This window comes from Magnolia sinica, chromosome 4, assembly GCF_029962835.1.
Source record: "Magnolia sinica isolate HGM2019 chromosome 4, MsV1, whole genome shotgun sequence".
NCBI lineage: Eukaryota > Viridiplantae > Streptophyta > Magnoliopsida > Magnoliales > Magnoliaceae > Magnolia > Magnolia sinica.
Genome location: NC_080576.1, coordinates 98,115,966 through 98,188,054, shown reverse-complemented (window position 1 = coordinate 98,188,054; position 72,089 = coordinate 98,115,966). Strand labels below are relative to the sequence as shown.

The window sequence follows — 72,089 nt, the reverse complement described above, 5'->3', positions numbered from 1 at the left end:
GCTTACAACATTCACACAACTGAGAATTGTCTAACAATACCTGCCTTTCAAGAGGTACTGAATGAGCAATCTATTGCTGTAAATAATTACCAAAGATCTTTCAGTGGACCTACCTCTAATACATACAATCCTAATTGGAGAAATCATCCAAAATTTCAGTTTGAGGAATGGACAAACTACTACTCCTCAAGGATTCTTTAATCAAATGCCAAATTAAGGGAAACCTCAAGAAGATCCTATTCTAAAGCATCTTCAAAATCAAAAGCTTTTCAATCAGGGTATGCTATAAGTCTTTTAAGACCTTACAAAGGTCATACAAGAACTTGAGACTAAAAATACGATTGGGAATAAGGGAAGCCTTCCAGCTCAACCTCTTCCCAATCCCAAACCGCAATATGAAGTTAGCGACCCGAGCTCTTCAAATCATATAGAACAAGCTAAATCCATCACCACTCTTAGGAGTGGGAAGACCATTGACAAAACCATTCTGCTTAGGGTTGAAAAGCCCAAGGACCTAGAAGAGGACAACAATGATGGATCTAGCACTGCTCCATAAGCATTAGAATTGAAACTTCAAGGAAAGTCGATTGCACCATTCCTCTAATGGTTGATTGTACCAAAACCTCTATCTAACTCTCAGGATATTCTAGAGGTGCTAAAACAAGTGAATGTCAACATTCCTCTACTGAATGTCGTCAAACAAATACCTTCATATGTCAAGTTTCTGAAAGAACTATGCATTACCAAAAGATGCAAAATATTCAAAAGAAAATCTTCTTGACAGAAAAAGTGAGTGTCATCTTCAAGCAAGATGTGCCACAAAAATATAAAGATCCCGGTAGCCCAACCATTGCTTGTGTAATTGGGAATTACCAGATTGAGCACACACTTCTTGACTTAGGAGCGAGTGTAAATCTGATCCCATACTCGGTCTACGAACAATTTGGTCTAGGTGAATTAAAACTCACCATTATAACTTGCTAAGTGTTCAGTTCGTATACTGAGAGGGATAATAGAGGATGTGTTAGTCCAAGTTGACAAATTTTACTACACAGTAGATTTTATCGTCCTGGATACTCAACTCATCGTAGAGATAAACACTCAAATTCTTGTAATTCTTAGTCGCCCATTCCTTGCCACATCAAATGCAATTATTAATCGTAGGAATGGAGTCATGAGTTTGTCTTTTGAAAATATGACATTGGAGTTGAATATCTTTTTAAATACGAGCAAACAGTTAGAGGACGATGAAGATTCCGATGATATTAACCTGATTGACTCTTTCGTGGAAAATAGAACCCTTTTGACCTTATCCTTTGACCCTCTAGAGACATGCCTGACCCACTCCTATGATTTTGATGATGATATGATTAGGAAAATGGGAACCATGCTAGATACCATATCGGTACTTGAAGTCAACCGATGGAGGTCATAATTTGAAGAATTACCCCAAACAGATGTAGTGCCTTTACCGTCCAACCTCAAGGCACCGAAGCTTAACCTAAAACCTTTGCCTTCTGATTTGAAATTTTCTTATTTAGGTCAAGATAAGACATACCCGGTGGTGATTTCTTCCCACATCGAACAAGAACAGTAGAGTATACTCATCTCTACTCACATTAAGAATAAGGGAGCCTTTGGATGGTCGATTGCGGACCTCAAGGGAATTGAACCTTCGATTTGTACTCACCACATTTATCTAGAGGCAACCACAGCGTAGATTAAATTCAGACATGAAAGAAGTGTTAAGGCCGAGGTCCTTAAGCTATTAGATATGGGTATCATATACCCTATATCGGATAACCAATGGGTGAGTCCAATTCAGGTGGTTCCTAAGAAGTTCGGAATCACCATAGTAGCTAGTGCCAACAATGAACTCGTAGCAACTAGAGTTACTACTGGTTGGAGAATGTACATTGACTACAAGAAGTTGAATATCGTCACTAGGAAGGACCACTTTCCTTTGCCCTTTATTAATCAAATCTTAGAAAGGCTAGTTGGTCACTCATATTATTACTTCCTTGTGACAGGTATTCGGGCTACAACCAGATAGAGATAGCCCTTGAAGATTAGGAAAAGACCACATTCACATACCCCTTTGGCACCTTTGCTACTGAAGGATGCCATTTGGACTGTGTAATGCCCCCGCCACCTTTCATTGATGCATGATGAGTATTTTTTCTAACATAGTGGGGCAATATTTAGTGGTCTTCATGGACGACTTCTGTCTTCGGTCCATCCTTCAGCGATTGTTTGGAGAATCTTAATTGTATGCTGAAACGATGTGAGGAAAAGAATTTGGTACTGAATTGGGAGAAGTGTCATTTCATGATTCATAAGGGAATTGTCCTTGGATATATCATCTCGTCCAAAGGAATTGAGGTAGATTAGGCTAAGATTAATCTTATCTCCAACTTACTTCCACCTAAGAACATACGAGACGTACAATCCTTCGTAGGACATGCCGAATTTTACAGAAGATTCATAAAAGACTTTAGTCACCTCTCTTGTCCTTTATGCAATCTACTTCAAAATGATGCACCATACGAGTGGACTGAGCAATGCCAGGAAGCTTTCTCTAAGCTTAAGGGCATGTTAACCACTGCACCTATCATGTAGCCACCCGACTGGAGCCTTTCTTTTGAAATTATGTGTGATGCGTCTGATTATGTTCTTGGTGTGGTGTTAGGCCAGAGAAAAGAAAAGAAGTCATATATTATACACTACACAAGTAGAACTTTAAATCCTGCCCAAGTGAACTATTTTACTACAAAAAATGGGCTCTTAGCCATAGTGTTCGCTTTGGACAAGTTTAAGTCCTACTTGATTGGATCCAAGATCATCTACACAGATCATGCAACACTCAAGTATCTTCTTTCTAAGAATGATACTAAGCCTCGCTTGATAAGATGGCTCCTCATACTCCAAGAATTTGATTTAGAAATAAAAGATAAAAAGAGAGTAGTAAATGTAAGGCTCGTATCCTAGTCCGTACCATTCCTTAGACTCTCGCAATCCTCCCCGTCGAATTCTAGTGACCCGTGATTTATAGTCGACATTTGCACGTGACCTTAAGTCTCATCCCATATATTTGATTCGACTTAACCTGAGACTTATATTCTAGCGACCACGCCGTCACCGTGATTCCAACGTCGTGTCTTACGCACCGGTGCTATACCCAGACCAGGAGTTGTGGGTCCATGTTTATTTCAAGGAAAACGCCGCGCATTGTGAATCCCGAGAGAATCTCTACTACCTTTCACATCAATCAATCAATTACACATCCCATCACTAGCCCATGCTTTCTTTCTCCCCAAGACAAGCAACCTACACCCTAAGTCAACTCTCATGTCACTCACACCCATCACCCGTCACCTCTCTCTTACAATACCCTCTCTCTCTCTCATTCTCTACCCATTTTTCCCAAGCAACTAAGGAAGGTGACTGTCTAAGCAAGAGAAAAGGAGAAAGAACCTAGGTGTGGCCCACTTCCTACCCCCTGTAATCTCTCATCTCAACACTTCAATTCTCATATTCCACCATCAAACAAGAAGCCAAGGAGCTTGGCTTTCCAAGGAACCAAGAAGAAGAGAAAACGGTGGGTAATATTAGGATTTTCACTCTTGATTTCTATTTGAGGGCCCACTTGTGGTGGGACCCATTTTGATGTATGTGTTGTAAACTGAGAGGAGCTCATAGTGGCGGAGCTCCTCCCTTCACCACTCGATTATCTCTCCCTCTCTCTCTCTCTCTTCCCTTGATGATGGCCCACCTATGGTGTATGTATTTTTATCCATGCTGTCCACCACATGGGATGCACTGCTGTTTAAGCAGGGCCCACCTCGCTATCATGTCTGGGGCCCACCATTGTTGTCTGCTTTGGGTTGGCCCGGACCATAGAGAAAACACAAATATCAGCTTGATCGGATGGTGGGCCACGCATGTGTGGACCCCACCTGATGCATGTGCCTTTCATGTCGTTCGTCCAGCCAACCCAGTAGGGCCAACGCCTATCTGGATCACCGTCTAGATCCCTGGACGGTGGGGCCCTACCTTGATGATGTGTTGTACACACACCGTCCCTCCATGAGACCCACCCTGAGGTCTGTGTTGCTCCCACACCGTCCAGCAAAGGACGGTGCTGGGGCACCTTAATGTAAGTGTTTTATCAACACCATTCATCCGCGGGACCCACCTGATGAATGTTGCATCCTCACCATCCCGTAGGTCTGGACTGTGGGATAATACAAATATCTATTTGATTCAAAACTCTAGTGAGCCACACGTGTGGTCCCACCTTGATGTATGTGTATGTGATGTCCACCATCCATTGCAGGACGGTGGGACCCACCTTGGCTGCATGTATTTTACAGCCACGCTGTCCATCTATTTTTACTGGGCGTAGACCCCCCCCCCCCCCCCCCCCCCCCCACACACGTGCTGCACGTGTGAGGGTGGGGCCCACCTTGATGACGTGTTGTATATTCACACCGTCCATCTCTAGACAATGCTATTTGGGGCCCACCTTTGATGAATGTATTGTACATCCACACCGTCCAGTCCAGTCTACTAGATGTGGACTCCACCATGATGCATGTGTTGTACTGACACCATCCACACGGGACATGGGCCCCGCGTGATGTACGTGTTTAATCCAAGTTGTCTTCCATGAGCCCCTAGGATGTACGTGTTTTGCCCAAGTTGTTCATTTGGTGGGGCCGATTTGGATTGTGCAAGCCCACCTGCTGCATGTGTAGGCCCACCATGATGTGTATATTATCCAGGTCATCCCGTTAGGGCCCACCTTGCAGGCCCATAATGTTGTATATGTTCTATATTCTTACTGTCCACTCATTTTCTGGACTATATGGGTTGCCCCATCAGGCCCACTATGTGACACACACTACCCATCCCTTGTGCCTAACCCATGGGCCCTTGTGTGAGGCCCAATATGATGTATTTGTGGCCCATTTGATGAGGTCCATTGTTGTGTATATGTGGCCCATCTGGTGAGGCCCATTATGATGAATATGAGACTAATGTGTGAGGCCCAATGTGATGTGTATGAGGCCCTTGAGTGAGGCCTATTGTGAAGTATACTAGGCCCATTGTGATGTATATGAGGCCCTTATGTGAGGCCATAGGCCCCACTATATATTTGGCTTTGTGGGCCACTCCTTGGGAGTAATGTTGGTTGAATGTCTAAATTGAATGGGTAGTAATGGTTAAATGTCCACATTATGACCTTTCCTTAGGCCCATTGTTAGGCCCATTCTCATCATTCTCTAAGTGGGTTGACCCAAACCATTAGGCCCCATTAATATTTGCATGATCCATCTATTTATATTGGGCTAACCCAAGATGTTGGGCCCCCATTGGTTGCTAGTAGGATTATTTTAATCTTGGAGTCCATCTAGGACTTATTTGGGCCCCCTAGGGAATCTAACGGGCTATATGATAGTATGGAGAAGGAAGCCCGTTTCGGATTCTTAGAAATATAGGCAGGCAACCTAAGTCCAACCTTGATATGGGGAGAGTATATCATTACCGTAGATGGTAGGATCTGCGATGTCAGATTTGATATATCCACTGTTGAGGACCGATCTTCACATTATAGATCAGATCCGCGGTCTTTCTATGGACCCCGCCTTATCTATAGGCCGATTATCGATGCCGACTATGAGTATGTGATAGGACAACATCATGATACACGCCATATGCATCATCTGCATGCATATTACGAGGAGTGATTGATCATAACATTATACCATTGGGTAGATTGCTTATGGGACTCCTTGATAGGCGGAATTGTCCCTCATGAGTACACGGTATGCGCAGGATTGATGCATGACTGTATTATATGATTCATGCATCTTACATTGTATGATATGGTTACTATACGCCCTAGCGACATTAGGGTCATGGCCTCCACAGGCACATCGTGGATGGCCGGATTGGATACCAAAAATACTTGGTTATAACACTGTGGGCATATAAGATGTCTTTAGGTGAAAGTCTCAAAACCTTTTTGGTACTAGGAGGATGCTCCAACGTTGAGACCAAGTGCATGTAATAGTGCACGAGGACCTTATACCAGTAAGTCGTGTCTTTCACTGTATCGTTGTCGATTGGAAGGGGGTGTGACCTTACCCGCCTAAGTGAGGGGGCAATGTCTAGGTTAAGTTTGACTAGCTTAAGTAATAGGTCCTCTATCGACAAGCTGGGCCCGATATTGGCAGGCAGATAGTGAGGTCTCTTACACTTACCCAGTTGCGCGCTCGGATAGGGGCGGTAAGCTGGCGTAGAGTGTACTAGACCCCGATAATTGTCCAAAGTAAGAACTGATATATGATGCTCCAAAGATGAACTGGATCGATATGTGGATTTAGATGAGGATTGATTGTTTAAGTTGCATCTTGCATATGACATTGGTCATACAGGCCTTGCATCGCATAGCCTTGGTATGGCCGATAACATTCATGCCTTGCATCGCATAGCCTTGGTATGGCCAATAACATTCATACCTTACATCGCATAGCATTAGTACAACTGATGGCATTCATGAACTTACCAGCATTTTCGCATTACTCTGATATTGCAAACTTGCATTTCTACCTTACGCACACACTTTCACCACCCTCTAAGGTTTTATAAGCTTATGCATGACCGTTGTATGCAGGTGATGTTAAATCGCAGCAGCACTGAGGTAAGAGCACGTGTCAAATTGTTTTAGAGCATTTTGATCTTGTATTTCCCTTTCCGCATTGTACTTAAATATTTTTATTATAGTAGATATGTGGTGATATTGTTTAGTGACTTGGTTATGCTTGTGATTATGCTCCTTTACAAAAAATACATATTAAAAATCCTTCTTGTGGGATCCTAGGATCGGAATTTGGCATATGGGTGTCGAAAGCCGAGAATGGGGTACTGCAGAGGTTGTCGGCGCCGAAATCGGCGATAGAAAATTCTGTGAGCCTGGTTTTCGAGTTTGGGGCGTGACAGTGAATGTAGTGGCTGATCATCTTTCCCACCTTGATTTCTCTGATTCCCTTGAAATGACACATATAAATGACATGTTCCCCAACGAGTCTCCCATTCACCTTGGTTTGCGGATATTGCTAATTATCTTGTCATAGGTTTAACGCTGACACATTGGACTACGCAAGATAAGAACAAATTTTTCGCTGAGGTATGCAAATTCTTCTAGGATGATCTATATGTGTTTAAATATTGTCCAGACCAAATTTTAAGGAGATGTGTGTCAGACAGGGAACAAAGTGTCATCTCCTTCTATCATTCTCAAGCCCGTGGTGGGCACTTTTCTGCTAAAAAATCACGACTATAATTCAGCAGTGTGGCTTTAACTGGCCCACTATGTTCAAGGACACTCATGAGTTTTGCAAAGCTTGTGAGCATTTTCCCATCGAAATATGATGCCCTTGGATCCCGTTCTGATCATTGAAGCATTTGATTGCTGGGGCATTAATTTCATGGGACCATTCCCCCAATCTTTTAGGAATTTATATATTTTGCTAGCGGTAGATTATGTCACTAAATGGGTCAAAGCGATCCCGTGCCGGAACAATGATCATCAAACGGTCATTAAATTCTTAAAAGATAACATCCTTTCCCAGTTCAGAACGCCTCGAGCCATCATTAGTAATGGAGGCTCACATTTTTATAATAGGTCATTTGTGAACTTAATGAAGAAATATGGCATCTCCCACTAAGTGAGCACTCCATACCACTCACAAACAAGTGGGCAAGCCAGGATTTTCAATAGGAAAATTAAACATATTTTAGAAAAAATGGTTAACCCTGACCGTAAGGATTAGTTAATCCAATTGACTGATGCTTTATGGGCTTACCATATTACATTTAAAACCCCTATTGGAATGTCTCCCATTAGACTTGTTTATGGGAAGGCTTGCCACTTGCCTATGGAGTTGGAACATAGGGCCTACTGGGCTATTAAAAATCTGAATTTTAATTTGGACAACGCTAGCTCGTTGCACAAACTTCAATTGAATGAACTTGAGGAGATCCGAAATAATGCGTACGAGAATTCAAGAATTTACAAGGACATGATGAAGGTGTTTCATGACCAACATATTCTTTAGAAATCATTCACACCCGATTAGAAAGTCCTCTTGTATAATTCTTGGTTACATCTTTTTTCTGGGTAAACTCCGATCACGTTGGACCGGCCCTTTCACTATTACTAATGTCTATCCTCATGGGGCTGTCGAGATTCGGAATCCAAATAATGATAATGAATTCAAAATAAATGGACATTGATTAAAGTCATTTGTTGAGTAATTTGATTCAGAGGACATGTCCATACCTCTGACTGATCCTGTGTACCAGGATTGACTTCCTAGTCTGACGGCAGTATAGTTAAGTTTATTGCTTTCATATATGATTGTTTAGAATAGTTTGCCTTCCGCTCTTTGAGGATAGTTTATTTTTTGTTGATTTAATTCTTGTGCTAACCTATCTTTACACTGAGATCATTGGAAAAGCCTCAGAATTTTTTCATTATGTATTACATTTCCATTACTTCTCTTTTCTTTTCATTGCCACTTTTTCATTGCATGCTTATTTCTTTTACATTGAGGACAATGTAGATTTTTCGGTTGGGAATGGGGGATTAGGTAAACTAATCAGTGTTTTCTCAGTTTTCTTAATTTTGAGCAAAAATTTTTGAAAATTTTTAATGTTTCAAGTTGGAATCTTGTTGGGAAGCAATAATTTGTGTAATTAAGAATGTTTTGAGTGGGATAATAAGATGAAGATTGTATCTTGAACTGTTGGAGTTTGATCACCCGAGTAAATTATCACCTTAAGTTCTTGAATTATTATGAGAAATTTTATATATCATGCTAATTTAAATCACAGAACACGTTCAAGTTGTTTCCTTAGGATGTACTAGAATTTCGGATTGTTAGTATGTGAATCATTAATAGATGTTGAGAATTCAGTACTTGAGTTTTTAACTTATTTTGATATGATGAACATAGCTGACATTATGAAACACTAGTATTTTCATGGGAAGTAAGTTGATATTCGTGATTTTAAAACTGATAAAGAACCTATTTGATTGATTGTTGGGTGATTCAACTCTAGGTTTTTAAAAATCTTACTTCCCTGTCTCGATTCTACTTATTCATATTTGATTGCACAAAAGATCATTTTCTGAAAAGGTTTTTCTTTCTTGAAAGATGGAAGATGATTTATCACATACTTTGCTCGGGACTAGCAAAATGTTGGTTGGGGATTGTGTTGAGGATCAAATATTATATATTGAACCCTATTTATATCTTGGTTTTATGAACATGATACTGCTTAATATCCTATTTTACTCATGTTTGTGTTGGAAGGTGAATTTGAGAGCATGGATTGGAAAAGGTGCTAAAAGCATGGATTTGTCCCTCAAAGATCACCAATGCAAAGAACAGATCTTAGGAGACAAAGATTGAAGATTTTAAGGTCCCAAGATTCAAGAAAACCAAGTGGAGAAAGAACGAAGTCGAAAGAACAAGTGCAGAATTCACATTGACTATGTCATCGACCACCATTCGATGAAATCGAAGCTACCATTCGATGATATTGAACACGGGTTGATGACATTGAATTTATGGAAGAAAATCGAGTTGGTCGCTAGACAAATTGAAGACACTTTTTGATGACTTGAGGACTTGCTCGATGACATCGAAGGCTTCTTCAATGACATCGAATTTTTTGTGGATTGTCGGCAAAACTCGCTAGACACATTGGACACCATGTTCGATTACTCTAAGGCTTCCTTGATGATATCGAAGACTTGCTCGATGACATCAAATTTATTGAAGAAATTGCATTGACTCTCTGGATTGTTTTGGACACATTATCAATTCTTCAAATAATGTTCGATGACATAGAAGGATACAGAGTCCGGATGAAGCTATAAAAGTGCGAAAAAAGTACGTATAAAAGGTACCTTTGATGCCATCGAAGGTTGTTCAATGTCATTGAACGAATCGCGTGGAGTTACACAGAGTTAAGCGGATTGCATAAATTGGAGGCAGTTTCCAGATTTTTCCAAAGAGGTGCAAAAGGAGGTATTGGACAACTATAAATAGGAGTCCCCATGGCACTCGTAGGCATCAATTAATCATAATCAAGGGTTTGGAGGAGTGAAGCATAAGGGTGGGGAGTCTTCGCCAAGTTTTTTTCTTCTTTCTTCCTTAGTTTTTCATACTTTCTTCTAGGGTTTTAGTTCCAATCATGTCTATGGTTGGCTAAACCTCTTAGTTAAGGCTTAGAGGTGAAGCTTTTAGCTTGATGGGATGTTTCTATTCCTTTGATTCATGTTGAAGTTGAACTTTGGTTTTACTTTGATATTTAAGGAATACTTTTAGTTTTTAATGGTTTATTGTGACTTAAATTACAGTAGATCTACAATAGCTTGAAGTATCTTCTTTTCATGTTTTGAGATTGTGAAATTAGGAAATCTTATTGTTCATCATCATCCCTTGGGCATGGTTGGGTGATGGAATCCCTTCTAATCTTCACAATTCTCTTATGTTGATTGTTGAATCGGTATATCTCGTTGTTTGCCATAGTCTCCTGGGCATGGCTAGATGATGGAATCACTTCCAATCCTCATAACTTTCATCCTTTGAGAAATAGGTCAAACGAAGTTTAGATTTGATTTTATTGTTATATCTTCTAACTAGATAAGATAGAACTCCGATTCCAGTTGTCTTTGAATCAAGCATAGATCTCCCTGATCTCTACAAGTGGATCCTTGGAAACCTTAGTTCCCACCTTTAAATTCGTAAGTTTCTCAATTCAATGCTTCACAATTACTTCCTCTTTATTCCATATTTAGATTACATCTCCTTCTAGTTCTACTTCTAGTTGCTTTCAGAATACACACGAGATTAGTCCCTGTGGATTCAACCTCGGTCTCACCGAGATTATTACTGCATCGCGACCCTACACTTGGGGTTGTGAACAATTTGAAAGAGACGTTCAATCACATTATGCACTTAAGCATGCTTGTAATTGAACGGCTCCTTTCTTGAAGGATTTTGACCAGTCGAAAATTCTTGCAAATGATATCTAACACCTCTATACGATGCCATGAAATGGGGGTAATGGGCACATCCGGTGTCCATCATATCGTATTTTCCTACAATTGTCCATTAGTGAAGTTAATGAAGAACTAATATAAATGTACGGTGAAGTAAATGGATTGCTTGTGTGGACAACAATTATACCATGTGGTATTAGTAGATTGTCTAGCCTATAGGTAAGGGCATTTTGCAAAACCTAAACATCAGATGCATAGCCTTCGCTAGCAGCAAGAATGTGCACAATCCTCATATTCAACCAATATGCAATCATTACATTTCGAGAGGTGATGACCTTTATCCTTTTGTAGCTTGCAACTCAGGATTTGAGGATGCAAGCAAGAACATGTGTCATCTATGACAACTATACAATCCTATTTTGTGATGACATCTCTATAGTTATATATGAAGTATACGATAAATAAATATCAATGATCTGGAAGAGTTAACTTTGATATTGTTTTATACATGAAAATATGCTGACCATTAGGGGTTTAAGGTGATTTTAATGGGCGTGTCCAGACTGGGAACTTTACATATTTTAGATACAAGAAAATAATGGTGTCTAATACATGATGGAAACTTTTACTAACCATCCCACTAGAGTGGACAAATCTATGCCCAATAACATGATTGAGCACGTTATACCTAACGATGTGAAGAGAGTGGACAACTTGTTCTTTCAACTTAAACACCAACTGTTATATGTTGAGTGTGAAATATTACATAAATTCTCCCTGTTATAACTTGGTTTTATGAGTATCAATGTGCTTAATTGAACTTACGCTTGTTTTCTCTTGTAGGGTGATTCTGAGAGCTTAAGGTGAAAAGGATGTTAAAAGCTTGCATCCGATGCTTAAGAATTACTGACGTGAGGATTGGATCTTTGGTGAGCATGATTGAAGATTTCAAGAGTTTAAGATCTAAGAAAACTAAGTGAAGAAAGAAGAAAATCGAGATTGCAAAGTGCAGAAATCTGAAATTGTTGAACTTGACAGCTTCAGTGCTATCAAAGTAATAAGTGTTCGATGCCATTGAAGGAGACTTGATCCCATAAAAAAAAAAAAAAAATTTAATAAAGTTTGGTTACTGGACAAAAAACATGCAATTCTTGATCCCATCGAAGACATGCTCGATGTCATCAAAGCCAGTCCGATGACATCGAATTTATGAAGAATTTTGGAGCAAATTCGCGGGACAGTTTGGGTCGATTTTCGATCCCATCGAGCACCTATTTGATGAATCGAAGCATTCGATGCAATTGAAGGTCGAGCAATCTCATCGAAGGATTTACAGAATACGCACGAAACAGTTTCCAAATTCGAATTAAACTCAACATCTGGACTTCGATGCCATCGAAGTCCCATCGAAACTACGTAAAGCTGTGTAAATTGAGGCTGTTTTGAAGTTGGTTCTTGCAAAGCTTATAAATAGGGATCTTTCAAGGCTTTCTAAGTATGGATTAAGGTAAGAGGAGTAGGGCAAGGTTCTTGAGAACTTCAAGAAGTCTTTCATCTTCTTCAATCCATTCGTTCAACTTAGTTTTTCATGTTTTGTTTTAAGAGTTTAGTTTCAATCATGTCTTTGGTTGGCTAATCTCTTAGCTAGAGCTAAGAGGTCAAACTTATAGTTTGTTTTAATGTTGTTCTTACTTTGATTCAAGTTGTTTGATCTTCATAGTTCATAGTTTAATTAAAGAAGTATTTTTTTAATTTACTTTAATCTATTGTCGACTCTGGGCATGGTGGATGCTTGAGAACCTTATGAATACTTTCTCTTCCATTATATGATTGTTTGATCTACCATTGACTAAGGGCATAATAGATGCTTTGAACTCTCTATAATCAATTCAACTAGACAGTTATACATGAAACCGATGTTATAAATGTTCAGATTGATGATGTTTTAATTGTTGAATCTTCCAACTAGACAGATTAGACTTCGATTCTAGTTAAAGTATTGATTGAATCAAGTAAGGATGCATTAAGATGACTACAACTGGATCCTTGGCGCTCTAGTTTCAACTCACAACAACATCTTTTTCAATTTACAAATTTATTTTAGTTTCTTATTCTAATTCTAAAGTAACTTAAAAAAACACACACATTTAGTCCCTGTGGGTTCGACCTCGGTCTCACCAAGATTATTACTACTTTGCAACCTTGCACTTGGGGTAGTATCAAGCGAACATTATATATCAAAACATGGACATAAGAAAGATTGGATGAAATTAATATTTGTCTTTTTGCAGTTTGACAAGATGCTCTGATTTAATAAACCATTTGGACGGCAACTAAATTACACTATGGTATCAGGAAGTTATTAATTGTTCACATGAGAACACCCCCTATATTTTTTGGTGTGGTCCACTTCTGAGGTTCAACTATAATAATCTTGGAACTAGATGGATATTGTGGGGACATGGATTGCTTATTGATCTATTAGTAGCCAGTTGCCAAATTTCAATTGCTCTGTGAGCCCCTAGATGATGTATGCATTTTATACATATCTCATGTGGACACCATACGAAACAATATTGATTGAACGCTCACAGTTAAAAACTTCGTCGTGTCCATAAAACTTTTGAATGAAGCTAATATTTGTGTCTTCCTCTCTTCCAAGTCCTTTTGACCTAATCAACAGGTTGGATGGCAAGTTAGCATTATAGTGGGCATTAGGAAGTTCTTAATGGTGGGTGTTTAATCACCACTATTTTCCTATGGATACCCCCACTCGATATTAGGATCTGTCTCATTTTTAGGCTCCTTCCATAACATGATAACATGATCTTGTAAAGTAGATGGACGACGTGGATAAAACACATATATCATGGTTGGGCCCACATAGCACCGTCCTCTCGCCACCTCGCTATTTACGATGTTAATAGGCAATCTGCATCCATTTTTCAAATGAAGCACATACATCATTGTGGCACCCATCATAAATGGATTGCATAGATGTCATGGATGCATCCTCAGAACCACCAAATTTGGTGGAACATTGACAATGGGTCACCGTATCCACCAAGTGGTTGGATCCATGAATTTGTGGCCCATCGTGATGTATGTACCTTACATTACGCCCGTCCATCCGTATTGTGTGGTCCTGTCATCCATGTCTATTTCACATAATCAACAAGTTGGATGGAAAATAAACAATGTCAGTGGGCCTTAAGAAGTTTTTAATGATGAGCATGCAATAACCATTGTCTTCTTTTGGAGTGGGCCCATTTAGATTTGGATCTGCTTCTTTTTTGGGCTATGCCCTAAAATGATCTGGGAAATATATGGACGGCACAGATGAAACACATACATTAAGGTATGCCCTACATAGAACTGTCCAGTAGCCACCTTGCTACTAGCCACATCAGTATACGATTTGTGTCTTCTCAAATGGAACAAGGGCGTCATGAATCACAATGGGTAAATGGCATGGATGTAATGCACAAATGATCCGTGGTCGATGGGTGATCTATGTGGGACATACGCAGTAGATAATCCAAGGTTGCTTTTGTTTGCTTGTACCCTAAGTGCAAGGTTGCAAAGTAGTAATAATCTCAGTGAAACCGAGGTCAAACCCATAGGGACTAAATGTGTGTAATTTTATGAGTTATTTTAGAATTAGAATAAGAAACTAAACTAAGTCTGTAAATTGAAAGAGATTTTGTTGTGAGTTGAAACTATCAAGGTAAATGGGACTAGAGCGCCAAGGATCTACTCGTAGTCATCTTAATGCATCCTAACTTGATTCAATCAATACTTCAACTAGAATTGAAGTCCTAATCTATCCAGTTGGAAGATTCAGCAATTAAAACATCATAAATATGAACATTCATAGTATCAATTCCATGTATAACCATCTAGTTGAATTGATTATAGAGAGTTCAAAGCATCTACCATGCCCTTAGTCAACGATAGATCAGAGAATTCTACAGATCGAACAATCATATAATGGAAGAGAAAGCATTCATGAAGTTTCCAAGCATCCACCGTGCCCGGAGTCGATGATAGATCAAAGTAAATTCAAAAATACTTCTTTAATTAAACTATGAACTATGAAATATCCAACATGAAGATCAAACAACTTGAATCAAAGTAAGAACAACATTAAAACAAACTATAGGCTTCACCTCTTAGCTCTAGCTAAGAGATTAGCCAACCAAGGACATTATTGAAACTAAACTTTAAAAATAAAACATAAAAAACTAACTAAAATGGATGGATTGAAGAAGATGAAAGACTCCTTGAAGTTCTCTAGCACCTTGCTTTACTTTTCCTACCCTAATTCATCCTTAGAAGCTCTTAAAAGACTCATATTTATAAGATTTGCTTGGACCGACTTTGAAACCGCCAAAAATTTACAAAGTCAGCTTAAGTACGGCTGCAGCTGACTAACTTTGGTTGCATCAACCTTGAGCCTTTGATCGGACTGAATTATCTTTCAGTTGCACTAAATTAACTCTTTTTGCGCCTAAACTCTATGTTCACCTTCGGTCGCACTGAACATGTTTTCAGTTGCATCGAACTGGGATTTAGTTGAACCAAATTAGCTTTGAAATTCATTTTTCCTCATTGTACTATTTTGTGCACCTTCGGTCGGATCGAAGGTCAAGCCGAACAGTCTGTTTTCTGTTGTTGACCTTGCAATTTTTGCAATCTTTTCTTCCTCTTTTGCACTTAGGTTTCTTGGATCTTTGGCATCTAAATTCTTCATTCTTGACTTCCAAATCTCCAAGCCTCACTTTAAAAATCTCCAAGCCTTACTTTGGTAATCTTTTGAGCAATAATTCATCGCTTTTAACATCCTTTTCTCTAAAGCTCTCGAAATCACCTCGTAAGAGAAAATAAGTGAAAATATATCGATTAAGCACTATTATGTTCATAAAACCAAGAAATAAATGTGTAAATATACAATATTTCACACTCAACAACTTTCTAATGCATGCATGCATATTACAGCCTCATGGGTCCATTATAAAGAGCAAAAAGGGAAGAAAGTTCTTGTTTTCCTCATGCATTATATATGGTCTATTATTTACCTGTTTAGATGGAGAATGTGGATGACCCTTTCTGACAAAGAAGCTTTAGTGATTTCAGTAGTTTAAGCTCAGCCATTCACCGAATGACGTTGAAATCAACTCTTGGTCGACATACCAAAGAGCCTCTGTATAGTTAGCCAGATCACATTCAAGTTGTATTAGTGGATGATCATAGATGTCCTTAACCAGGATGTGTCTTCCTAACCGAAACCAATATTTGAAGTAAGATATAAATTGAAATCGTGTTTTCATTGGGAAGAATTGAAGTCAACCATATAAAAAATGGCAAACAGAAATTACGATCAGTGGCTATTTATCGAATTCCGTCTCCATTCCTTCCTAGTGCACAAGGTGTGGCCGACTTAGGAAGATGATCAACAGTGCTTTATGGGAATCTTCAGATCGATAATTAACATACCTAATGTAGTTGACTGGAAATAACACCCTCGGGTAGCGAAGGCATTTGCATCAACACCTTTGGTGAGAAGAGATCGAACATTGGGCCTTGTCAATGGCGTGAACGAAGATGAGAACGTAAATATTTGTAGTAGGAGCACCATTTTAATGTGGTTCAAAACATACCTTACTATGTAAGTTATTTCAAAACAGTGAGAAGTAATGAAATCAAATCCCTAGTTTTGATTTCGCAATACAGACAATACCTATGCACAAATTCTTATGCAGTTATGACACCTTTGTAGCCAGTTTCCCGAGAAACCATAGTAAAACTATGATTTGACAACGGATTTTGGTACATTGTAGTGTATTGCATCGATCTAAATGCACCCTTATAATCCATTCATCAATGAGCCTCACCTGTCAACTTGTAAGATTGTTACCACACCACCAGAGGATATACCATAGGTTTTGTGGAAAATTTTCCGAAAAGATTACACAATAGATAGACCTCAATGGGTTCGGCCTGCACATCTAACCCACTGAACCGAGCCCTTTCACTATTAAGCATAGGTCAAAGCCAACGTATAGATGCCAAGGGCAAGATTTAGGCCTAAATTTAAAAGCCCATAAGCACTTCTCAGTCTTAATGTGCAACCGAAAGAAAATGAGGTAAGACTTTGTCTTAGCTCGCTATCAACCTCAGCCACTAGTTTAAAAGGCATTGACTCCCTTAATAGGAAAGGAAGAGGGTAATGCCACAAGTCTCCATACACATATTTCATAACAATGCAAATTGAATTAAAAAATGAGAAAAAGAAGAAAGAAAAAGAACGATCAGCCCAAATAGTCTAATTTTCATATAATAATGTTCAACGTTCAAACCCATATATTTTAGAGCAATAGAGAAGTTGATAGAAGCGATTAACAGTCCAAACAGTCTAACAAAACTCAATAGTCTTTCATACAATGATCCAAACAACCAAAAGAAAACACCAACAGTGAAGACCACCTACCAACATACTGCTGCAAAGGATAGTCTCTTTAAACGGTTTTAAAAGCTTATTTAATAAGACCATTCACCAACACACTGCTACAATTATCCTGCATTCAGCAAATGAAATGAAAAAGAGTATATTAGATACATCATCCATGGAAGAAAAAGAAGATTATAAAAAATGGTCTATCTCATTTTCCTGTAACCAAAATAACTCTACTTAGGTTTTTTATGATTTCTTGAAGTATGCTCACTCAGCTTCTACCAGGTGTCTAAAATCATTCGACAATGGATTTTTCTAACATGTTCCCCAACGACATAATGCCCACCAAATGAATGACATGGATCCATCAAGGTGCCCCCATCATTAAAATTCCAACTTTTATTTATTTATTTTGTTACATCTGGAAATTAAAATGAACTTGGATATGGAAGAAAGCAAGGAATATATACTAAAGGTTCTTTGATAGAAACTTCGGTTCTTATAGGATGGTGTTTGGTTGTACCAAAAAAATGAAGGACAAGTACAAATTCATTAAAAAAGGAGAGGGAGAGAATTCCTAAATTACAATGAAGGCCGCTCAAGCCCTACTACAACTAGAGGACTAGTAGAGACGATTGGGCCCAAATCCCTCTGAGCAAATGAAATGTTTAGCCCTCTAGAAATGGTAATAATCTCTCTTAGATTTTGAGCAAAAGATACACAGCACTGAAAACATCATAAATCCACGATAAAACCTTTTGGAAGAATTAGCACCATATTAGATTAATTAATCATAAATTTTCATGATATCTTATGCGTCTAAGTGAACCTTAATCTATTACTTTTTTATTATTAATATAAGTTATCATGCATTGGATGAATGAGAGAAACACTTAATATTGAAAAATACATGGTCTTAGTTCTTAAACTTTGAGGAAGTATCAATGGGTTCATTTAATTTCTTTTCTTGATCTTTATTTGAGGAGATCTATAAAGAGGTATGGAAATTTGGAAACTTACAATAAGGAACGATTTGCCACTTCTGGTTATCTGCATTGCTCGCCGGCCAAAGCCCAACAACGGTGCCGTCTACCATTGATCCAGTTACAAGGAAAGCATCCAAGTTCTGGTTGTTGTTGTTTATCATCCTTATATGTGTGAAGCCATCACCTGCGCTCACGTTGTTCATCCACAGAAGTGATTCGTCAAGAATAGATGAGTTGTGTGAGCAGAGCTGAACCTGCAATGGTTTATCAATCATCGGCAAGAAAGGGGAAAAATCTTAAGATGTGCATCGATTAAAGCTCTAATGATTGAAATATCAAGAAAAAACAGATACTCTCACCCTTTATTGAATCACAAAACAAAACTGGAAAAGAAAAAAGAAAAAGAACATAAACTTACAAGGTAAGGACGGTGTTATCCATGAAATTTCTTTAAAATAGTTTTCTAATGTTTGAAATCTAAATCAATAAATAATAAGATTATATGTATGTATTCATGCATGTATCAGTGCCAAATTACTAAGAAAGCAAAAGATACATGATCCATCGAGGTAGAGAAACTGTCAGCCTCTCTCATCACATGCTTAAAAGGATACATCAAGAACTGATGTTAATGATCTAATCTTAGAAACTATGAAAAAAGCTCCAACTTTCAACATTGCACCAGAAGCCCATATCCTGTCATTTCTTAATTCATCCATCGTGAAAGGTTTAAAAAGCGTTTCCTTGACGAGTTTCAATCTCACTTATTCTCATTATTCGATAACTATATAGGATGGGAAAGCAAACCATTCTTTTGCACTAAACTTTATCTTCTAAATAGAAATATTAGCTCGAAATGTTTTTTTACTAGAGAAAAAAGGGCTAAAGAAACATATCAAAACTTTTGAGGTTGGCATGATTTGCTTCTTTTTATTATTATTTTTTTCTTTTTTAATGATGTTGGATTGCAACTTTTTCCACGAAATATAGATCAAGCTATAATTTGGAAGATTAAAAGGATGGCAAAGTAGATAGGAAAACTCTTTCCCTCATTGATAAACTCTAATGCTACTGGTTTTTTCCTGACTGATGAGATCTTCAAATGCTCTGTAACCCAAAAAAAAAAAAAAAAAACTCCAATAATTACCCAATCTAACATGTGTCGAATGGCAAATTATGCATGGTATATTTCCATGGTATGCCAAAACAAGTAGTAATCATTACACATTACAAGGCCTAAATAGGCATTACGGAAAAAAGGTTGGTAACAACCTCGTAATGGGTTCGAAATAGATTTTTTCAAAAAGGAAAAAAAGGTCGTAACAGCCTTTATAAGGTTGTCATAGCCTGTAATCCAACAGTAACGACCGTCATTGTTATGGAATGTGGGGTGCAAGCAGATAATGTTTCATGTTATATGTTATTATTATTGTTATCATTATTGTTATTATGGACTAAGTGACACAATTACTAGACTGCGTTGAAGATCCAAAAGATGGATCCCAATAGTCCACTCCAATCAACCACATGTGGGAAGACAAGCCAGTTTACCTCTCCGATCCAATGACGAAGATGGTATGACGACAACACAATCCTAGCCAAATGCTAGTGGACTGCCCCAACTAACATGTCTCATCTCTTCTTTCTCTTACCTCTTAGTAAAAAATAGAAAGGGCAAGTGCTCAGTCTACTACAGGATGAGTGTACAGCCCACTAGATGGAGGCTCAGGTATGTAATCTACTAGTTGGACCCAAGGCAAAGGTGCACTTGAGCATTTGCAATACGTAAGCACTTAAGGAGTAGGAGAGAGAGAGAGAGAGAGAGAGAGAGAGAGAGAGAGAGAGAGAGAGGTATTTACAGGGAGAGGCCACCGCCCCCAATGTGTCTTTCATGGAATACCTTGTCTATTTTTCTCACTAGTATTTTTCAATATATTAACCATTCAAGATTCTAGTCAAAGCTCCATGTAATAACCTTTATTTTATTATGCATACATACCTCCATGCATGTGCATTCACCCACACATGCTCACACACATGTGCATCCACCCACCCGCACACCTACTCTCACTCATGTGTCATACAAACATACATACTCACATACACTCATTACACAATACTACTCAGACTTTAAATCTACATACTTTCGTTGACCAGCGATAGTTGACCGTTGACCATTGACCCTTGGCTTTGACCATGGGACCCACATGCCACATATACCTCTACATCACCCCCTTTACATCTCATCCCTTGACCTTGACCTTGATCAAGCAAGGCCAAGGCTTCTCACACCCTCAACCACTCCTACTTACCCCCATAGCCTCCCTCTCCTCTTAAATGCTATCTCCTCTCCACTCCCATCCCTCTTCCATTCTCTCTTTATCCCTCCTCTCACTCTTATCTCATCACATCTTACATCCCATCCCTCTCTCAATCCCTCCTCTCTCTCTCTTACCTCATTACACCTCACTTCCCGTCCATCTCTCTCAATATAAGTAAGGCCCACTCCCCCATTGCCAGCTCTTCACACACCCAAGCTTAAAAATGAAAAAGAAAGAAAAAAAGAGAGAGAAGAAAAGGAAAGAAGCAAGAGAGAGAGAGAGAGAGAGAGAGAGAGAGAGAGGAGCCACACTTCAAGTTATCCAAACCATTCATCTAAGGGATACTACACAAGAAGAAACAAGTGAGTACATCTCACGCACACTTTCCTATTTTTCTTCTTCCTCTCTTTACATAATCTAAGGCAAGAGGTGGCAAGACACTTAGGATGGCTTAGTGGACAAAAAACAGTCAACCTTGAATATATGATAATGATGCTAAGATGAACCCACTAGGACATGTATTTTATGATGCTTAAATTAGTTCACTTGAACATGTGGTATGATGCTTAAATTAGTTCACTCGAACATATGTAAATGATACTCAACTTAGTTCACTTGAACATGTGTTTATGATGCCTAAATTAGTTCGTCAAACAAGTGTGAATGATGCTTGACTTAGTTCACTTGAACAAGTGTGAATGATGCTTGACTTAGTTCACTTGAACATGTGTTTATGATGCTTAACCTAATTCACTTGAACATGCGTGATTGATACTTAATTCACTTGAACATATGTGAATGATACTTGACCTAGTTGACGTAGTTCACTTGAATATGTGTAAATGATATTTGACATAGTTGACGCCGTTCACTTGAAAATGTGTTAATGATGCTTGACTTAGTTGATGTGGTTCATTTAAACATATGTAATAATACTTGACTTAGTTCACTTAAACAAGTATTTATGATGCTTGAATTAATTAGTTCACTTGAACACATATGAATGATACCTGACTTAGTTCACTTGAATAAGTGTTTATGATGCTTGAAGTAGTTCACTTGAGCATAGATGAGTGATACTTGTCTTTCACTTGAACATGTGCGAATGATACTTGACTGAATGATACTTGACTTGATTCACTCTAGCATAGATACATGGTGCCTATGTTGGTCCACTTAACCATTGGTTAGTAGTGCACAAACCAGCCCACCCAACCTTGTGTGGTGATGACTAAAACAGTTGGCTATTCAAATGTGATGTGCGTACAAGATAAATCAATATTTAAGTGTATTAGTATGGCAATTTATATCCATGAGGTGCACATCATGTGTGTGCAAGTTAGACTATTGCTCAAGTGTACAGGTGCAACAAGCTAGACAATGGTGTGTGCAAATTAGACCCTTTATTGAATGTGGAATCTTGTGTATACTAGCCCTTTACTGAAGTAGCAAATCATGTATAAATGTACCATTTGAAAACTTGTTGAAAGAATTTTCTCTCTAATTAACCATGCATGTGCACCATGAACTGGTTGGAAATTATGAACTCAGACAAATAGCACCTTGAGGTAGTTTGGATTTATGAGCTCATGTCAATGGTTTGAACCTTGAGATAGTTCTGTTTTTTCAGCTCATGTGAATGGTTAGATGGTTGGAAATGGTGAACTAATGTAGATTTTCTAACTCATCCATTTGTTTTGAACAATGGGGATGCATGATTTTTAGGCCATGAGATCTAAACAATGGGTCCACTTGATAGGAAGCTTTCATTCGCGATGTTTCATATTGTCACGTAAGCTTATAAGTTCCATGTTGGTGGCCAGGGCTTACTTTATGGTCTTGACAAATCTCATGTTTGCCTACTAAAATTTTATATTTCACTTCTTCCATATACTTAAAGAGAAATGCAGTGGCCAGACCCATTTATGCACTCTAGCATCTAGATTAAGCATAAATTTGAGGAAACTACATTGCACTGAAATTCTTCCATCACTTTAAAGAATGAAAAACTATATTAATTTTTTCCCTTTTTTTTCCCGTAGAAAGGACCGAAATTGAAATAAAGAGCATATACTTACAGGGAAGTTACCACTGATGGGATGCTTTAAGGCCAGATTAGTGGCTTTATTGATGAGAGAAAAGGCACGTAAGCCTGTTGCTTTCTGCACCCTCGTACTGTATGTCTCGTCCTTTATCCAGTGCTGCAACACAAACCCTGCTAAGAAATAAATAAATAAAATATTATGAAAAAATACAGATGAAAAATATTAGGAAAGTTTTATTTCTTGTATTTCTTCCTTTTTCTTTTTAGATTCCACTAGCTGGTGTTTGATTGTAATTAGATTTGATTAGCCTGTGATTGATTGTTATCCCCCCCTAATTAGGGATCCTCGTCCTTAATAATTCAACACTGCTCTCAGTAAAATACATGAGAAATACAAAAAACATTTTTTTTTTCATTTTTTTCTGAACCATTAGAAATTCCATTTAAACGGTTTGAATGGTCTAAAAATATCAAAACTAGAACATTGGTAGTTTTAATAGTGGTAACCACAAACCCACTGGACCGACCCGCCTTTAAGAAATGCATCAACACGTCAGATTTTCCTATGAGATGGTCTTTGTGATAGTGGGCTTCACCTTGTTCTTTGCTAAAAATCTGTGCTGTCCAAAATTTTCCTCATATGATTTTAGGGCTTAGGCCAAAAAATACTCATATCTGAAATTAAAGTGGGCCACACAGTAGGCGACAATGCATATTAAACCTAGGCACTTCTAGCCATCATGGAGCCACTGAAATTTTAGATCAAGGGCAAAAACAGGCGGTTGCATTCAGCCCACTGGGAATGACCTTTTTAACGGTTGGAAATGTCAGTTCAACTGTTTTCAGATGGTCTAAAAACTTTTTTTTAAAAGGTCATTGATAATTTCAACATAGGCAAGTTGTGCTGTCGTGGGACTCACTTGGATCCACCTGAATTTTCGGCCATGCCTTAAAATTAGATGATGAAAATGGTGGGCAGCTCAGATTTACTACAAGTATCACAAAAGTGGCCCCATATAATTTTGTAGTTTTTTTATTTTATTTTATTTTAAAAGTTACCACTTATTAGTTAAATAGGCTATTCTCGGTGATTTTCCTCGTTCAGATCATTTGACAAAATAAAAAAATAATAATAAATGTTTAATTTAGATTTTCACTGATTATTATTATTATTATTATTGTTATTTTAATTTAAGCTCTCTCTCTCTCTCTTCGGACGCTAATTAGCCACTGAACCCGATGAATAAGGAAATATACGAAGATATGAAAAAAACAAGAGTAACATTAGTATTTTAACATATAAACGCATAAGCAGAATGAAACTGCGGTGAGTAGTTGGTTAATAGTCTGGCTCAAAAACATTAAGCCCTTTCAGAAAATAAATCTCACTGAAAAATCAGATGAATATGGAAAGATGAGAAGATATTAACAAAACAACCATTGCGTATATATATCACACATATAGGAATGCTCAACTGCGCACATGCACACATTTGCACACATGTCATGAGTATCTAATACCAACGGTCCATGTGATGCGGCATCCCATAAAACCCCATGGGACCAATTTTCACCCTGGTGGATTATCACAAAGAGATGTAAATCAAAGGAAGAAACTGTGTTCTTTTTCCATGGCTCACCAAAGTTTGGATCAAAGTAAAAGTTGGGCCCGAAGGGTTTCATGGGGTGCTACATCACGTGGACCGTTAAGATTTTAGACTCACATAACGTATGATGGGTCATCAAAAAGTTCACACGAGTTCTATGTGAACGGTTCGCAATTGAGCATTTGGATATATATATATATATATATATAAAGAGAGAGAGAGAGAGAGAGAGAGGGAGAGAGATATGCTCACACACAACTAGTTGGACGGTGCATTGTGGTCCAACTAGGTTGGCATTTAATTAGAAAAAAATTCTCTAAAATACGATGCACACCTAGTTTGCATTAATTAATACTAATTAATGTTAAGAGAGAGGGCGCTTGCTTTACGTTAACTTTTCAAGAGGTCTTTTGAAAACGATCTTGACCTGGGTGGGCCCCACTATAGTGTTAATGTAAAATCCACCCTGACCATCACGTTTCTCACCCCATGTTAGACCTAAAAATTGAAAATCAACTGCATCCATTGTTCAAGTGGACCGCGCAATTGGAAATAGTGAGCAAAAAAAATCTCACCTTTCAAAATGATTCATATGACGAGGCAAAGTTAAATAAAGTATGTCTCTGATTTTTGAGTTCTATATATAACCTTTGGTATGGCATCTAATGATTGGAATGGATTTAACTTACTAATGACTGTGGGTCCCATAAAAATCAAAGCTAGACGTTTCTCCCTCTATTGTTCTATTGGTGTGGCCTACTGGGACCAAAATCCAGTCTCATATTTTGTCTCAAGGCGTAGAATAACATGATGCATCTGACGGTCGTAGTGGATCTCACATGCACATCACGATGGGCCAATAAAAATAAGGTTAGGAGTTTCTCTCATGCCGCTAAGCTTCTTCGGCTCGGTTACAAGAAAGAAAAAAAGGGTCATATTGGAACAAAAGAAAAAGAGTGGACTAAGTGCAGGTCCTTCCTCATGCAACACAGTTCGTCTCTAATAATGCCACCCACCTTAATGTAGGTATTATATATCCATACTGTCCATTGGTTTTTCCAGCTCATTTTAGAAAAGTAATCAGAAAATGAAGCAATTATAAATCTCAAGTGATCCACACCATAAAAAATAGTGGATATTGAACTCTTACCATTAAAAATTTCTTAGGGCCCACTGTAATTTTTTTACTTGGAACCCAACTTATTTAAAAGGTCACAAAGACCTTGATAAAGTAAAATAAAAATAAAAATCAAATTTCAGCTTGATCAAAGACTTTTGGACCACAAAAAGTTTTTAACAGCCAATCACCACAGCTTTTGTGGTGTGGTCCACCTGAGAATTTTATGTACTTCATTTTTAGAATCATGTCCTATCACGATCTGAAAATATGGATGTAAGGCATGGATATAAAATACTTATGTAAAGGTAGGCCCAGCGTCAGGGATGCACGGTACCGAGTGTGAACAGGTTGCACCTATTCCACTTCACTTTATTGGAAACACGCACATTTTCCATCGGAATTGGAAGAAGTTTAACAGCAGTAGACAAAGCCAACCTTGATTTTTGATATGGCCCACCTTGTCATGTATGTAAGATCCACTCCGACCATCAGATGTGCATTCTCATTGTAAGCCCAGAGACAAAATATAAGGCATTGTAATTCAGGTGAGCCACACCAATAGAACAATTGAAGTAGAGATGTCCACCTTTGATTTTTATAGGAATCTAATTATGATCATGTGAAATCCACTCCAACCATTAGATGCGACAGCAAAGGTTAGGTTATAGAACCAAAAAAAAGATCCACACGTGATTTAACTGGGCCTCATCAAACAAACCATTTTGGAAGGTGAGATTTTTCAGCACACTGTCTCCAATTGTACGGTTCACCTGAACAGGAAACGGATTGGCTACTCCCCCTGACACCAGCCCGGTGGCTGATGGTCGGTTCTCTGTGGGCCCCATCATGATGTATGTATTTCGTCCACTCCATTCATCCATTTTTACAGATCATTTTAAGGCCTTAGCCCAAAAATTAGACGGATATAAATCTCAGGTGTACCACACCATAGGAAAACAATAGCGATTGGATATTCACCATTAAAATACTCCTAAGGCCCACTGTAGTATTTATTTGACATCCAATCCGTTGATTAGGTCATACAGACCCAGATGAAGGGAAAAAACAAAGATCAGCTTGATTCAAAACTTTTATAGCTCTCAAAAAGTTTTTAATAGCCGACGTTCATTCAACACTGTTTCCTGTGATGTGGTCCAATTGAGATTGAACTATATCTCATTTTTGGTCATATAACATAAAATTATCTAGAAAAATAGATGGATGGCATGGATGAAACACATACATCATGGTGGGTCCCACAGAGCACCGACCACCAGCCATTGGCTGGTGGCGGGGAGTAGCCAATCCGTTTCCACCTGAACAACCTATATAGATAGAGAGAGAGAGAGAGAGAGAGAGAGAGAGAGGGGTACTATGCGCTCGACCTCATGGGACGGGAGAGAGAGAGGTACTATGCGCTCGACCTCACGAGTCCGTCCCATGAGGTCGAGCTGTGTGGGCCCCACTGTGATGCATTTCGAACATCTACCCCATCAGTCCGATGCACCATTCCATCGTGGGCCTAGGTCTCAAAAATCAAGTCAATCCGTGACTTTTATGGGCCACACCACATACAGAAGTGGGGAGGGGCCGTGCACCATTAAAACATTCATATAAACAAATAATAATAACAATAATAAATCAATTAATCCTCACGGCCCAAAATCCATTTTAATGTAAGAGATAAAAATGAAAAGCCAAAAAGTGAAATGAGAATCATACCTGGCGAGGGTCAGTTTTATCGGTCTCCGCCATAACAACCATCCCTTCTCTTACAGTAAGTGAGTAACCTGGGTTTGATTTGCTGAAAATTCTAAGGGTCCCCATCTTCTGCCTCTGTCGGTGGATGAACCGGAGCAAACTGTGCTGAAATAAAAAGGACCGTATTAAAAGTAAATTCTAAAATGATCTGATGGAACAAAAGAAGTAACTTTACCGTATGAAATCTCGTACAGGAATTAAGGACTGTTTTGAAATTGGGATTAAATGGCATAGAAATACATTAGATGGAATTAATACCATCGTTGCATGATGATTAAAACACATGCATCAACATGGGCCCAAAGATGTAGCGAATTTCAAAATCCACCAGAAAATATCCCATGGCATTACTATTCATAGAGGATTATATGATATTGGGAATCCAATATTGCATATCATTTACAAATGCAGATGGAATTTGCATGGACCAAATGCAATTTCAAGCCACCTAATCCCACACACCGGATAGCTCCTGTAAGTCATTTCTATGCCTATAAACTTTCAAGTGACTTTTACCTGAAAATGAAGTAGGATGTGATGTTTTTTTTGGTGTAGATGGTTGGAGTATATATAAGAATGGTCATTTTCTTAAAACCGCCTGTCTTTAAAAAAGTTAAAGAAATACCTTGCTTCAGAATATTTAAAGTAACCACTCTAATTAATGTATAGGGCGAAATTCCAAGCTTTCCTACTATTGTACCGAACGGAAGGTGTTGTGGGTTAAAAAGAGTCAATTGGGCGCACCTGTATGTGTGATCGACCCAGTTCATCCATTTTGCCATCTCATTTTAGGCTGTGATCTTAAAAATGAGACGGATCCGAATCACAAGTGTGCCATAGGAAGGTTTCAACGACGGACACTCTTTGGACCCTAAAATGAATATGTTTGGTGTGGTCCACTTGAGCATTAGATCTGCCTCATTTTTTGGTTTATGGCCTAACGTAATCTGAGAAACATCGATGGATGGACGATGGATGGCATAGATTTTTCACAAACACCACGGTGGCCTCACTTGGCTTCTGACGCAAGGATGGGAGCCTGGTAGATGCGACCTTAGCCTTATCAACACAGTACAGCCTGACAGTGGAGCCCACCTTAATGCATCTATTGTATATCCATGCCGTCCAACATTTTGATAAGATCACACATATCTCAATGAATGGGAAAAAATACCAGCTTGATCTAAATTTTTTGTGGCATATAAGAAGTTTTTAATGGTCAATTACCATTACTTCTTGTTTTTGGTCTATTTGAGAGTTCGATTGGCCTCATTTTTTATTACATGTCCTAAAATGATATGGAAAATTGGATGGACGGTGTGAATGTACAATATGTATATCAATGTGGGCCCCACAATCAAGGCAGCACAGTGGTGGGTGAGACTAGAGTCACCTAATCCACTCTCCTCTCTTGAGGTGGGGACCTGCTTGTTTGAGCGAGCCAACTGACTCGATCATAGGTGGGGCCAGCCATGATGTTCGTAAGAAATCCACCACAACCATCCATTTTGGCAGCTCATGTTAAGACATGAGACCAATAATCACATGGATCTAAAATTCAACTGGGCCACACAACGTTGCTGGAAACAGTTGAAATGAGCCTTTGGGGCTCCACCATAACATTTACACGTAATCTAAACCATTCATAAAGTAGCCCAACCGTTCATTAGTGCATTTGTACTTGGGTGAACCAACATAACAAAAATCTTAACCTAAATCAAAGCTTTTGTGATTCCACAAATGTTTCAGTAATGGTGTTACAATCTTTACTCGTTTCTTTCGTATGTCCTACTTGAGCATAGGATCTGCCTCATTTTTGGATTCATGCCCTGAAACGATAGGATGATACGAAAAAACGGATCGACTTTTAGTTTTAGCATACACCATGGTAGCCCAACTCAGTACGCGTACTGAATAAAATCTGTGGGTCCCACCGTCATTATTTCGTTTTATTCACTCCGTCTAGGTTGTTAGCCCAAAATTGAATCATATACAAATCTCAAGTGGACCACATAACTTGAAACAGTGTAAATTGAATGTCTACTGTTCAAAAGTTATCAGGGCCACAGAAGTTTTAGATCAAGCTGATATTTGTGGTTTCACTTCATCTATGTCTTTGTGATCTTATGAACATGTTGGATAACAAATAATAATCAGTGGAGGCCTTAGAAAGGTTTCAACGGTGGAAATCAATATTTCTACCGTTTCATGTGGTATGGTACACTTGAGCTTTGGATATGCTTCAATTTTGGACTCAACCCCCAAAATGATATGGAAAAATGGATGGACCGCGTGGATAAACTACATACATTCACGGTGGGCCCAACAGAGTTTACTCAGTACGATAAGAGCGTACGGATTAGCTCAGCGTCTGCCTCATAGTATTGTATGTCCATGCCGTCAAATATTTTGATAAGGTCACGACTTGGATGAAGAGGAAAAAAATCAGCTTGATCCAAATTTCTCGTGGCCACGAGATATTTTTAATAGGCAATCACCACTGTTTTCCTGTATTTTGCTCTGTCTTGGATTTGTACTGACTTCATTTTTTGCTGCATGCCCTAAAATGATATGGAAAAACGGATGGAGAGTTTGGATATATAATACGGTACACCAAGATGGGCCCTACAGTGAGGCATCATGGTGTCCGGTGAGATTGGACCTACACTCAATCAACTCACCCTCCGTCTCTGCCTTGGGATAAACCCCTTCGATTTTTGCATAAACCCCTTAAATTAGATGGAAAAGCGGATGGACGGCGTGGATAGATCACAAACAATCAGGGTTGGCGGCGTGAACGCTGATCGCGTCCTTCCCCTGATCGTCTCTAGATCGGAAAGGCAGGGTCCACCGTGATATATGGATTTTATCCACACCGTCCATCAATGTTTCCACATAGTTTTAGTGTCTAATCTAAAAAAAATGAGACAGATCCAGGGCTGAAGTGGACTACACAGTGAGGATTAAACTGCTACCATCGAAAACTTCTCAGGAACTTCAGAATTTTTTATCTACCTGATATTTGTGTTTTCCCTTGATCCAGGTCTATTTGATCTTATGAACAAGTTGGATGGCACATAAACATCATGGTGGGCTCTAAAAGGTGTCAATTTCAAGTGTCATTACCACCGCAACTTACTTCCTGTAGTGTGGTCCACTTGAGCCTTTGATCTACCGTATTTTTTGACTTATGGAGTAAAACGATATGAAAAACTAGATGGTCGGTGTAGATAAAATCCATACATCACGGTGGCCCCTCAGACGCCCTGCCGGTTTCGATGGAGACGGGCGGGTAGGACGCATGGAACGTTATGGCAGGGAGCGGATAAGATGTTACCTTACCATTAACGTGTGGAGCCCATCTTGATGAATTTTTTATATATCCACGCGGTCCATCCGGTTTTTCCGATCATTCAATGACATTATTACAAAAAGTAAGAAGATCGAAATCTCGGGTGGATCACATCACTGTAAAAAGTGATGAATGACCATTTAAAGCTTTTTGTATGCTTTAAAAGTTTTGGAAGATAATCTTTATATTTTCTCTTCATCCATACCTGTTTGACATAATCAACGGGTTGGATGGAAAATAAACATTACATTTTTACTTATGGTGGCCAAGGAGGTTTTTAATGGAATGCGTTCAATCAAAGATGTTTCATGTAGTGTGGTACACCTGATATTTGGATCTACTGAAAATTTTGAAATACAAAATAAAATTGGCTGAAAATACGGATGAATGGTATTGATATATACCAAATTCATAAAGGCAGGCCCCACACGGTAAGGAGTGTTATCCGGTTGACACCTAATCCGCTCCGGAGAGCGTGTTTCTCTTGCATGGGAAACACGAGTGTCTCGGGTTTCTCTTGCATGGGAAATTGGAGTGTCTCGTTTATTGGGCTGGCGGGGTTCTGACGAGGATAGCGTTGCTATCCGTATGGTTTTTTTTTAAATCGGATTGCGTACTGAGTCACCCAGTACGCTTTTATAGTACTGAGTAAACTCCGTTGGGCCCACCTTAAATGTAGGTGATCTATCCACACCGTCCATCCGTTTTTCCATCTAACTTAAGTGGTTGAGCCTAAAATTGAAGAATATCCAAAGATCAAGTGGATCATACCACAGGAAACAGTGGGGATAATGATTTCCACCCTTGAAACCTTGCTAGGCCCTACGGTGATGTTTATTTATCATCCAACCTGTTCATAAGATCATACATACATGAATGGAAAAGACAAATATAAGCTTGATCCAAAACTTCTGTGGCCCCCGAGATATTTTCAACGGTAGAAGTTCAAGTCAACTTTTTTCTTTGGTGTGGTCCCATTTGAACATTCTATATTTTATAGTTTTAGGCTTAAGCTCTAAAATTATCTGAGAAAATGGATGAACGGAGTGGATAAAATACATAAATGATGTTGGACCTCACAGAGTTTACTCATTATGCTAAGCGCGGTGAGTTACTCACTGCGCAATCAGCTTCCGTTTATTTATTTATTTACTTACTTTTGGCGTAGTTGGGTTATTAAGGTGTGTAATGTTTTTGGCCGGGGTGAGCGGATTAGTTGAAACCGTGGATCCACCATGGCAGGTGGGATCCTTGACTGTGGGGCCCACTGTGATGTATGTGACTACATCCACACCGTACATCCATATTTAAATATCAATTTAGGGCATGATCTAGAAAATGAGGTAGTTCCAAATCCCAAACGGACCATATGACAACAAACAGTGGTGATTGACCATTAAAAACTTTTTATGGGCCACACAAGCCTTGGATCAAGATGATATTTGTGCTGTCTCTTCGTCTAGGAGTTTTTAACCTTATCAACAGATTGGATGGAAAATAAACATTCGAGAAGAATCTATGAAGTTTTTAATGGTGAGAATTCGATTAGGACTGTTTCCTGTGGTGTGGTTCACCTAATCTTTGAATCAGCTTCAGTTTTTGGATAATTCTCTAAAATTAGATTTGAAAATGATTGGACGGTGTGGATTTAAGGCACATACATCACTGTAATTTCTACAGTCAGGGATCCCACCCATGTTGGTCTCCCCTAATCCTGGTTTTGTTTTTCTTTTTTTTTTTTTCTCTGTGGGTACCTGAGGTTTTCACGTGGGTAATATTGGTATCCGTGTGGTTTTTTTTTAAAAAAATCTCGGGAAGGAAAGATTTGCACGTGGGTAGTATCGGTAGCCATGTGGCGATTTTATTTTTATTTTGGCAAGTAGGGTTTTGTAGAGGGTACTGTTAACGAGGCAACGTGGGTATTTTAAAATAGGAATTTTTTACATGTAGCCGCCCACTTGAAACTATTTTTCAAAAACTGTCTATACTTTCCACTGTTATACATTTAGGGCCCGTTTGATTTTCCATGATACATGTATGTAAATAAGTAATTATCACTTTTTAACCTTGTTAGAAAATGGGACAGTAATTCCACCTCAAAAATCAATACAAAAGTGTTGACTTAAATTTGTGAATCCCACCGTATGATATATCCGCACCATCCATCTATTTTATTAGAATCTTTGCGGCATGAGCCGAAAAACGAGGCACATCCAATGCTCAAATGGCCCACACGAAAGGAACCACTGACCTTAATTCGTCCACCATTGAAAATTATTTCCTTCACTAGCCCCACATTGAGATTTTTTCATCATCTAACCCGTTCATAGGGTCACACAACATGAAAAAGGGGAAAACACAAATATCAGCTTGATCCAAAAGTTTTAAGGAGCCCTAAGAAGTTTTAATGGTAGGCTTTCGATTCCTAATGTTTCCCATGGTGTGGTTCACTTTAGCTTTGGATTTGCCTCAGTTTTGGTCTCATGCCCTAAATTCAACTGACATAACAAATGAGCGGTATGGACAAGTCACATACAACACGTTGGGCCCCACATTGATTTTATAAATTTCCCTACTTAGGTGATAAAAAAGTAAGTTGTTGCACGACACGGGAAAAGATGCAATAATTACATAAGTAAATAATTATTATCCATTTTTATGATAATTACAGTTGAGCCTAAAAATCAAACAACCCAACTGGCTGCTGTTTGTATACGAATGAGTATTTTGTGTTTTTGTATATTCCTAAATTGCCCTGTAATTCAAATTGCATACAGAGTAACTCAGTGTGTTCTTATTGTACTAAGTAAACTCAATTGGGCCCACTATGAATATCCGTAGTCTATCTATGCTGTTCATCCATTTTTGCATATAACTTAAGAGGTTGAGCCTGAAATTGAAGTATATCCAAAGATCAAGTGGATCATACCACAGGAAACGTGTGGAAACAGTGGGAATGATGATTTCCACCGTTTAAACCTTGCTAGGCCCCACAGGGAAAACATTAAAATAATCTTGATCCAAAACTTCTGTGCCCACTGAGAATTTTGCAACGATAGATGTTCAATTCACACTTTTCCTGTGGTGTGGTCTATTTGAGTGTTTGATATGCTTTATTTCTTAGATCAAACTCTAAAATTATCTGCTAAAATGGTTGGACGGAGTGGATAAAATATATAAATCATGGTGAACCTCACAGAGTTTACTCGGTACGCTAAGCGTACTGGTACGCAATCTGCTTCCATTGCCCTCCGACTGTACATGAAACACCTGAATGTTTGTGAGGAATCTAACCTGTTCATCTATTTTTCAGCTCATTTTATGGAATGAGCCGAAACATGAGACTTATTCAAAGCTCAATGGGCCATAATGGGCCCATGATGCTTCAACCGTAGGCGTTCAGTTCCCATTGTTTCCTGTGTTTTTCCCAGTGGATTTTCTTATCAGCCTCATTTTTAGGCCCATGCCATAAAATGAGCTGGAAAAACAGGTGGACGGAGGAGATTTAACATAGGTATCCTATGGCCCACGGATATTTGAACCGCGGGGTCCAATCCCCATGGAGTAGATTTATGAAAAGCTTCATGGTGTACCGCTAAGGTCGAGCAACGCTCTCCGTCTTACTCGCACATTGATTGGGGTTGGTTGATAACCGTGAGAACCTGACCTGACTCAATATCTACACTCATGAATTATTGACCCAAGAAATTAAAAGTGGTCATTTCAAAAAACTTATTGGTCAGCAATCTTTTGTAATTCTTCATTCTCACTCTTATTATTATTAAAATTATACTTCATATATTTTGTTTTAATCTGAATAATTTTAAATCTTGCAGATCTTAAAGCACCCCTACTATAAATTTATCTTTATGTTCACACCCTCCCCTGTTTTGTCAATTCAAACTATGTAATCTACAGATAACATGCACCTTAGGATCTCTTCCTACGAATGCCTCATCAACCGGTCTATAACCAAAGCTAAGAGGTACAAGTTTAATGTTTACCCCTGATGCAAGCCTACACTAATCGGGAACTCACTCATCTCTCAATTCATATCATCAAAAGGGCCTCCTATTAATAATGTTTAGAAAGGATTCAAAAAGTGATTTGAAATGTTGCTTGTCGTCTCTAATTGTGCGCTTGAGAATATTCTTAAACAGACATAAATTCAATGGATCCAAATAACTACTAAGGTAAGTGGATTCTTGCCTATGGAGCCCACCGTGATGTATGTGTTTTATATCTATGCTCTCTATCTATTTTTTATCACTCAATTTAGTGGACCATGTAAAAATTAAGGGTAGGTGTCCCTCTGCCAACTATTTCCCTTAATGTACCACCTTAATCAGAATGAGATTATTTTTTGGCCATGGGCCTAAATGAGGTGACATACCTAGTGGTTGGGGTAGATTTCACATAAACATCATGGTGTGGCACATTAATTCTCGAATGTTAAACCACATGATTTTTATGAAGAAGATAAAAAGTTTGGACATCAACCATTTGAAAATCTCAAAATTTTCACACGTGCCCACCATCTTGTTTATGGGAAATCTACCTCAATCACCATGTGTGTCACACCATGTTAGGCATTAGGTCCAATTTTTAACCCCATATGTGATTCAGGTGGACCACATGATTAGAAATAGTATAAGGGCAATGCTCACCACTAAACTATTTCCCTTCGTCTGGCCCACTTGAATCATAGTTGGGCTTGATTTTATTTTATTTATCCCAAGGCTTAAGTAATAATGTGGCATTTAATGATTGGAGTGTATTTCATATGATTAACATGGAGGTCCCTAAAAAATCAGGGGTGGGAGCCCCTTGTCAACTCTTTCCCTTGGTATGACCCACCTTACTCGTGGACTGATTTTTGGGCCATGGGCCTAACATGGTTGTGGTGGATTTCACATAAAGATTATGATGGGGCCCACTCAAGCTCACTTGAGCCATCAATTAACAGGGATGGTCTAAAGCTATAATTACATTGGTTGGATATTTTACAATTTGATGAATCCGTGGTAATTGTGATTGAATTCGCACATCGGGGGAGTGATTTCAAAATACACAAATTAGCTGTAAATGGAATCTTTTTTTCACTGTTTCACACCTATCAAACACGTTACCTTTTTGTCTTTCACATCGAGATACCAATTATCACTGAATACACGTTGACAAATGACCCTTTAGGGATTTTTTTAGGATTTATTAACAAATTAGACCCAAGGTCAAGCTTAAGTAGGTAACTAGGCAACCTGTTTTTTATACCTCCGAGAACTTTTGAAACAGAGTTGTGGACGAAAATACCCATGCTTTTTCTCATTCTTCTTCTTTTTCTTCTTTATCTTTTTTTTAAAAAAGTAAATAAATAAAATTGTAATTATCTTCAATATCTTCTTCTTTTTTAGAAAATAAAACATGTTACCTTCTTTTTCTTCTTCCTTTTTTTTTTTTCTGAAAAAAAAGCAATAAATAAATAGAAAATTAACAAATAAATAGAAAAAAGCATTATTAATCTTCTTTTTTTTTTTTAAAAAAAAAAAGGAGAAATGTAAATGGAATGAAAATAAAAATATCAAATAAATTAAACGACTTACCTTCTTTTTTTCTTTTTTCTTTTTTTTTTCATTTTTTTTCATTTTTCTTCTCTTTCTTCTTCCTCGTTTTTTGAGAAAAAAAAAGAATAAATAAATTAGAAAAATTAACTAATAAATAAAAACATTCTTAATCTTCTTTAAAAAAAGAAAAAGAAAAAAGAGAGAATCAAAAAAAAAATACATCAAATAAATAAAATAATGTACCTTTATCTTCTTGTTCTTCTTCTTTTTTTTTTTTTCCTTCATTATTCTTCTTCTTTTTGATAGCCAGGATTTTAACAATGAACTGGGAACTAAGACCCCAACATTAACAGAGAACTGATACCCTAACACTCAACAAAGATTTGAGACCCTAATATCAATAAAGAACTAAGACCCCTAACATTTAATGGAGAATTAAGACCCTGACAACACTGAGACCCTAATACTCAATAGAAAATTAAGACCTTAATAGTCACAAAGAACTGACACTCTAACACTCAATAAAGAATTGGGACCTTAACATCAATTGAGAACTAAGACCCTAACACTCAATGAAGAACTGAGACCCTAACATGAACAGGGAATTGAGACCTTAACACTTAATAGAGAACTAAGACCCTAACATAAACAAAGAACTGAGGCTCTAACATTCAACAGAAAACTGAGACCCTAACAATCAATAGAGAATCGAGACCTTAATACTCAATAGAGAACTGAGACCCTAACATCAACAAATAAATGAGACCTTAACAGCCAACACAGAATTGAGACCCTAGCATCAATAGATAAATGAAATCTTAACAGTCAACGAAGAATTGAGACCCTAACATCAACAAAGAACTAAGACCCTAAATGCTCAACGAAGAATGAGACCCCAACATCAACAAAAATCTGAGACTCTAACATTCACCAGAGAACTGAGACCCTAGCACTAAACAAATGACTGAGATAATAACACTTAATGAAGAACTAATACCTTAACATTCAATAGAGAACTGAGACCCTAACAATCAACGGAGATTTGAGACCCTTATAGTCAAAAGAGATCTGAGACCCGCCCTTACAAGAGCAAATGCAAATTGCGGTCGTAAGTCAATAGAGAATTGAGACCATATCCTTGAGATAATAGCAATCTTCAAAATGAGAACCAAGACTTGTTGTCCCAATGGGTAGGGTCGTGGTTTGCACTTATCCCTTATTATTGCCACGATTCTCAAGAATACGGTTTCAGTTCTCTTTTGATGTTGGTGTCACAGTTCGCAGTTGCCTTCGTAAGGACAGTGTTTTAGTTCTCTATTGATTGTTAGGGTCGCAATTCGCCGTTACTCTTATAAGGAATCAAGAATAGGGTCTCAATTCTCTATTGACTGTTAGCGTTGGAAGTTACAATTGCCCTTTTAAGGACAGTGTCTCACTGTTTTATTAGATGATAGGATCTCAGTTCTTTGTTAACTGCTAGGGTCTCAGTTTTCAGAAAAAATGAAAAAGGAAAAGAAGAAGAATGAGAAGACGAAGGTACATTGTTTTAATTATTTGTATTTTATTTTCATCATCTTTTTTCTCTTTTATATTGAAGGAGATTAAGATTTTTTTTCTATTTATTAGTTACTTTTTTAATTTATTTGTCTTTTTAAAAGAAAAATGAGGAAGGAAAAGAAAAATGAAAAGAAGAAGGTAAGTTGTTTCATTTATTTGATATTATTATTTTCATTCTCTTTTTATTTTCTAAAGAAGAAAAAGAAGATATTAAATATATTTTTTCTGATTTATGTCTTTTTTAATAAAAACGGAGAAAATGAGAAAAAGAAGATAATCATATGTAAAAAGGCCTATTATTACTGTCAGATGTCTAAAAAATTAAAAGTTTTGAAAAAGTTGCCTAATTACTTAATAAAAGCATACCAAATATTTAAGTTGTCAATAAATTCCTTTTAAAAAAAGAAAATATTCTATTTCATTAGACAAAAAGTTTAAAAATAGTTATTTAAAAAAAAAAAAAAAAATCTCGTTGAAAAATCAACTATGAAAACTTTATTTCATTTATCATAGTTCATTACAGAAAACATTTGGCAATAAACATTAGTTTCTGATCCAAACAGGCGGTGTACCATTTAGTATATATGCCACATTTATTAATTTAGTGCATGCGCATCTGAATCATTGAATTTTATCATAGTACAGGTAATTCCTCTCTATTATTCCTTTCCCAACTTTTGCAGGTACGGGCTCTGCCGAATTTGTATCTGGGGGCCACCAATTAAAGGTTACAAGGCTATCACCAACCCCAACTGTTAGCTAAAAGCCATTTTCCTCCGTTGCCTTTGTGTGCATGTCATTTCTGTAACTCCAGATCATGCACGGTACGCATGGCATGTGTTTGATGATCCAAACCAGGCGTCCTGCTGGATCCACCGTTGATTGGACACTAACTTAAAATTGATGTGACTGTACCATCTCTAACAATCTAAGAAGCAGGTCTCTTCTCATCTGCTAATCAAAGGCTTATAATTGACCAAATAGTGAGATTTTTGGACTACAGCCCATTCACTATTTAACCCATCAAATGAATGGCTTTGATATACTCCATGAATGTCACGTGTTCAGTACTGACATAGAGGCACAGTCCCTCCCATGTCTCCGGAGACGCTGGATCCTATCATCTCTCCTCCATTCATTTTCAACCGTGGATGGGACATAATCCAAAGGCCACGACGAACAGATGATAATCCTAACCGTCTAGCTAGTACTGATTAAATAATCCGTTAAAAAAATGTCCATTAAATAGACGGCGTTGCTTTGGTCCAATCAATCTGATGTTAAAGCTCTCTCATGTAAAATGTTGTTCATGGTGTGGACGGTTTAGATTGTGGTACATATATCCCACACGTACACCGGCAGTTTGCAAGTGCATGGACATGAAAGACAGATGGAATTGGTGGACCCGCAGGATCCGATGGTCTATGATCTTAAAGCCACAATTCTACCTAATCACTCTAATTCTATAGTTAAGATGGCCATCAAACTATGATCAATGGCTTACATCATCTGGAGATAAATAAGATGGAAATAAGGATATAAGTAATGACCCCCATTTTTCCCTTTAAAATTTCAATTTAAAATATGGGAGAGAGGCGAAGGAAGGATACGGAAGGAAAAAAAATAAAAAAATGTGGGACCCAACCACTAGTGGCGGTCCACAAGTGGGTCCCACAGGCCATGTTTTCCCTCATCTATAGGGGCATGCATGCTCGGTCCCATCACAAAATAAAACCTATAAAAAGAATTAAAAAATAGGAGTCATGTAGAGACTGATGTTTAGGTGGTCCCTAGGCTTCCTACCATCCATCTTATGAGGCCCATAGCTCAAAGAAATCACAGCTGCTGGTCCCAGCCGTTCAATCAATAGCCTTTTTCTTCGTGGAATATAGCAACTTAGCTTTCTCAGAAACATTCCATTTAAACCCCATCCCATGTATAGCTGAGAACCGCATGTGGCTTTTGCAAAGGTGACATCGGCTGGAGCCAGCCCGGATGAGGCCTGGCTCATCACAGATTAACCTACAACTTGTACTCCTAAGTGGCTCGATTAATAGTGGGGACGGTCACGAATCAAGCCCGTGGGTCCACTGGGTCATGCAGGTGAGTTCAGAGTCGTCGGATCATGTTTTAAGATTGAGACGAATCCTGTGTGACTTGTCCGAGTTGATTTGATCTCGATCGGATACAATCTGGTTTGTCAGAATGACTCAGCTGCAGGATTCACCCTTGACTCGCCTTCTTTGATCTGATTTGCTCCTGGTTCGAGTGAGTGATGATTTTACTCGAGACCATTCCATGGTGTGTGTGTGTGTGCGAGAATGTGTTATGAGTTGAATAGGGAAAACCAATAAAACCGGCTCTACGTAATTGATAATTATCAGCTAAGTATTCAATTAGCCTACTAAGGCAAGCAGATTGCATGTTGTGAACTGGTGGTCGTCATCAAGTTTTGTGGGCCCACCATGATATATATGCTATATCAATTGTGTCTATTCTTTTGGAGAGATCATTGTAAGTCATGAGCCCAATAAAAAAAGCATATCCCAGCTAAAATGAACCATATCACAGAGAACGATGCCCACCGTTGAAACCTTTCTAATGGCCACCATGATATTTATTTGTTGTCCAACCAGTTCATAATATCACACCGATCAGGATGAAAGGTCAAAACAAATATAAGCTTAATCCAAAACTTTAGCCCGCCCCCCCCCCAAGAAGCTCTCAATGGTAGGCATTCAATCTCCACTGCTTTTATGTTATGGTCCACTCGAACTTTGGATCTGTGTCATTTTTGGGCTAATGCCCCGAAATAATCTCTCCAAATGAGTGGACAGTGTAGATATAACACTAGCATCATGGTGGGGCCCACAGAACTTGGTGACAGCAACAACGGACTAGATTTCCTTCTAGCATGAGGTTTTTTAGTGTGATGTTATGATAAATCCATACCGTTCATCTGTTTTATGAGATCATTTTAGGATATAAGGAAAAAAATAAGCTGGATTCAAGACTTAAATGGGCCACACAAGAGAAAACAACAAGAATCGAACAACCACCCCTAAACATTCCTATGGTCACAAAAATTTTGTATCAAGCAAAGTTTTTTATGTTTTTAGTTCATCCCAGTGGTTACCTTGGAAATAGTTTGGATATCATATAAACATCAAAATGGAGCCGATGAAGGTCTTAACGGTAGGCGTTCCTTTCCAATGCATTGCTGTCAAAGCCTTTAGCAGGAAATCCGCTTCTGCTCGTCTCGATAGAGGTGGACAGGATCCGACCCGACTCGTCGAATCCGACCCGAACCGAAAGCCAGGGTCGGCTCGAATCGAGTAGACCCACTCAGATCCGATCGTAAAACGAGTCGAGTTCGGGTTAGTAGCCAATCTGATCCGATCCTATCTAGATTCGGGTACTATAAAGTATCTTTTTACTTTTTTGAAAAAAACTTTACCCTTCTTTTCTACCCGAACCCTAAATCCCTAACCCTACCCGGCGTCGCACCGGTCTCTATCCGAATCCATGCCACTCAGTAGCCCAGCAACTCATCTTCACTGTTCATCCTCCTCCATTCATCAGGTAGGTTCCATTTTTTTTTCTGTGTATTTTCGAGCTCGATCATGCTTCTTGTATATCAACCCATCTCGAATCAAATCCAAGCCTCTCTCTCTCTCTCTCTCTCTCTCTCTCTCTCTCTCTCTCTCTCTCTCCTACATTCCCTCTCTTGGATGTCAAAAAATAAAGATTCAAGCACTTGTTATTTAATTGAATGTATGTAAATATATTTTAATTACTTTTAATTGATTTTATTTCTCTCAAATATATTTTTAAATATATGTAAAATTAGTTATTTAATAACTTAGGAAAGTTATCCTTAATTTCTTATTATTTTACAAATTTTTTGAAAATTTTCATATTTTTTGATTTTTTTTTTTTAAAAAAATTTTAAAAATAAAATAAAACAGAAGACTCGATCCAAACTGTACTCAATCCAATCCAACTCGGTTTTCCTGACCGAGTCGGACTTGGTTCAAGTCAGGCCAGAAAGGAATCAGATCGGATCGAGTCAGCCCTATTGGACTCAGTCCCGAATCAGATCAAGTTCAGGTCAGGTACTTGGAAAGATCGGATCAAGTCGAGTTAGACCCAATCCAGTTCGACTTGACTGGATGCCCACCTCTACATCTCAATAGCAGATTAGGTGCAACCTCGCCCAAGTCGGTGTAGCTTTGCCATGGGACTACCTTGATGTATGTATTTTATATACACACCATCCATCCGTTTTTATATATCATTTTAGGATATGAATCCGAAACTGAAGCAGATCCAATTATCAGGTGGACCATATCATAAGAAATTGTAGTGATTGACGATTAATGTGTCACATAGTTTTGATCAAGCTAATATTTGTTTTTTCACTTCATCTAAGTTTATATGACCTTATCAACGGGTTGGATGAAAAATAAGCATTATGTAAACATTATTGTGGGCCCAGGAAGTTTTTAATGGTAAATCATGCAATCACCACAGTTTCCAATAGTATGGTCCACCTGAGCTTTAGATCTTCTTCATTTTTGGGTTCATGTCCTAAAATGATCTTCCAAAACGGATGTACAACATGGATATAAAATACAAAAATCAATATGAGCCTCATTTATAACGATCATGGTTTCTTGGGTGAGGTAATCCGCTTCCGTCCGCGTCAGAAGCGGAATGGCTGTTGTGCCACAAGCCACTTACCTTGGTAGTGCGTTACCCTTAACAAGTTCCGTGGGCCATACCATGATGTAAGTATTAAATCTACACCATCCATTCATTTGGCGAGATCATTTTAGGGCATTAGCTGTAAAACAAGATATATTCAAAACTAAAGTAGACCACAACATAGAAAGCAATGGGGATGAATGCTTATCATTGAGAACTTTTTGGGGCCACAAAATTTTATGGATCAGGCTGATTTTTGTTTTGCCCCTTCGTATTGATCTTTGTGACATTATGAACAGGTTGGATGGAAAATAAACATCATAGTGGGCTCTAGGAATGTTTCAACGGTGGCATCATTGTCCCCACTACTTCTAGTGAGGTTCATTTAAGTTGTGGATCTACCTAAAATTTTAGGCTCATGTTCTAAAATGAACTTTCTAAACGGATAGACGGTATAGATACAATACATACATCTTGGTGGGGCTTACAGAACTTGGTAATGACATCATCCATTTTGCCTTTTTCCGAAGCGCAGGAACGATTGGAATATAAGATAAGTCTCGACCTTATGTTAAGCTTGCATGCACTCAACCACATGGTACCATTTCCACACACACACACACACACATATATAGGAAAATGGTACTATGAGGTTGACTTAGGGTAACTTCACAAAATAGTAAAAATCTAAGACACAATTATCAAATTTCAACTGCTCTATGGGCCCCCATATGATGTATGCATTTTATCCATATCTTATGTGGACACCATAAGAAACAATATTGATTGAACACTCACCATTAAAAACTTCTTCGTGTTCATAAAATTTTTGGATGAAGCTTATATTTGTGTTTTCCCCTATTCCAGGTCTTTTTCACCTAATCAACAGGTTGGATGACAAGTAAGTATTATAGTGGGCCCTAGGAAGTTCTTAGTGGTGGGTGTTTAATCACCACTATTTTCTTATGGACACCTGTAACAACCCTAAATTTTGGTGTATTAAAAAAAAAATTAAAATAAATATTTAAAGATTTTATTTTTAAATAAAAAATAAAAACAAGTAAATAGTTGAGTTGGTAGAGACATTCTTAGTTGAGAAAGAGGTTTAGGGATTGATTCTTGGAGTAGTAATAATATTTTTTTATCAAAAAAATAAAAATAAAATAGGAAGCCTTAGATAAAAAGGGAGAGGAGATTCTAAGAAGGCTTGATCAGGTAAATTCTAATCCTTAAATCTTTTTAATTTTTTATTATGTTATTAATTTATTCTTGATCTATACAATGAATGGTGTGGATCATCCATAAGTTCATTGTATAGGTGTGTAGAGACAATTTTAATAAAGTGATGCTTTTATGATTTTAGATCTGGTTAGTAATATTTTAGGAATAAATTGAATGGATGAAATCTGATTGTGTTAAAATAGATCTCTACAGATCATATAATACCTAAGGCCAAAATATACAAGAGCCATAATTTTCAGATTAATCTGACCATCGGATGAGCCACATTAGTCAGATCTAGAAGTGTTTAATAAAGGAATCTTAGATTTTTGTGCAAGTGTTGGTATCACTTGGCGTAGAAGGTCGAGATGGGCCATTGGTGTATATGTGGTTAAATCCATACTACTCATCCAATGTGTAGAGGCAAAATATGCTATGACCTCAAGAATCTAGATGATTCAATCATCTGGTGGGCCACTCCGATTAATTATTTGACATTCAATTTCAGGATCTTAAAAAGAAATTTTAAATTTTAATAATTAAATTTAATAAACATACAATTTTAATTATTTGATCATTTATGATTTGGCCACCTACGATATATATCAAAGGTGGGCCCCACCGTGTAATATAACTAGATGAATAATAATGTTATTGATATAACTGATAGAATCTCTGAATTTAAACCAACCTAATTACCTTGTGGATTTTACACTATCAGACTCAAGTGAGTAACCCAATTTGTTTTATGATTCATTAAAATTAAAATAAATCGTTTGTGATTGTTTGATTGATTAATATACTGATTTGAATATTTTATTATAATAATCGTACGTTAAATTCATATGTAAATATTCTAATCAAGACAACTATGTTAAATATGAAAAATATGCATTTACATATCATTCATCATTCATTACATTTGCATAATGCATGGTCGATCATAGGGGCCCTCCCTAGAAGAAATGTCGATCCTAGTAAAGCATTAACAGATGCAGGCTATGCCTAAGCCTACCGAAAGGTGAAAGCCTACCCAACGGGTGGATGCGAGTTGACACCTCCAACCCAAGCAGATGGATGATCATCACATCTGATGCATTTATACACCATTTGCATCCATATCATTGTACATACATTTTTGTATTATTTTAATTACTATGATTATGAACCATGCTGGGTTATTTCACTAAGCCTGCCCAGCTTACATTTTTATTGATGGAAAAACCATACAGAGGAGTTATTAGCAGATGATGTGGCGCAAGAACCAGAAGGATTTATGGCACCTGAACACGACCCATGTGAAATGTGTCCATACTTATCTGAAAATGAAGTAGAGGCATTAAACTATTTCTGATTATGTGATTTATTTGCTAGAATAGTTTGATTAGCGTATAATGCATATTGGTATTGATTTTGAGATTTTAAGAAATTGTTTAGATTTATTTCATTAAAACAATGTTAGTATGGAATAAACATAATTATAGTATGATGATATAGTAAATGAATGATTTTTAAGGTTTATTTTATTTTAAGGGTTGTCAAGATTTATATATGCCTGGTTGATTAATGCTAAGTATTATGTATGTGTGATTGAAATTATGGTGGAACTTAGACTGAATGTAATTATCACCTCTGATTAAACTAATTAAGAAATTAAATTAGTACATGTTGTGTACGAGTTACGAACTGAAACTCGGGTTTGAGGGCGCACACTCTGTACTCGAATTTCGGGGCATGACAACACCCCCACTCAATATTAGGATTTGTTTCATTTTTCGACTCCTTCCATAACATGATAACATGATCTTGTAAAGTAGATGGACGGCGTGGATAAAACACATATATCATGTTTGGGCCCACAGAGCACTGTTCACTAGCCACTTCGCGATTTGCAGTGTTAATAGGCAATCTGCATCCATTTTTTAGATAAAGCACATACATCATTGTGGCACCCATTATAAATGGATCACATGGATGTCATGGATGCATCCTTAGAACCACCAAAGTTGGTGGAACAGTTAAAGTGGGTCCCCGTACCCACCAAGTGGTTGGATCCAAGAATTTGTGGCCCATCGTGATGTATGCGCCTTACATCACGCCCGTCCATCCGTATTGTGTGGTCTCGTCATCCATGTCTATTTCACCTAATCAACAGGTTAGATGGAAAATAAACAATGTCAGTGGCCCCTAACAAGTTTTTAATCGTGAGTGTGTAATCACCATTGTCTTCTTGTAGAGTGGGCCCGTTTAGATTTGGATCTGCTTCTTTTTTGGGCTTATGCCCTAAAATGATCTGAAAAATATATGGACGGCACGGATGAAACACATACATCAAGGTAGGCCCTACATAGCACTGTCCAGTAGCCACCTTGCTATTGGCCACATCAGTATACGATCTGCATCTTCTCAAATGGAAGAAGGGTGTCATCAATCACAATGGGTAGATGGCATGGATGTAAGACACAAATGATTCGTGGTCAATGGGTAATATATGTGGGGCCACCACAAGTTATGTGGGGTATACATAGCAGATAATTCAATGTTGCTTTTGTTTGCTTGCATCCTAAGTGTAAGGTTGTGAAGTAGTAATAATCTTAGTGAGACCGAGGTCGAACCTACATGGACCGAATGTGTGTGATTTTCGGAGTTATTTTAGAATTAGAATTATAAACTAAATTAAATTTGAAAATTGAAAGAGATGTTGTTGTGAGTTGAAACTATTAAGGTAAAGAAAACTAAAGCATCAAGGATCCATTTGAAGTCATCTTAATACATTCTTACTTGATTCAATCAATACTTCAACTGAAATTGAAATCTTAATTTATTCCATTGGAACATTCAACAATTAAAACATCAAAAATATCCCATCATAAGTATGAACATTCATAGTATCAATTCCACTGTCCAGTTGAATTGATTGTCACTGCAAAGTAGTAAGTAACCGTAGCTGATTATTTTTTTCGATGCCGACCGCTAGAATTCGTGCCGTTCGCGAATAATAATAAGCATTTACTAGGACAATAGGTTATAAACCTATGTTTCAGATGCAGTAACAAAAAAAAGTGGAGTAAAATGCCCACCACAATATTTGTTGTTTATCTAAGCCGTCCATACATTTTGAAAGCTCATTTTAAGGCATGAACCAGAAAATGAAGTAGATCTAAGGCCCAATGGACCACACCACAAGAAATAATATATATTGAGCTTCTACCATTGATACATAGTATGTCCCACTTGGCGGTTAGATTTGCCTCCTTTTTGGGATAGTGGTCTAAAATAAACTATAGAAATGGATGGACGGAGTGGATAAACAATATACATCATGGTGGGCTCCACTAGGCCCTGACTGGACCGTCCGTATCTGGCTCGCAGTACGGAGCAGATTGGTTGGTGTATCACACACCAGCAGCCTATCTTGGCGTGTTGACGTCACTAAGTTCCGTGGATCCCATCGTGAGGCATGAGTTATATCTAAACCATCCGTCCACTTGGTGAGTCAGTCGTAAGGCTGGATCCGAAAAATACGACAGATCCAACATCAAGTGGACCACAATGTAAAAGGAAGTGAGGGATTGAACGCCTGCCATTGAAACCCTTTTGGGATCACTGAAAGTTTGGATCAATATGATATTTGTTTTTCTCTTCATTCAGGTCTTTGTGACCTCGTGAACGGAATGGATGGAAAGTAAATGTGATATCAGGCTCTACGAATGTTTTAATGGTGAGAATCATTGTCCCACTGCTATTTGGGGTGTCGCCACTTGAATTTGAAATTACTCATTTTTCAAATCAAGACCTAAAATGATCTCACCAAATGGATGAACGGTGTAGATATGATAAGTACATCATTGTGGGCCCATGTAACTTTGATTTCATCTGATCCGTTTCTAAACTCGGAACTCAAAGGACCGAAAGTGGGGTGTACTAACAAGCTAACAAAAAGACAAAACCTCAGGGACCGAAACGGATGGGCAACTCCCCCTGCCACTGCCACTGGGCAGTGGCTAGTGGTCGGTGCTCTGTGGACCCGAACATGATGTATGTTCTCATCTATGCCGTCCATTCATTTTTTTAGATAATTTTATAATATGATCCCAAAACTGAGGTAGATCACAATAATCTAATGAAAATAATAAGAAAATTTTAATGGCGGACATTAAATTACCACTATTTTCTTGTGGTGTGGTTCACCTGATATTTAGATCTGGCTTATTTTTGGAATGAAGCCTTAAAATGATCTTAAGAAATGGATGGATGGAGTGGATAAAATACATCCATCATGTTGTGCCCACATAGCACCGACCACTAGCCAGGTAACGCCAATGATTGAACGGAAGCGGATTGGCTGATGTACCACACACCACCAATCTAGCTGGTGTGGGTACGTGTCGTGCGAAGACAGCGTGGACGCTCCTCAGGGCTCCGGTTGTACGAACGGTTCAAAGGAGATTAAAGTTACGTGGCCTACAACGAAGTATTTATCATATCTACACGGTTTCTCCATTTGGGGAGATCATTTTAGATATTTGAGAAATTTACGACTGTGGACCCCACCTTTTATCCAGCGATTTTTTTGGAAGAAATACAAACATAGAATACGCTCCTGGACCTCCTCGTACGGAGTCGGAATTTCAGGACGAACATACCCCCAGCTTCCTTTCGAAGACGAGCGCTGACGCTCCTCCAACCGAGAGCTGTACGAACGGCTCAAAAGAGATCAAAGTTACATGGCCCCACAGCTATGTATCTATTATATCCACAACGTTCATCCATATTTCGAGATAATTTCAGAGCATTATCCCAAAAAAAAAAAAAAATCATATCCAAAGATCAACTGGACCACACCACAAAGAGCAACAGGAAAATTGATTTTCACCGTTAAAAATTTTGTAGGGCCCACCATGACATTTATTTTCCATCCAATCTATTCATAAGGTCACAAAGGTCTTTATGAAGAGGAAAAACAAATTTCATAATGATCCGAAACTTCTGTAACCCCTAAAAGGGTTTCAATGGTAGACGTTTAATTCCCCACTGCCTTTTACAGTGTGGTCCACTTGATAGTTAGATCTATCTTATTTTTCATCTCAAGCTTTAATATGTGCTCCCCAAATAGATGGACGGTTTGGATATAACACAGACCTCATGATGGGATCTACAAAAGTAACATCGTAAAAAAAAATAAATAAATAAACTGCCGTTGGTATGGACTTATTATTTTTTTTTACAATTATTTTTTTTTAACATGGAGAACTTTTTCTCCCTTATATTTTTCTCTAATACATAATTAAGTAAATATGTATATATAAGTATATAAAAATATTTTTCTTTCTTTGTCTATTTATTTAACAAGCATATCTCCTAAAATAGAATGATTTACTTAACATACCACATATGATTTTGGGGTAGGAGAAGCTAATTAAGCCAACCGACCTAGTTATTTTCCAAGATTCCATCGGGTCGATGGTCGAAAATCCATTTCATTCAGTTCGTGGTCAATTTCAATCACTTCGCGGTCAAACTGGAAATTCAGCGGGGCAAACATGAAATTGAGCGAAGCAAACATGAAATTAAGTGGGGAAAACTAGAAATTTAGTGGGTAAAACATGAAATTGAGCAGGGCAAATATGAAATTAGGGTTGAAAGTCGGGCCGGTTGGCTCGGGTTGGTGTTCAACCCTAACTCAACCCAAGGTTCCTATACCTAAACCTTGACCTAACCCAACCCAATCTTGGGTTGGGAATTCTCAACCCAAGCCCAACCCAAGAGGGCTCGACGGGTTGATTAGGTTAGTCGAGTGTATACATGTCTATTTGGGAGAGAGAAATCCGACATATCTTGTTAGCTTAAGTCCTTGGAAATGACGTGGACAAATGAGACCCAACATCACTAGTGTACCTTCTACACATACAATCCACACTCAATTATAATTTATAAGTAACTAATTTATTGATTGGGTTCGGGTTGGGTCAGGCAACCAGAGACTTCAACCCAAGCCCAACCTAAGTTTTATCGGGTAGGTGTTTGTATAGCCCAAGCTTGAGATCGAACCTGATATATCCTGCCCGAGCCTAACTCAATGTCGGGTCGGTCACAGGTCGGTCGGGTTGAACTCGCCCAACTTTCAGTCATACATGAAATTGAGGGGGGCAAACTAGAAATTCAGAGGGGCAAAGATGAAATTGAGCGGAGGAAACTAGAAAATCAGCGGGGCAAACTAAAAAATCAACGAGGCAAATTAGAAAATCAGTGGGGCAAACAAAAAAATCAGCGGGGCAAACTAGAAAATCAGCGGGGCAAACTATGAAATCAGCGGGACAAATTAGAAAATCAGCAGGGCAAACTAGAAAATCAACGACGCAAACATGAAAATCAGCGGGGCAAACTAAAAAATCAGCGGGACAAACTATGAAATCAGCGAGGCAAACTGGAAAATCAGCAGGGCAAACTAGAAATCAGCGGGGCAAACTAGAAAATCAACGGGGGAAACTAGAAAATCAGCGGGGCAAACTAGAAAATCAGCGGGGCAAACTATAAAATCAGTAAAGCAAACTAGGAAATCAGCGGAGCAAATATGAAATTGAGCAGGGCAAACATGAAATTCAATGGGGCAAACTAGACAATCAGCGGGATGAACTTAACAGATATTTTCATGGCTTTATCCGATAAATCTAAACTTATCCAATGTTCAAATGGACAACACCAAATGAAATTTTGAATTGAACTTCTATTGTTGATCATTTCTTAGGAGCTACAGAAGTTTTGGATCAAGCTTATAATTATTTTTTCTATTAATTCATGTCTGTATGATCTTATGAATAGGTTTGATAACAAACAAACAATCACTGTTGGGCCCATTATGTTTTCAACGGTGGAAATCATTATGCCCATTGTTTCCCATGGTGTGATCCACTTGATCTTTTGACATGCTTTAATTTGGGGCTAAACCACTAAAATTAAATGGAAAAACAGATGAACGGCGTGGATATACTACATACATTCAATGTGATTTTCATGTTTCCTCTGCTGATTTTCTAGTTTGCCTAGCTGATTTTCTAGTTTGCCCCGCTGATTTTCTAGTTTGCCTCGCTGATTTCCTAGTTTGCCCCGCTGATTTTTTTGGTTTGCCCCGCTGATTTTCTAGTTTTCCTTGCTCAATTTCATGATTCTCTGCTTCAGTCTATCTTCTTTACTTCTTCTAGTGGATGCTGTCTATGTGTTATTGTGGTGGGCCTTCCCTTGGAGGTGTTGTCGCTAAGGTTGGTTTAGGGTCTTGGATGTGAGATCATAGCAGCAGACTATGGTCTATGGTCAGAAGTTGGGAAGGCTAGATGGGAAGGTGTGGCAGCTGGTTGGTTTGTATAAGTGGAATATTGTAGGTAGGGAGAGTGGTTGCTTTGGCCCGTGGGATTTTAAGAAGGTCGAAGAGTGGATGAGTCGGATTTGCTTCCGTGTTGTTGGTGAGTGAGGTGGTGTCTTCCTGGTAGTGTTTATGCCCATTGAGGGGGAGCTTGGCACGTTTTTTCTCGTTTCTCTTTCTTTGAATAGCAGATATGATAGGTGATGCCCAATGTTTTTTGTGGAGCCCACCTGAAAATGTTCCTTGTACATCGTCTGTTCATTTATCAAAAGTTTTAGGGGCATCGCCCTCCTTTTAGAAAAAAAGCGGGGAAACATGAAAATGAGAGGGGGAAACTAGAAAATCAGCGGGGGAAACATGAAAATGAGCGGGGCAGGCATGAAAATGAGTGGGGTAAACTAGAAAATCAGCGGGGCAAACTGAAATATGAGCGGGACAAACTAGAAAATCAACGGGGAAAACTTGAAAATGAGAGAAAATTCACCCCAGAGAGAGAGAGAGACAAGGGTTTCATCAGATGAAAATCGAAGATAGCGAAGAAAAATCCCTCAATTTCGAGAGAAAATGAAAACAAATCAAAGCTCATGTAAAGAAAATACCTGTAAAATGCCAACAGAGAGAGAGAGAGAGAGAGAAGTGGGTTTGGGGCTTCGGGGCTTTGAGGCGCAGCGAGAGAGAGAACAAGAGTCGAGGGTTTGGGGCGAGAGAATGGTTTGGGATTTGAGGTCAAGCACAGATTATGAGAGACCTTTGGAGGAAGTTGGGATGTTAGGTGGGGCCCACTGTGATGTTTGTGAGGAATCCACATCGTCCATCCATGATTTGAACTGGTCTGTTAAGTCTTATTCCGGAAAGAGTAGTATAAAAAATTTCAATAGGATAATCTTAATGTTCTAATTAGTGGCATAAAATATGTAATGGTCAACGTTCAACTAAAGAAATGTCTAAGGTTTGAGGGTAGCAACTTTAAAATCTATATGAGTTTGGGGTGTTGTCACAGTTAGATCCATCAAACTTGCATAGTTGGGCATGGACCTTATGATTCCTTTTGGAAAAATCGGTAAATCCTCTAGTGGGCTCAGTTAAAAGATTCCATATTTGCAGCTTGGATTGATGTTCTACAATGGGATTTCTATGCTAACATTCCAAGATATAGGGATCATTGTTTTGTGAACTTGTCGGCAGGTAACTTGTTGTAATTGAGTTTGTGTATCATGGATTTGTTATATTGACGAGGGAAGAAAAAGACTAAAGAGAGCATGTCATGAGGTGTTTGTAAAATCTTAAAAGAGAGATAAGGGCCTCCTAGTATGACTCTTGGTATACAGATAATTTTGTCACTACACCAAAATTGCAAATTTAGAACGGTTCTATCTTTGATTTAGGAATGGTTTTAAGCTGTTCCAAATTTAGAACTTTTATAAACCATTCTAAATGTAGAAAAAGGGATGGTATGGATTTCTCATCTCTTGTGTAGCCCACTTTGAGTTTTGGATCCACCTCATGTTTAGTCTCATGTCCTAAAATGATCTCTCAAAATGGATGGAACTGTTATAAACCATTCTAAATATAGAAAAAGGGACGCTGATTTTCTAGTTTGCCCCGCTGCTTTTCATGTTTCCCCCGCTGATTTTCTAGTTTGTCCCGCTGTTTTTCTAGTTTGCCCCGCTCATATTTCAGTTTGCCCCGCTGCTTTTCATGTTTCCCCCGCTGATTTTCTAGTTTGCCCCGCTGCTTTTCATGTTTCCCCCGCTAATTTTCATGTTTCCCCAACTGATTTTCTAGTTTGCCCCGCTCATATTTCAGTTTGCCCCACTATTTTTCTAGTTTGCCTCGCTGCTTTTCATGTTTCCCCCACTGATTTTCTAGTTTACCCCGCTCTTTTTCATGTTTCCCCTGCTCTTTTTCATGCTTGCCTTACTCATTTTCATGTTTGGCCCGCTCATTTTCATGTTTGTCCCGCTAATTTTCATGTTTGCCCCGTTGAATTTCATGTTTGCCCCACTCATTTTCATGTTTACATGAAAATCATATATGGTACGTTAAGCAAATCATTCTAGTTTGGATCCTTACTTTTACTCGGGTGGTAGACTCTTAGGAGTTTCAACACCCGATCAAGCGTTCGAGTATCCATAGGTGGTGAAATTCCACTAGTGTGAGTGTGTGGGGGTGTGTGTGCGTGTGTAAAAAAAAAAAAACAAATCATTCTAATTTAAGAGATATGCTTGTTGAATACATGGACAAAGAAATGAATTAAAAGATAAAAAAATATTTTTATATACTTATATATACATATTTATATAATTATGTATTAGAGAAAAATGTAAGGGGGAAAAAGTTCTCCTAGTAAAAATAAAAAATAAAAATATGCCAGGCTGTCGAGGCATTGCCGCCCAACCGGCAGTAGTGCTGTGGCAGTTTGTGTTATTTTTTTTCTTTTTTTTTATGTGTTGCTTTTGTGGGTCCCATCATGAGGTCTGTGTTATATCCAAACCGTCCATCTATTAGGCGAGCTCATATTAAGGTTGAGACGAAAAATAAGATAGATCTAACTATCAAGTGGACCACACTGTAAAAGGCAGTGGGGAATTGAACGTCTACCATTGAAACCCTTTCAGGGGTTACAGAAGTTTTTGATCATTATGAAATTTGTTTTTCCTCTTCATCCAGGTCTTTGTGACCCTATGAATGAACTTAGACGGGGAGGATTTCTCGCAAACATCACAGTGGGCTCCACCTTAGTTTCTAATGGTTGACGCTCATTCAACACTGTTTCCTATAGTGTGGTACACTTGAGACTTGGATTTTTTATTTTTTATTTTTATGGGGAGAACTTTTTCTCCCTTACATTTTTCTCTAATACATAATTATGTCAATATGTATATATAAGTATATAAAAATATTTTTCTATCTTTTAATTCATTTCTTTATCTATTTATTTTACAAGCATATCTCCTAAACTAGAATGATATACTTAAAGTACCACAAATGATTTTGGGGTAGGAGAAGCTAATTTAACAACCAACCTCGTTATTTTTCAAGATTCCATAGGGTCGATGGTCAAAAATCCATTTCATTCAGTTCGTGGTCAATTTCAATCAATTCGCGGTCAAATTGGAAATTCAGCAGGGCAAACATGAAATTGAGCGATGCAAACATGAAGTTGAGCGAGGCAAACATAGGTCTACGTTTAAAAGGACATATATCAGCAATCTCATGGATCTTAAAACAATCTACTAACATCACCATTATTACCTTAAATTTGATCTCATCCCTTGGTTGGACGGATTGGAAGGTAAAATCCCGGGATATGTCGAGCGTGCCAAATAGACCCAGTGAACTTGTCCCGAGATATAGCAATCCCATGGATCTTTTTCCAATCCACTAACACCACCATCATTACCTTAAAATCCATCTCATCCCTCCTAATCCCATAGGATTCTCCCGGCCAAATAGGCCCTTACTGGAACGGAGTGAAGAAAGGGGGTGAAAACAACAACAGTGAAAGCAACGCAATGGAAAGAGATGAAAGAAACGAGATTGAAATCAGCGGGGCAAACATGGAATTGAGCGGGGCAAACTAGAAAATCAGCGAAGAAAATATGAAATTGAGCGAGGGATTTAGTTAGTATGCTCCCATTATACTAAGTAAACTCAGTTGGGCTCACATTGAATATATGTAGTGTATCCACGCCTTCCATCCATTTTTCCATCTAATTTTAGCGCTTTAGCCCTAAATTGAAGCATATCAAAAGATTAAGTGGATCATACCACGGGAAACAGTAGGGATAATGATTTCCACCATTGAAACCATAGTGGGCCCAATAATGATGCTTGTTTGTTGTCAAACCTATTCATAAGATCATACAGACATGGATTAATAGAAAACACAATTATAAGCTTAATCCAAAACTTCTGTGGCCCCTAAGAAATGATCAACATTAGAAGTTCAATTCAAAATTTCATTTGGTGTGGTCCATTTAAACATTGGATACATTTAGATTTATCGGCTCAAGTCATGAAATTATCTATTAAGTTTCCCCCTCTGATTGTCTAGTTTGCCTCGCTCAATTTCATGTTTACCCCACTGATTTCCTAGTTTGCCCTGCTGATTTTCTAGTTTGCCCCGCTGATTTTCTAGTTTCCACCGCTGATTTTCTAGTTTTCACCACTGAATTTCATGTTTGCCCAGCTGATTTTGTAGTTTCCCCTGCTCAATTTCATGTTTGCCCCACTGATTTCCTAGTTTGCCCGGCTAATTTTCTAGTTTCCCCCGCTCAATTTCATGTTTGCCTCGTTGATTTCCTAGTTTGCCCCGCTGATTTTCTAGTTTCCCCTGCTCAATTTCATGTTTGCCTCGCTGATTTTCTAGTTTTCCCCGCTGACTTTCTAGTTTCCCCCGCTCAATTTCATGTTTGCCTCGCTAATTTCCTAGTTTGCCCCGCTGATTTTCTAGTTTGTCCCGCTGATTTTCTATTTTCCCCCTCTCAATTTCATGTTTACCCCGCTGATTTTCTAGTTTCCCTGGCTCAATTTCATGTTTGCCCCATTGATTACCTAATTCGCCCTGCTGATTTTCTAGTTTGCCCTGCTGATTTTCTAGTTTCTCCGGCTCAATTTCATGTTTGCCCCGCTAATTTCCTAGTTTGCCTCGCTGATTTTCTAGTTTACCTCACTCATTTTCATGTTTCCCCCGCTGATTTTCTAGTTTCCCCCACTCATTTTCATGTTTCCCCCACTGATTTTCTAGTTTCCCTCACTCATTTACATGTTTCCCCCGCTCAATTCATGTTTCCCCTGCTGTTTTTCTAGTTTGCCCCGCTCATATTTCAATTTGCCCCGCTGATTTTCTAGTTTCCCCCGCTGATTTTCATGCTTGCCCCACTCATTTACATGCTTGCTCCACTAATTTTCATGCTTCCCCCACTAGTTTAGGATTCTTACTCTTACTCGGGTGGTAGACTCTTAGGAGTTTCAACACCTGGTCAAGTGTTCGAGTTTCCATACGTGGTGAAATTCCACTAGTGTAAGTGCATGGGGGTGTGCGTGCATGTGTAAAAAAAAGAGAAAAAAACATTCTAATTTAAGAGATATGTTTGTTTAATAAATAGACAAAGAAATGAATTAAAAGATAGAAAAATATTTTTATATACTTATATATGCATATTTACATAATTATGTATTAGAGAAAAATGTAGGAGAGAAAAAGTTCTATCTGTTAAAAAAAAAAAAAAAAACTACCAGACAGCTGCGGCACTGCCGCCAAATGTGCCTTTTTTTTTTGTTAGGTTGCTTTCGTGGATCCCATCATGATGTCTGTGTTATATCCAAACCGTCTATCTATTTGGTGAGCTCATATTAAGGCTTGAGAAAAAAAAAAAGAAAATAGATCTAAATATCAAGTGGACTACACTGTAAAAGGCAGTGGGGAATTGAACGTCTACCATTGAAACCCTTTCAGGGGTTAATGAAGTTTTGGATCATTATGAAATTTGTTTTTCCTCTTCACTTTGTGACCCTATGAATGAACTTAGATAGGGAGGATTTGTCACAAACATCACAGTGGGCCCCAACTTAGACGGGAGAGGATTTCTAATGGTTGATGCTCATTCAACACTGTTTCCTGTAATGTGGTACACTTAAGATTTGGATATACCTCATTTTTTGTCTCATACCATAAAATGATCCGGAAAAATATATGGACGGCATGGATGAAAAGCATAAATCATGGTGGGGCCTACAGACCACGAAGATCTGCCATTGGCAGTTGGCAGGCGGAGTAGCCAATCCGTTTCTGTGAAAAGGAGGGGTATTTTCATCCTGGAATTTGTCGTCCATACGAGGAGGTCTAAGTGAGTATATTAAGTTTGTATTGTTTCAAGAATATCCAATGAATAAGAGGTGGGGTCCACCGTCGTAAATTTCTCTAGATATTTCTTTCAAAAATGAGTAATTCACAAGGCTCAGGTGGACCATACCCCAAATAACAGCGGGTAAAATGATTCTTGCCGTTAAAACATTCATGGGGCCCACCGTAATGTTTGCTTTCCATCCAATATGTTCATAAGGTCACCTAGACCTCAACGAAGAAAAAAAACAATTATCATATTAATCCAAAATTTCTGTGACCCCAGGAGAGTTTCAATGGTAGGCATTCAATCTCCCACTGCTTTTTACAGTGTGGTCCACTTGATTTTTGAATCTATTTTATTTTTGGGTTCAAGTCTTATGAAGACCTTAAAAAGTGGATGGACGGTTTGGATATAACTCATACCTCATGATGGGACCCACAAAACTTGGTGACTTCAACACACCATCTACATCGGTGGTGTGTGGTACACCGGCCAATCCGCTTCCTAAACCAACACCTCTCTCTCCTCCCCCAAAACCTTTTCGTCAAAACCCTCAAAAAACACAGCCCGCGCCCAATTTGCGTTCTCTCTCTCTCTCTCTCTCTCTCTCTCTCTCTCTCTCTCTCTCTCTCTCAAAACTACTACAATATAGATCTTTTAAAAATATCAGAGCATCAAAACCAACATGTTCAAGGTTCGGAACATACAATGATCTTACTGTTGAGGCAAATTATAAGGAATGCGCCCACCAGCATGGTTGTTGCTCAAATATGTCTCACAACAATAGTCAACAAATTCACAATAAAAAAAAGCGATGAATCAATGCATCATACGGTAAAAAATAACAACTCGTTAATTCACAAAAAAGCGATGAATCAACACATCATAGGGTAAAAAATAATAAGTAACTCGTTAATTCACAAACGCACAAAAGCAGAGAGAGAGATAGAGAGAGAGAGAGAGGAGAGAGAGAGCATTATTAACAAATTACACATAGCTTCCCAACAAAAACATCCGACAAAAATAAGAAATTACATATAGCTTCCCAACAAAAACATATGCACGAGGTCAGGAGGCTCGCAAATGTCAAACTGATCGACCCCTTCATTCAAACAAATAGCTGAAGATGCCTCAACTTGCCAATTTTCATCAAAACTTGCCAATTTTCATCAAACCCTGCCTTGATCGCACTCCACGACACAAGATTCCTAATTGGAGAGTGCAAGGGAGGAGAGATATGGGGGCTGTGAGAGATTGGGGGTTCCGGGATGGGGGTTGCCAGGATGGGGGTTATGAGAGATGGGGGCTGCCAAGATGGGTGGGAGCGTACCAGATCGTCTCCCAGATCGTGTTTGGTGTCGATGGCGATGTTGGGAGAGAGAGGGTCGATTTTGTAGGGAGGAGAGGAGGAAAAAGGGTTTTGGAAGATGAGAGAGGAGGGCGATCGAACTGGATTTGGGAGCTAAAAGAGGTGTTTAAATATGCTCATAATCACCGGTGCTTAATCATTCCAACACTGGCAGCCGCAGAAAAATGCCACTGATTCACCTATACACCGGCGTTTTTTTTGGCCGCTGGTGAAAAAAGCGTCAGTAATAGACATTTTTCTTAGAGTGAGAGCTGATTTTTCGACATCTATGTTTGGAGGACTTTCACAGTTTTGAGGAACTGATTGATGCAATTTAACCAAACACAATGACATTAGCATATATTTAATTATTGTATCAATGTTCTTCTTAAGATTGCTTTCAAATAAAGTTGGGTATTATATATACGATTAATTTTTTATGGAAATACAAATTTTTTATGCTGGGATTTGAATGGTAGATCTGATTTTTTTTTTTTGTAGACTTTACATTTTCAAATAGGTTGGTTGGTTTGGGGCTTTAGAGAAAATGTTTTCGAAATGGGTATTAAGCTAGTTTTGGATGTGTGCATTGATTAGGCAATCCATTTGCTTAAATAATAATAATAATAATAATAATAATAATAATAATGAGAAATGTTGACGGGAAAAAACCATTGGCGAATGACTTTCTAGCCGACGCTTTTGGCCGTTGGACTTGGCCGTCAGACTTAACCGTCGAAAACGCCGACAGTTTTAGTTGTCGAAAACACCGATGGTTTAAATTTGTCGGTGAACAATGCCAATGCCCCCTTTCTTGACGGCTTTAACTGTCGATGAAGGTCAATGCTGACGGCTTTTATCCGTTGGCATTGCCCTATTTTTTTAGTAGTGTGTAGAGAGTTCAAAGCATCTACCATACCCTTAATCAATGGTAGATCAACACCCTGACCCATAGCTCAAGTGGTAGACTGAGTGAAGATACCCTCATTTCAACACTGAGGTCTTGGTATCGATTCCCTAGTTGGGGTGGCTAACAGTGGGGTGTGTACTAACAATTTAACCCAAAAAAAAAAAAAATCAATGGTAGATTAAAAAATTATACAGATCAAATAATCACATAATAGAAGAGAAAGCATTCATGAAGTTCCCAAGCATCTACCATGGCTGGAGTTGACGATAGATCAAAGTAAATTAAAAAATACTTCTTTAATTAAACTATAAACTATGAAATATCCAACATGAAGATCAAACAACTTGAATCAAAGTAAGAGCAATATTAAAACCAACTACAAGCTTCACCTCTTAGCTCTAGCTAAGAGATTTGCCAACCAAGGACATTATTGAAACTAGACTCTTAAAACAAAATATGAAAAATTAACTGGAACGAATGGATTGAAGAAGATGAAAGACTCCTTAAAGTTCTCCAGCACCTTGCTCTACTCCTCCTACCCTAATTCGTCTTTAGAAACTCCTAAAAGACCTATATTTATAAGCTTTGCTCGAACTGACTTTGAAACTGCCATAAATTTACACAGTCCACTTAAGCTTTGGCTGTAGCAGACCGACTTCAGTCTCACCGAACTTGGAACTTCGGTTGCACCAAATTATCTTTCAATTGCACCGAATTAACTCTTTTCACGCCTGAACTCTCTGTTCACATTCGATCACACCGAACCTGTTTTCGGTCGCATCGAACTAGGATTCGGTTGAATCGAATTAGCTCTGAAATTCATCGTTCATCACTGGATTGTTTTGTGCACCTTCGGTCGGACCGAAGGTCGAGCCGAACAGTCTATTTTCTGCTGTTGATCCTGTAATTTTTACAATCTTTTCTTCCTCTTTTACACTTAGTTTTCTCGGATACTTGGCATATAAATTCTTCATTCTTGATCTCCAAATCTCCAAGCCTCACTTTGGTAATCTTTTGAGCAATAAGTCACCACTTTTAGTGTCCTTTTTTCTATAGCTCTCGAAATCACCTTGTAAGAAAAAACAAGTGAAAATAGATCGATTAAGCACTATCATGTTCATAAAGTAATGAATAAATAGGGGCAAATATGCAATATTTTATACTCAACATCTTTCTAATGCATCTATACATATTACAGCCTCATGGGTCCATTATAAAGAGCAAAAAGGGAAGAAGGTTTTGTTTTCCTCATGCATTGTATAGGGTTTGTTATGTACCTATTTAGATGGAGAATGTGGATGACCCTTTTCGACAGAGAAGCTTCAATAATTGTAGCAATTTAAGCTCAACCATTCACCAAACGACGTTGAAATCAACTCTTGGTCGACATACCGAAGAGTCTCCATATAGTTAGCCAGCTCACATTCAAATTGTATTAGTGGATGATCATCCTAATTTTGTCCACATTGCGTGCTTAAGGAGAAGAAAATGCATAGATGTCCTTAACCAGGATGTGTCTTTCTAACCAGAACCAACAATAATGATTGAGGCATGGGTATATTTGAAGTACAATATAAAATGAAATCGTGTTTTCGTTGGGAAGAATTGAAGTCAACCCTAAAATAAAAAAATGGCAAACAGAAATAACGGTCACTGGCCATTTACCAACTTTTGTCTCCATTCCTTCTAGTGCACATAGTGTGGTCAACTCAGGAAGATGATCATCAGTGTTTTATAGGAATCTTCAGATCGATAATTAACATACCTAATGCAGTTGACTGGAAATAACACCCTTAGGTAGCAACGACATTTGCACCAACACCTTCTGGGAGAAGAGATCGAACGTCGAGCATTGTCAATGGCGTGAATGAAGATGAGAATGTAAATATTTGTAGTAGGAGCATTTTTATGTGGTTCAGAACACACCTTACCATGTAAGTTATTTCAAAATAGTGAGAAGTAATGAAATCGAATCCCTGGTTTTGATTTCGCAATACAGACGATACCTATGGACAAATTCTGATGTGGGTATGACGCCTTTATAGTCGATTTCCCGAGAAACCACAGTAAAACTATGATTTGACAATGAATTTGGTACATTGTAGTGTATTACATGATCCAAATTCACCCTTACAATCCATTCATCAAAGTGCCTCACCTGTCAACTTGTAAGATTGTTACCACATCACTAAAGGATATACCATAGGTTTTGTGAAAAATTTTCCCAAAAGATTATGCAATGGATAGACCTTAATGGGTTCAGTCTGCACATCTAACCCTGTGAACCGAGCCCAATCCTATGTTCAATCTGGATTCAACTAGTATTTAGGCTCCACAAATTTCACTATTAAGCATGGGTCAAAGGCAACATATAGATCCCAAGGGCAAGATTTAGGCCTGAATTTAAAAGTCCATAAGCATCGCTTAGTCTTAATGTGAAACTGAAAGAAAATGAGGTAGGATTGTCTTAGCCGGCTATCAACCTTAGCCACTATTTAAGGCATTGACTCCCTTCATAGGAAAGGAAGAGAGCAATGCCACAAGTCTTCATACAGATATTTCATAACAATGCAAGTTGATTTAAAAAAGGAAAAACGAAGAAAGAAAAAGAATGATAAGCCCTAATTTTCAAACCCACATATTTTAGAGCAATAAGGAAGTTGATAGAAGTGATTAGCAGTCCAAACAATCCAACAAAACTCAATAGTCTTTCATACAATGATCCAAACAACCAAAAGAAAACGCCAACATGGTGAAAACCACCTTCCAACACACTGTTGTAAAGGATAGCCTCTTTAAATGGCTATAAAAGCTTATTTAATAAGATCATTCACCAACGCACTGCTACAATTATATCCTGCATTCAGCAAAGGAAATGAAAAAGAGTGTCTTAGATACATCATCCATGGAAGAAAAAAGAAGATTACAGAAAATGGTCTATCTCATTTTCATCTAACCAAAATATCTCTACTTAGGTTTTATATGTTGTCTTGAAGTATGCTCACTCAGCTTCTACCAGGTGTCTAAAATCATCTGACAATGGATTTTTCTAACATGCTGCCCAACGACATAATGCCCACCAAATGAATGACATGGATCCATCAAGGTGTCCCATCGTTAAAATTCCAACTTTTATTTATTTATTTTGTTACATCTAGAAATTAAAATGAACTTGGATATGGAAGAAAGCAAGGAATACATACTCAAGGTTATTTTATAGAAACTTGGGTTCTTATAGGATGGTGTTTGGTTGTACCAAAAAAATGAAGGACAAGTACAAATTCATTAAAAAAAAGGAGAGGGAGACAATTCCTAAATCACAATGAAGGCCGATCAAGCCCTGCTACAGCTAGAGGACCAGTAGAGACAATTGGGCCCAAATCCCTCTGAGGAAATGAAATGTTTAGCCCTCTAGAAATGGTACTAATCTCTCTTAGATTGTGAGCAAAAGATACGCATCACTGAAAACATCGGAAATCCACAATAAAACCGTCCGGAAGAATTTGCACCAAATTAGATTAATTTATCATGAAATTTCATGAAATCTTATGCGTCTAAGTGAACCTTAATTATCTCTTACTTTTTTATTATTAATATTAGTTATCATGCATTGGATGAATGAGAGAAACACTAAATATTGAAAAATACATGGTCTTAGTTTTGAACTAAGAGAAAGTTGCAATGGGTTCATTTAATTTCTTTTCTTGATCTTTATTTGAGGAGTTCTATATAGAGCTATGGCAATTCGAAAACTTACAGTAAGGAACGATTTGCCACATCTGATTAGGTGCATTGTTCGGCTCCCAAAGCCCAACAACAGTGTTGTCCACTATTGTTCCCGCTCCAACGAAAGCATCCATGTTCAAGTTGTTGTTGTTTATCATCCTTATATATGTGAAGCCGTCACCTGCGCTCACGTTGTTCATCCATAGAATTGATTCGTCAAGAACACATAAGTTGTGTGAGCTGAGCTGAACCTGCAATGGTTTTTCAATCATAGGCAAGAAAGGGGGAAAAAGCTTAAGATGTGCATTGATTAAAGCTCTAATTATTGAAATATCAAGAAAAAACAAATACTCTCACCCTTTATTGAATCACAAAAAAAAATCGGAAAAGAAAAAAGAAAAAAGAACAGAAACTTAAAAGGTAAGGATGGTGTTATCCATGAAATTTCTTAAAAATAGGTTTCTGATGTTTGAAATCTAAATCAAGATCTAATTTCAAGAAATAATAAGATTATATGTATGTATTCATGCATGTATAAGTGTCAAATTACTAAGAAAACAAAAGATACATGATCCATCATGGCAGAGGAACTGTCGGCTTCTCTCATCACATGCTTAAAAGGATACATCAAGAGATGATGCTAATGATCTAATCTTAGAAACTATGAAAAAAGATTCAACTTCCAACACTACACCAGAAGCCCAAATCTTGTCATTTCTTAATTCATCCATCATGAAAGGTTTAAAAAGCATTTCCTTGACAAGTTTCAATCCCACTTATTCACATTATTCAATAATTATATAGGATGGGAAAGCAAACCATTCTTTTGTGCTAAACTTTATCTTCTAAATAGAAGTATTAGCTCGAAAGGTTCTTTTGCTAGGGAAAAAAGGGTTAAAGAAGCAGATCAAAACTTTTGAGGTTGGCATGGTTTTCTTCTTTTTATTTTTTTTCTTTTTTTTTTGAATGATGTTGGATTGCAGATTTTTCCACCTAAATATAGATCAAGCTGTAATTTGGCAGATTAAAAGGAGGGCAAAGTAGATAGGAAAACTCTTTCCATCATTGATAAACTTTAATGTTACTGGTTTCTTCCTAACTGATAAGATCTTCAAATGCCTCGTAACCTAAAAAACTCCAATAAGTTATCCAATCTGACATGTGTGAAATGGCAAATTATGCATGGTATTTTTACATGGTATGCCAAAACAAGTACTAATCATTATGCATTACAGGGCCTAAATAGACATTACAAAAAAAAAAAAAAAGAGTCAGTAAGAGCCTCGTAATGGGTTCGAAATAGATTTTTTCAAAAAGGGAAAAAAGGGCACCATAACAGCCTTTACAAGGTTGTCATAGCCTATAATCTAACAGTAACGGTGGTGGTTGTTACAGCCACCGTCATTGTTATGGAATGTGGGGTGCAGGCGGATAGCGTTTCATGTTATATTTTATTATTGTTGTTATCATTATTATTATTATGGACTGAGTGACACAATTACTAGACCGCGTCGAAGATCCAAAAGATGGATCCCAATAGTCCACTCAAATCAACCGCATGTGGGAAGACAAGCCAGTTTACCTCCTCAATCCAATGACGAAGATGGTATGCCAACAACACAATCATAGAAAAATGCGAGTGGACGGCTCCAATTAACATGTCTCATCTCTTCTTTCTCTTACCTCTTAGTAAAAAAATAGAAAGGGTGAGTGCTTAGTCCACTAGGGGGTGAGTGTATAACCCACTAGATGGAGGCTCGGGTATATAGTTCACTAGTTGGAGGAGCACTATACAGTCCACTAAATGGAGACGTGGGTGTGGAGCACATGCTGCCTAGTCTAAGGGGAGGGAGGGGCATAAGGTCCAAGGAAAAAGCACGCTTGCTAAATCCTCGCGATGTAGGGCCTGAGGCAACTGTTCGCTTGAGCATTTGCAATACGTCAACACTTAAGGAGGAGAGAGAGAGAGAGAGAGAGAGAGAGAGAGAGAGAGAGAGAGAGAGGCCACCGCCTCTCCCTCTACCTCCCACCTCCCCCCCACCCAAAAAAAATGTCTTGCATGGAATACCTTGTCCATTTCTCTCACTAGTATTTTTCAATATATTAACCATTCAAGATTCTAGTCAAAGCTCCATGTAATAAACTTTAATTTTATTATGCATACATACCTTCACGCATGTGAATGCCGCACATGCCCACACACATGTGCACCACCCACCCACACACCTACTCTTACCCATGTGCCATATACACATGCATACTCACACATACACTCATTACACAACTACTCACACTTTAAACCTACATACTTCTGTTGACTAGCGATAGTTGACTGTTGACCATTGACCATTGACTTTGACCATGGGACCCACATGCCACATATACCTCTACATCATCCCCTGTACACCTCATCCCTTGGTCTTGACCTTGATAAGGTAAGGCCAAGGCTTCTCACACCCTCAACCACTCCTACTAACCCCTATAGGCCCCCTCTCCTCTTCCATGCTATCTCCTCTTCACTCCCATCCCTCTCCCATGCTCTCTTTATCCCTCCTCTCACTCTTATCTCATCACACCTTACCTCCCATCACTCTCTCTCTCTCTTTCTTTCTCTCTCTCTCTCTCTCTCTCTCTCTCTCTCTCTCTCTCTCTCACCTCATTACACCTTACCTCCTATCCATCTCTCTCAATATATGTAAGGCCCACTCCCCCATTGCCAACTCTTCACACACCCAAGCTTAAAAATGAAAAAGAGAGAAAAAAAGAGAAGAAAAGGAGAGAGAGAGAGAGAGAGAGAGAGAGAGAGGAGCCACACTTCAAGTTATCCAAACCATTCATCAAAGGAATACTACACAAGAAGAAACAAGTGAGTATATCTCACACACTCTTTCCTATTTTTTTCATCTTCTCTTTACATAATCTCAGGCAAGAGGTGGCAAGCCACCTAGGATGGCTTAGTGGACAAAAAACCGTCATCCTTGAATATATGGTAATGATGTTAAGATCAGCCCACTAGGACATTTATTTTATGATGATTAAATTAGTTCACTTGAACATGTGTGAATGATGCTTGACTTAGTTCACTTGAACATGTGGTATGATGCTTAAATTACTTAACTTAGTTCACTTTCTTTTTTTTCTTTTTTTTTCTTTTTTTTCTTTTATTGTCAGTACACAGTGTTAGCCACCCTCACTAGGGGATCGATATCAAGATCTCAGTGTTGAAACGAGGTATCTCCACTCAGTCTACCACTTGAGTTATGGATTAGGGTGTTTATGATGCTTAAATTAGTTCACTTAAACAAGTGTTTATGATGCTTGAATTAGTTCACTTGAATATGTACATGTATGTGTTGAGGTATAGAGCCACATCTGGACAGGGCTGCTCGACCAGTCGAGTGGGCTGCTCAACCGGTCGAGCGGCCTACTAGACCAGTCGAGGGTTCACTCGACTCAAAGTCTAACGAGCTGAAGTTTTTTGGGTTCAAGGTGCTCGACCAGTCGAGGGTCCGCTCGACCAGTCGAGGGTTCGCTCAACTCAAAGTCCAACGAGCTGAAGTTTTTTGGGTTCGAGGTGCTCGACCAATCGAGGAGCTTGCTTGACCAGTCGATGTTATGTAGATTCATTTGTAGATTTGAAACAGACTGCGTAAATTTGAGGCAGTTTCGCAAGACTGTGGAATGGAAGTTGCCTAAACTATAAATAGGGGTCCTAGGGCTATTCTAGGATATGAGAAATGGTTTTCTAAGCTAGGTTAAGGGTTATCTTTGTGCATGGGAGCATCAAGAGATTAGTATATTGCTTATAATCTCGTTTTCTTCATAGTAGAAGTTTGCACCCATGGTTTTTTACCCTTATTGGGGTTTTTCCATGTACATTCTATCTTGTGGTTTATTTGGTATGCTTTGATTCTATCTCTAGATTATATTTCTTCTTGTTTATCGTTTATAGGTGAGATTGGAGATTGGATCTTGGTTCACTGGCGTTGTTGGCGTGCTGCACAACAACTGGTATCAGAGCTATTGATTTAGTTCAAGTGGGAGCGATGACAGAAGAAGGGAAAATTAAAATTGAGAAGTTTGATGGTTTAAACTTTACCTTTTGGAAGATACAGATGGAGGATTATCTATATTAGAAGGACCTCTATATTCCTCTAGAAGGAAAAGAGAAGAAACTAGAGAGGATGACAGATGATGAATGGTCTTTATTGGATCGGAAGGATTTAGGAACAATTCGACTCTCTTCGTCTAAGAGTGTCACCTTCAATATATCTAAGGTGAAAACCACAAAAGAATTAATGCAGGCTCTAGCTACGATGTTTCAGAAACCCTCAGCGTCTAACAAGGTTCATCTTATGAAGCAGCTCTTCAACGTGAAGATGTTAGATGGTGGGAGTGTGGCTGAACATCTAAACAAGTTCAATACAGTCACGAGCCAATTGGAATCCGTTGGCATTATTTTTTAAGACGAGGTCAGGGTGTTATTGATCTTGTCCAGTTTGCCAGACAGCTGGGATAGTTTGATGATTGCTATGAGCAATTCTTCACGGTCGACAAAGCTGAAATTCGATGATGTGGCCGGTCTAATTCTCAGCGAAGAATCTAGAAGAAAGGAATTAGGAGTTTCAAGGGATTTAGGAAATGCTCTAAACGTTAAAGGAAGAGAAAAATCTTTGAATAAAGGAGGCAATAGACATGGGCGTTCTAAGTTGAGAAAGAAGTCTAAGGGACCAAAAGGTAAAGATAGGTGTTGGCATTGCGCGAAGAAGGGATACATAAAACGTAATTGCAGGGCACTTAAGAAACAAGAAAGAAGCTCTCAAGGTGGAAAGGATTCAATGAATCTATCTGAGGAGAGTGACACAAAGGCGTTGATCTTGTCTCTTGATGCTAGGAATGAGTCTTGGGTCATAGACTCGGATGCTTCATTTCATGCCACTTCATGTAAGAAAGTTCTGCGTAATTATGTATCAGGTGACTTCGGGAGAGTCTACCTGGGTGATAATGAGCCCAACAGTATTGTTGGAAAGGAAAATGTTCATATAAGTCAGAAAGACGACATGACTTTGAAATTAAAGGATGTTAGACATGTATCGAGTTTGAAATGAAACTTGATCTTAGTGAGGCAGTTGGCCGATACTGGATATGTGATGACATTCACCAGTGATTCCTGAAAAATCACAAAAGGTGCCTTGGTGATATCTCGAGGTAAGAAGGAAGGTACTTTATACGTGACTTCAAGATCGTATAGTTCACTCACAGTCGCATCAACTGGAGTGTATGGGCAATTATGGCATCAGAGGTTGGGACATATGAGTGAGAAAAGGATAAAAGTACTATTGTCAAAAGGGAAGCTACTAGGGCTAAAGTCTATCGACTTGGAATTCTGCGAGGACTGTGTGTATGGAAAAAAGAAGAGGGTAAGTTTCAAGAAAATAAGACACGCTCCAAAGATGCATCTATTGGAGCTTGTACACACTGATGTGTGGAGACCAGCACAAGTATCATCTCTTGGTGGCTCACGTTATTTTGTTTCTTTTATTGATGATGCTAGTAGAAAACTGCGAATCTATTTCTTAAAGCATAAATCTGATGTATTTGATATATTTAAGAAGTGAAAAATAATGGTAGAAAATAAGACAAGTAATACAGTAAAATATCTCGGATCAGATAATGGGAGAGAGTACTATGATAAGAGGTTTGAGGAGTAATGTGCATCAAATGAAATCAAATATCAGAAAATGATTCCAAGGGCACCGCAACAGAACGGTGTGGCTGAGCGCATTAACAAAACTATCCTTGAGTGTGCCAGGAGCATGAGGTTACATGCAGGATTGCTTAAGACATTTTGGGCAGATGTTGTGAATATTGCCGCATATCTCATCAATAGAAGTCCCTCAGCACCATTAGAAGGTGGGCTACCAGAAGAAACGTGGATTGGAAAAGAAGTGAACCTTGCACATTTCAGAGTGTTCGGTTGTACTTCATATGTTCACATTGATGCAGAGCATAGAAACAAGATGGATGCGAAATCTAGGAAGTGCATGTTTATAGGCTACGGATAACATGATTTTGGCTACCATTTTTGAGATACAGAGAACAGGAAAATCATCAGAAGTAAAGACGTAATCTTCAATAAAAAAGTGATGTATAAGGACAGTGTGTAGTAAAATAAGGCCGATGAGAAAGAATTCGTAGAGTTGGAAACATGCATAAGAGCATAGTGAGGCAAAGCCGTAGACACTATTTGTGAGGAGGTCTACTCGGGAGAGGAGACCCATGGTTCGATACTCATCCTCCTTACATTATCTACTGCTGATAAATAATGGTGAACTAGAGTGTTTTGAAGAAGCATTACAGTCAGATACACGAGTTAAGTGGGAGCAGGTCATGGATGATGAGATGGGCTCTCTTGAGTCTAATCATATATGGGAGCTAGTTACTCTACTTATGGGTAAGAAAGCTCTTTATAACAAGTGGGTTTACAGACTGAAGAAGGAGCACAATGATTCGAAATGGTACAAAACTAGATTGGTTGTGAAAGGGTTCCAACAAAAGGCAGGTATCGACTTCACTGAAATATTTTCACCGGTAGTGAAAATGTCTACGATTCACATGGTCTTGAGTATAGTGGCTACAGAGGACTTTCATCTAGAGCAGTTAGATGTTAAGACAACCTTTTTTAATGGAGACCTTAAAGAAGAGATATATATGCATCAGTCGACATGATAAGTGGCACCAGAAAAGTAGAACAATGTGTGTAGACTGAAGAAGACTTTATATGGCTTGAAGCAAGCCCCGAGGCAGTGGTACAAGAAGTTCGACAGTTTCATGTCGAGAAACGGTTTTAGGAGATGTCACGCAGAGCACTGTTGTTATTTGAAGAAGTTTGATACGTCGTACATCATCCTTCTTCTGTACGTTGATGATATGCTTGTGGCCGGATCAAGCATGAAGGACATCTCAGATCTCAAAAGACAACTATCTAGAGAATTTGCCATGAAGGATTTAGGAGATGCAAAACATATCCTAGGCATGAGGATAAAGCGTGATAGGGAAAACAGGAAACTAGTTTTATCACAAGCAGAGTACATACCCAAGGTACTTGATCAATTCAGTATAGGAGGTGCTAAGTTGGTTAGCACTCCATTAGCCAATCACTTTAAGTTTTCTAAGGGGCAAGGTGTGAAGACGCAGGAGGAATGGAACTACATGGCTAAAGTCCCATACGCGTTAGCTATTGAGAGTCTCATGTATGTTATGGTGAGCACGAGGTCAGACATTGCTCAAGCAGTGGGAGTTGTTAGCAAGTTCATGAACAACTCAGGGAAGGAACATTGAGAGCTATGAAGTGGATCCTTAAATACCTGGTAGGTATTAAGGATGTAGGGCTGTGTTATGGAAGATCGAAAATCAAGCTACAAGGCTACGTAGATTCAGATTTGGCAGGAGATATCGACAGCAGAAGAAGAAGTACAGGATATGTCTTTATTCTGGGTAGTGCTGCAGTCAGTTGGGTTTCTCAGTTACAAAAGATAGTATCTATTAGTACAATGGAAGCAGAATATGTTGCAGCTACAGAGGCGTATAAGGAGATGGTGTGGATGAAAGGTTTCATACAAAAGTTGGGAAAGAAGCAAGTAGATTGCAAGTTATACAGTGATAGTCGGAGTGCAATACACTTGGCTAAGAATTCATCCTTTCATTCAAGGACTAAGCATATTGACATCAGATATCACTTCATATGTTCATTACTGGAAGATGGATCGATTACTCTGGAGAATATCCATACAAGTGAGAATCCTGCGAATATGCTGACCAAGGCGATCACACGGGAGAAGCTGAAGCTCTGTTCAGCTTTGATTGGTCTTTAGGCTTGAAGACGGGGAGATGGTGCATTTCGAATGTAGAAGACGAAGGTTTATGGTGATGTGTCTCCAAGTGGGATATTGTTGAGATGTGGAGCCACATCTGGATAGGACCGCTCGACCAGTCGAGTGGGCTGCTCAACCGGTCGAGTGGCCTACTCGATCAATCGAGCATTCGCTCGACTCAAAGTCCAGCGAGCTGTAGTTTTTTGGATCTAAAGTACTCGACCAGTCGAGGGTCCGCTCAACCAGTCGAGGTTACGCAGATTCGTTTGCGGATTTGATACAGACTACGTAAATTTGAGGCGGTTTTGCAAGAGTGCGAAAGGAAAGTTGCCTAAACTATAAATAGGGGTCCTAGGGCTATTCTAGGATATGAGAAAGGATTTTCTAAGCTAGGCTAAGGGTTATCTTTGTGCATGGGAGCATCAAGAGGTTAGTATATTGCTTGTAATCTCGTTTTCTTCATAGTGAAAATTTGCACCCATGATTTTTTGACCGTTGTTCCGGTTTTTCCATGTATATTCTATCTTATGGTTTGTTTGGTATGCTTTAATTCTATCTCTAAATTATATGTCTTCTTGTTTATCGTTTATGGGTGAGACTGGACATTGGATCTCGGTTCACTAACGTTGTTGGCGTGCTGCGCAACAGTATAAATGATATTCAACTTAGTTCACTTGAATAAGTGTTTATGATACTTGAATTAGTTCTCTTAAGCATAGATGAGTGATACTTGACTTTCACTTGAACATGTGCAAATGATACTTGATTTGATTCACTTTAGCATAGATATATGGTGCCTATGTTGGTCCGCTTGACCATTGGTTAGTAGTGCACAAACCAGCCCACCCTACGTTGTGTGGCGATGACTAAAATAGTTTGCCATTCAAATGTGATGTGTGTACAAGATAGATCAATATTTAAGTGTATTAGTATGGCAAGTAAGATCCATGAGGTGCACATTATATGTATGTGCAAGATACTCTTGCTCCGGTGGTAGACTCTTAGGAGTTCCAACTCCCGGTCAAGGGTTCGAATACCCAGAGGTGGTGAAATTCCACTAGCGTGAGTGTGTGGGGTGTGTGTGTGCGTGTGTAAAAAAAAAAAAAAAAAAAACAGTTAGACTATTGCTCAAGTGTACAAGTGCAACAAACTATACAATGGTGTGTGCAAATTAGACCCTTTATTGAATGTGGAATCTTGTGTATACTAGCCCTTTACTGAAGTAGCAAATCATGTATAAATGTACCA

The 72,089-nt window shown here is 38.4% G+C and overlaps 2 protein-coding genes across 2 annotated transcripts in view; both read right to left on the bottom strand.

The window, feature by feature from the left end:
• Positions 1-17,393: 17,393 nt before the first annotated feature.
• Positions 17,394-27,478, bottom strand: LOC131243467 (ricin B-like lectin EULS3). Its single transcript, XM_058242840.1, has 4 exons — positions 27,335-27,478; positions 22,920-23,042; positions 18,555-18,774; positions 17,394-17,658 (listed from the first exon to the last, which is right to left on the bottom strand). Coding segments are annotated over exons 1-4 (450 nt in total). The 5' UTR covers positions 27,440-27,478; the 3' UTR covers positions 17,394-17,656.
• A 35,473-nt stretch (positions 27,479-62,951) lies between these two features.
• Positions 62,952-72,089, bottom strand: part of LOC131243466 (ricin B-like lectin EULS3) — a 10,969-nt gene continuing 1,831 nt past the window's right edge. The window contains exon 3 of the mRNA XM_058242839.1: positions 62,952-63,218. Coding sequence (XP_058098822.1) covers positions 62,967-63,218 — 252 coding nt within the window. The 3' untranslated portion in view covers positions 62,952-62,966. The remainder of the gene's footprint in view (positions 63,219-72,089) is intronic.

What these genes read in the sequence shown, in the direction of transcription:
- LOC131243467 (XM_058242840.1), bottom strand. Translation starts at nt 27,439, where the DNA reads ATGGGGACCCTTAGAATTTTCAGCAAATCAAACCCAGGTTACTCACTT. An exon ending in ATAAAACTGACCCTCGCCAG is followed by an intron (nt 23,043 to 27,334) that starts GTATGATTCTCA and finishes TTTGTGTTGCAG; the next exon opens with CACTGGATAAAGGACGAGAC. An exon ending in CCATCAGTGGTAACTTCCCT is followed by an intron (nt 18,775 to 22,919) that starts GTAAGTATATGC and finishes AAACCATTGCAG; the next exon opens with GTTCAGCTCTGCTCACACAA.